The sequence below is a fragment of the Vicugna pacos genome, chromosome X (genome assembly GCF_048564905.1).
Source record: "Vicugna pacos chromosome X, VicPac4, whole genome shotgun sequence".
Lineage (NCBI taxonomy): Eukaryota > Metazoa > Chordata > Mammalia > Artiodactyla > Camelidae > Vicugna > Vicugna pacos.
The window spans coordinates 104,322,603-104,388,354 of record NC_133023.1 but is presented as its reverse complement, the minus strand read 5'-3'; the positions used below and the strand labels follow the sequence as shown (position 1 = coordinate 104,388,354).

Here is a 65,752-nt window from a genome sequence, read left to right as displayed (position 1 = left end):
CTTCGGGGGTTCCAAGGGGAGGCTACATGCCGCCTGAGTGAAAGTGAGGACCCCGAGGGAGAACGGAGGATTCCTGCACCCCGGGACAGTGTTGGGCCTTGGAGACCTTGGGGCAGGGTGAGCACCGGCTGCATTTCCTGCCATCCGGGTCTCAGAGGGGCTGGGGTCTTGGGGTGAGGGGCGGGGCTTCGGGTTGCCAGAAGGTAGACCACATGCTGCCTGAGTCAAAGTGAGGACCCTGAGTGAGGAAGGAAGGGCCCCAGAACCCAGAAAAGAGACCATCCACAGACAGGGAACCTTGCTATCAGCTGCCCAGAGGCCCGAGGGCAGGACAGGCCCACGTGTTGTGTCGTGACTGCGGCTCCCTGGTCTCAGAGAGACCGGGGACTTTGTGTGAGGTGGCGGGGAACCCTCAGATCTGCAGAAGAGAGAATCCCAGGTCCCACTGGGAGTGAAGGTGACGACTGCGAGCGAGCAGTGAAGGACCCTGGACCCCAAAACACAGTCGGTCCTGGGAGGTCATGGGGCGGGATCACGTCAGGCAGCATTTCCTGACATCCGGGTCTCCGAGGGACTGGGGTCCAGGGATGAGGGGCGGGGCCTCGGGTGGGCAGAGGGGAGACGACATGCCGCCTGAGTGACGACGCTGAGGGAGAACTGAGGGGACCCGGGACCCAGAAGATAGGCCACCCCACAGAAAGGCGCCCTTGCTATCAGCTGTCCGGAGGCCCGAGGGGAGGTCAGGCCCACGAGGTTTGTCCTGACTTCCGCATCAGGGTCTCAGAGAGACTGGGGACATAGTGAAAGGAGGCGGGGATCTCAGAGCCGCCTGGGAGTGAGGGTGACGACCGCGACTTAGCATTCAGGGACCCTGGACCCCAGAACAGAGCCAGTCCTGGGAGACCACGGGGCGGGATGACCTCAGGCAGCAGTTCGTGAAATGCGGTTCTCGGAGGGACTGGCGTCTTGATATGACGGGCGGGGCCTCAGGTGGGCTGAGGGGGTAATCTCAGCTCCTGCCAAGACTCAAGGTGAGGACCCCGAGGGAGGAGTGAGGGGACCATAAACCCCAGAACAGAGGGGACGCAACCGATCCTGCCCCTGCTGTCAGCCCTGGGAGGCCCCCAGGCGGGATGAGCACACGTGGTGTGTCTTGACTTCCGCATCCAGGGCTCAGAGAGACCGGGGACTTATTATAAGGAGGGGCACTCAGGTGGTTGGAGAGCAGAATCCCAGGTCCCGCTTGGAGTCACGGTGAGGACCCTGAGCTAGCGGGGACAGGACCTCCCACCCTAGAAGACTGGGAACCTGCCAGAGCCCAGGCCTCCTGCCAACACGCGGGTCCAGGGCTGTGCCACAGTGTAGACCCGAGGTCTCCCCTCCTTTCTCTCCCAGGGGCTCCAGACACCGGGAGGTGAAGGCCTCGGTGTGAGACACGTGTCCTCGGGTCACAGAGCACAGGAGGCCGGCAGTGCCAGCTGAGGTGTGGGCCCTGAGTGTGTACCCGGGGGCTCCCAGAACAGAGGGGAACCCACAAGGCCAACGTCCACTCCACACACCCCCTGTTGCCCCCAGAACCTCGGCTGTGCCGGCTGCACCCTGAGGAGTTGCCTCACTTCCCCCGACAGGTTCACAGACGACCGTCCACCAGCAGGAGAGCCCCTGTGAGGCCGAGGGCACCCCTGGAGAGGAGACCAGTAAGTGGCCTTTGTCAGAGCCCCCCAGGGTGGGTTTCTCAGCCCAGCCTGCTGACACACCCTCTCTCCCCCAGGCCCGTGGGTCCCCATTTGTCACCCCTTCCCTCGCTCCTCTCGGCTGCCCGACACCACTCATCGTGCCTCCCGTTGAGATGAGTGAGCTCCGCAAGGCTGCGGAAGACCTTCAGGACCCGAGAGACTCCCGGGGCCTGATGGATGTTCAGCAGATGGAGGCTGAGCGGGAGGGGGGCGCATCCCCCTGGTCCTCCTCCTCCTCAGTCTCCTCTTCCTACTCTGCCTGTGCCGTGTCCCTGCTCCATGATGCAGCGCCTTCGATGGTGACTGACCTGGTGGGTTTCCTGCTCCTCAAGTATCACCGGAAGCAGCCGACCACCAGGGCAGAAATGCTGAGTATCTTCCTCAGAGAATACCAGGACCACTTCCCTGCGGTCTTCAGCCAGGCCTCTGAGTACATGCAGCTGGTGTTTGGGGTGGATGTGAAGGAGGTGGATCCCGGGGGCCACTGGTATGTCCTGGTCCCCACCCTGGGCCTCACCTGTGATGGGATGCTGGGCGATGGGCAGAGCATGCCCAAGAACGGCCTCCTGGTGATGCTCCTTTGCATGATCCACCTGGAGGGAGAGCGCCTCCCTGAGGAGGAGGTGTGGGGAGCACTGAGCAAGCTGGGGCTGCGTGCTGGGAGGGAGCACTTCATCTACGGGGAGCCCAGGGAGCTCATCACCAAAGTGTGGGTGCAGGAGGGGTACCTGGAGTACCGGCAGGTGGCCAACAGCGATCCCGCTCGCTTCGAGTTCCTGTGGGGCCCCCGGGCCCACGCGGAGATCAGCAACTTGCAAGTCCTGGAGCATTTACACAGGGCCAGTAGACGGGGTCCCAGTTCCTTCCCATCCCTGTCAGATGAGGCTGCTAGTGATGAGGAAGAGGAGGCCTGAGCCAGACTTGCAGCCGGGCTCCTCCAGGCCCCTGTCCAGCAGCTTCTCCTGCCGGGCAGGAAGGGAGTCCATCCTTCACCCTGTGTTTGGAGAGCGAGCAGTCAGCCTTCTAAGGAGTGAGGCCCCAGGCCAGGTGGAGTATAGTCTTTGTTGGTTAGTATTCCTTACGATTACAAAGAAATTTGTCTCTGTTTTATCAGAAATCTTTTAAGTGCTGATCCTCTTAATAGAAGGAATAAATGTTGTCAGTGTCTCTGTCAGTGACGTCTATCTCTCGTGTATTTTTGCGGATCCATTCAAGTCTAAGAGTTTTCCTATTTTGTAAAGCAACATGATTAACCTTCCAGATTAGTTTGCATTCCTGGACGAGGTAACGTGGTATCTGGATGAAGTTTCCCTGGAAATATGAAAGGAGTTATCGATGGAATTGACGTGGGTCAGTCAATGGAGAAATACATGTAAAAAATATATTGTTTGACCTAATTTTTTCATTCACCTCTGTCATTCTATAAAACAAACAAAACAAAACCAAAAAAACCCATATACATAGACATATCTATCTATCTATCTCTTGGATTTTCTTGGCTAGTAAAGAAAGGAGAAATGTAGTGTGAATCAGTAGGATCCCTGCTCAACATTTCATTTATTCCGCAGATGTTCGCTGAGCCTCTGCTCTCTGGAGGGCTCGGGGTTAGCAGCGGGGACAGTCGGAAAAGCAGGACAGCCCACACCTAGGATAGTCTAGGAGCCGCAGTCACGTCGGGACGTTGGTGAAATGTCTCCTAAGTCCCACAGGGCAAATAAAAATAGGGCGAGGGGTTGGGGGTGCGGGAAAGAGCACCCAAGTGTAAGTGCCCAGCGCCAGGGCAGTTCGGGGCTTTGGGAAGGTGGGGGGACGGGGGTCCTTCTGTGGGAGGTGATGGTAATGAAGCTGGGTGGTGGCGGCAGGCAGACGTGCAGACGGCACTTGTTAGTGGTGAGAGGAACGTGTCAGGTGGGAGGTTGCTCTGAGCAGTCCCTCTGGGATCGTGGATACATCTCCTGGGCGAGAGGGGAAGATGCACTTTGTTCAGGGATGCTTAGAGACCTGGTTATCCTGCCTGAGCTGCTAGGACACTCAGAATGCTCCAGCTGCAGGGAGGAGTGGCGTTTGATGTGGCTCACAGTGTACTCCGTCCTGGCATATATAGTTGAAGAGGTTTGGTAACCGCCCCAAACGCGCGGTAGGATACACTGGGGTGTGTTCTTGGAAACGGTCTGCTGGACACTTACACTGATGGCGCAGCTTCCCTCGATGGTCAGACTCCAAAGCCATAGGTGCGGAATGGTCCTGGAAATCGCAGGGAGGCAACGGCCGCCGAGGCTGAATACAAAACAGCTCAGAATCCTCCTTGGAGATGAAAGATGGTTCTTGGTGGGTATTCTAGCCTGATTTGTAAAGAGAAACTAGTTAACCATCCTTCCTCTGTGTCTAGTCTGCTGCCTGCCGCACAGGAAGGTCCTGGCTTTCAGGGTCCCTGATGCCACCTGAGCAGGTGCTCGGGCACTTCCGGTCCCGTGGAGGGCTGCTGAGTTTCCGAGGCTGAGCCTGTGTCCTGGCTTCAGCGCCAGAGAGCACCTTGCCAGCCCGCCGGCATTGTGGGCGTTACTGCAGAGGACAGGGCAGGAAAGTGCTGTGGAGTAAGCCAGAAAGAGAAAGAAAAATACCATATGAGGTTGCTCATATGTGGAATCTAAAAAAAAAAAAAAAAAAAGAAGAAGAAGAACATAAATACCAAACAGAAACAGACTCATAGAGATAGAATATATACTTGTGGTTGCCAAGGGGGCGGGGGGGCGGTGGGAAGGGACAGACTGGGGTTTCAAAATTTGTAGATCTTGACAGGCATATATAGCATAGATAAACAAGATTATACTGTATAGTGCAGGGAAATATATGCAAGATCTTGTGGTAGCTCACAGCAAAATAAAAGTGACAATGAATATATGTATGTATGTTCATGTATAACTGAAAAATTGTGCTCTACACTGGAATTTGACACAATATTGTAAAATGACTAGAACTCAACAAAAAAATGGAAAAAATCCCAAACAATTAACAAAAGGACAATAAGAATCTACTGATTGATAATCTCTTTAATTGTGCAAGAACTAAATACTCCAATCATAGACATAGACTGGCTGAATGGATACAAAAGAAGGCCCATATATATATGCTGCCTACAAGAGGCTCAACTGAGATCTAAAGACATACATAGATTAAAAGTGAGGGGATTGAAAATGTTATTCCATGCAAATGGAAATAAAAACTAAGCCAGGGTAGCCATACTTATATCAGACAAAACAGAATTTAAAACAGAGACTGTAACAAGACACAAAGAATTACAAAGTGATGAAGGGATCCATCCAAAAAGAAGATATAACATTATAAGTATATGTGCACCCAACATAGGAGCACCTAAATACAGAAAGCAATTATTAACAGACGTGAAGAGAAAAATCGGTAGTAACACAATAATGGTAGGAGACTGTAACACCCCACTTCTATGAATGAATCGATCATCCAGGCAAAAAAATCCATGTGGAAACACTGGCCTTAATGACACTTTAGACCTGATGGACTTTACATATCTATGTTATAAATAACTGTATATATATTTACACACACACACACACACACACACACACACACACAAACACTTCATCCCAAAGCAGCAGAATAGATATTCTTTCAAAGTGTGCATGGAACATTCCCAGGATACATTACAAGCTAGATCACAAAAAAAGTCTCAGCAAACTTAAGAAGATTGAAATCACATCAAGCAACTTTTCCCATCACAGTTCTTTGAGACTAGAAGTCATATACAAATAAACCCCTGCAAAACCCACAGACTGGTGGAGGCTAAACAACATGCTATTTAACAGCCAGTGGGTCACCGAAGAAATCAGAGTGGAAATCAAAAATACCTGGAGGTGAATGAAAATGAAAATGAAAACACAACCATCCAAAATCTATGGGACTGTAAGAGCAGACGCAGCTTTTGCAAGCATGTTCATAACAATGCCCTTCTAAGGTAGATGGGTTAATGAAGTTGCCATCTGCTGTAACTTGCAGTGTGGAGAGTGAAAGATTTCGAACCTTTGAATGACTTTTTTCTATTCTCTGATAGACATCTCTGGTGTATACTGGGCAAGACATAGATTGTCAGAAATCGTTAGAGTCTGGGGCACTTTTTTCTTACTGAGAAATAATTGACATACCATACCATCACCCTTCTGAAGTGTACACTTCAGAGTGGCTTTTAGGAACTGCACACATTTTTGTATCCATCACTGCTATCTAAGTCCAGAACATTTTCATCATTCTGATTTGACTCTATAAATTTTACAAAATCTTAGAGAACCAAAATCACAAAGATTTTCTCTTATGGTTTCTTCTATAAGCATTCTAGTTTTCATCCGTACATTTAAGCCTATCTTCATTTTTGAGGTGTGGGTTGAGATCTCTGGTTTTTGTTTCTCAGTGTTTTATACACACACACACACAGACAGACATACACACACATCACACACGCACACACATACACACACACACACGTCCAATTATTCTAGCATAATTGGATTGCTTTGCAACTTTTGTCAGGTCTATTCTGAACTTTCTGTTACGTTCATTTGGCCTATTTGACTGGCCCTTTGCTAATAACGCTAGGGACTGGCCAAGTATGGCTAATAGTCCAAACTCCTTCTGCCACCTATTTCTGTAAGCAAAGTTCATATTGGAACACAGCAATGCCTCTTCATTTACACGTTACCTATGCCTGTTTCTGCACTACAACAGCAGAGTTGAATAGTTGCAACAGAAGCTATATGACACACAAAATCTACCAAAACCACATGAAAAGATTGCATCCCCTGTTATATAGTAAAGTCTTGACATTAAATTGTGTGGGACCTTTGATACTGATACTCTCTTTTGTTTAGACTATTCTAGTTCTTTGACTTTACATAAAGACGTTACTCATAATACATTTGGGAATCAGACATTTATATTTAGAAAAAAATCCTGCTGGAATTTAAAAAATATACTGTGGTAAAATTCATACAAAATTAACCCGTTTAAAGTAAACACTTCAGTGGCATTTAGTTGTGCAACCAAGACATCTACCCATTTCCAAAACATTCCCATCACCTCAAATGGAAAATTCTTGCCCATTAAGCAGCTTCTCCCTGTCCCAAGCCCCTGACAACTAGTAATCTAACTTCTGTCTCCACGGATTTCTCTAGTTTCAATATTTCGTACACATGGAATCATACAACATATGACCTTTTGTGTCTGCTTTATTTCACTTGGTATCATGTTTTTGAGGATATAACCATTACATAGCATATACCAGACTTCATTCCTCTTTAAGGCTGGATATGATTCCATGGTACGTATGTATCAATATACACATACATACACATGCACACATACATACATAATACATATATATACATACATGTAGGTAGATATATCGCTATAGCTATAGATATAGATACGTGACACAATTTGTTTACTCATTCCTCCACTGGTGGACTTTTGGGCTGTTTCCACTTCTTGGCTCTTGTGAAGAGTTGCAACGAGCATGCGTGTACACGTACTTGTTTGAGTATCTAGTTTCAAGCCTTTTTGGTATATACCTAAGAATGGAATTAAGGGGTCATATGTTAATTTCTACGTTTAGCTTTTGAAGAACTACCAAGCTGTTTCCTTCCTGCTGGGATTTTCCTTGTGATTGTGATGATTCTATAGAACAATGTGAGGATGATTAACATCGTGACAATATTGACTCATGATTCATGAAAACCACACATCTCTCTATTTATCTCTTTCTTGATGACTTCCATCAGTGTTTTGTGGTGTTCAGCACACATATCTCACACATATTTTGTTGGACTTATACTAAGGATTTCGTTCCACGTTTCTTAGTTCTTAGTTATAAATGACATTGATCTTTTTTTCCAATTTTCAATTTTAAGAACAATGATAGTGTACAAAAATATATAATTAATATTTCTATATTGTTCTCATGTCCAGTGACCTTGCTAAACGCACTTAGGAATTTTCTAGGCAGATGTTGATGTCATTTTCTAATAGGGACTGTTTTGTTTTTCCTTCTCCTATCTGTTTATCTTTTTTTCTTCTTATACCTGCTTCGTTACATTGGTCTAGACTTCCATGTTTTCTATGCCTCGAAAGAATTTGCTTAAGAATGTACACCCTGGGCTTTTGTAAGTCTTAGAAGGAAGTCATTCAGGCTTTTACTATTAAGTATGAGGTTAGCTGTAGGATTCGTTGTTTGTGTGTTTGCTTTGGTGTTTGAATCAAGGCGTGAAAGCTGTATAAACATCCAGGCCAAAGTCACTCACATAGAAAAAGATCCAAATTAAATGAATAACATAGTCAACATAGCAGTGAAATAAACAGACAGTCTGCCTTAGTCTGTTTGGGCTGCTGTGACAAATTATCATAGACTGCAGACCTTACAAAAGATAGGAATTTCTTTCTCACCATCCTCGGGCTGGAAGTCCAAGTTCAGGGTGCCAGCATGGTTGGGTGAGGTCCCTCTTCAGGGTACTAATAGACTTTTCCTGGTATCTCCCGTGACAGAAAGGGTGAGGGACCTCTCTGAGTCCCTTTGATAAGGCACTAATCCCTCTCAGGAGGGTTCTTCCCCTGTGAAATTAATACTTCTCAAAGCTCAAAGGTCACACATCCTAGTACGATCACATCAGGCGTTAGAATTTTAGCATATGAATTCAGAGGGACATAAGACAGACCAGAGCACAGGCTGTGTTCAAGACATAAACATTGATACAGACTTGTGGTTACCGGGGGGAGGGGCGGGGTAGAGGGTGGGAAGGGATAGACTGGGATTTCAAAATTGTAGAACAGATAAACAAGATTACACTGTATAGCACAGGGAAATATACACAAAATGTTATGATAAATCACAAAGAAAAAAATGTGACAATGAGTGTGTATATGTCCATGTATGACTGAAAAATTGTACTGAACACTGGAATTTGACACAACACTGTAAAATGATTATGAATCAATAAAAATGTAAAAAAAAAAAGACATAAACATTGAACATTATAAAAATACTTCCATGTGTAAATCCCTGTGTTAACAAATCCGCAGAGAAAAAAAGTTTTGATCAGGTCAACGGAGACAGAAAAGCCTTTGAAAGATATTCAGCACGAGTTCATGGCAGGAACTTCAGCAAGGTAAGATTGGAAGGTAAATTCCCTTTCCTACAATTGGCAGCAAACATACAGAAATGTGAAATGTTAGAAGCATTCTTGTCATGAACAGGTCCTAAAAAGATGTGATCACCTCTGATTTCTGAAGCTGCCCTGAAACAGAAAGCCCGAGCTACGGATATCAAAATAAATAAGAAATACATATATTGAAAAGAAAGAATGAATGTTCCTCGTCACAACACGATGACGTATCTAAGCAGATTCAAAGGAATGGGCCCATGGAAGAGTCAAATGAATACGAGATTTCAGAAAAATAGTGGATGGAAGATCACCACAGCAAAACCAAGAGCCTTGCCATACAAAAGCGATGACTATTTAGAACACGTAACAGAAAAATACCTCAATTTATAACTGCAATAAAAGTTAAATGTTACCTAAAAAGAAGCCTAACAAATATGTATACAAGGCCTTGACGGAGGCATTATACAAGTTTACTGGTAGATTCAGGCTAAAGAGCTCCCCCAAAGAGCAGTATGCCATATCCATTGATGGGGAATGAACTATTGTGACCATATCAATTCCCCTTTTGCTTTTCTTTCTCTTTCTCTCTTTCTTTTCTTTTTTCTGTCTTTTTTCCCCCCACAGATTTAGTGCTCTAAGTTTATCTGCCAAGATGACAGTCAATCTTGAGATTTTGTCTTCTGTTTCCAAAATCAACCCCGGAAAACATTACACGGGAGAATGGAATTAAGTGTGTGTGTGTGTGTGTGTGTGTGTGTGTGTGTGTTGGATAAAAGCAGATGGCAGGATGGGTAAGAGGAAAAGTTTAAACTTCTACCCTTGTTTCACTGTGAAAATTGGGAGAGAGCTCAGCATCTCTGGCCACAGAGGCCAGAAGCCATGGGGAAATATCAGGGCAGTGTGAAGGATGGGATGATTAAGGGCAGCAGAATTTGTGCTAATAACCACCTGAAGTCACCTTAGTGGATGAGGCCTGTCCTTTTCAAAATTGACCATTTAAATAGCAGAGAAAGTCTGGACGAGAAACAAGAGTATGGAGCATCGGAGTGAATCAGGCAGCCTAAGAGTGGCTATGCTTTCCGGAAACTTGGTGAGATGTAAAATGTATTTCTGACTCTGAATGAGGCTTAAGAGAATGAAAATCAGTGCTCTGAACTATGAAATGTTAGATAACCTCGAAAGAGCAGGACGTCCCCAAGTCCGGCTGCTCAGCCGCTTCCTTTTAGAGGGAAACGTTTCCGAAGTCTGGCTGGCTGGTGCTTCTTCTCTGACCCTCCGCGGCGGTCAGGGGCGCTGCAGCTCCCCACCCAGCATGGAGTCTAGGACTCAGAGTCATTTTCTGCAGGGGGTGCATCTGAGACACAAGCTCAGAGCTGACAGGGAGGGAGCCGGCCCAACCAGCATTTCATCAAGGACCCAGGAGCCAAGTTAGGAACTTCAGGAGCGAGTAATGGGGAGGGGCATCTTTCCCAGGGGGTCCGAGGAATCCAGCCTGGACCTGATTTCAGCCCTGGGAGACCCCGAGGCATGGCATCTGGATGTGATGTGCCCTGACTTCTGCCTGGGAGGTCTGAGAAAGGTACGGGCCTGGGTCTGGGAGGAGGCTCCAGACTGGCCCAGAGGAAGCCCAGCCCTACAGGGAGTCAAGGCAGGGGCCTGAGGGAGAACGAAGGCCCCACAGCATCCGTCTCCGCCCTAGGGGATCCTGGCCAGGCTTCTCGGGGGGACTAGGAGGAGGAGGGCCTGGTTCTCAGGGAAGGAAATTCAAGTGGGCAGAGGGAGGGCCCAGGGCCTGATAGGACCCAAGGTGAGCATGCAGATGGAGAAATGAGGGGATGCTGGACCCCAGAACTGGGGCGTGGGGTGGGGTGACCCAGAGAAACCTGCCCTGCTGAAAGCCCTAGGAGACACATGGCAGCGTGCCCTGACTTCCGCATCCGGGTCTCAGAGGGAGGGGGGACTTAGTTTAGAGAGGGGGACCTCAAGGGGGCAGAGCGGAGACTCGCAAGTCCTGCCAGGAGTCAAGGTGAGCACTCTGAGGGAGGACTGCGGTGACCCTGGACCCCAGAACAGAGTCTGTCCTGGGAGGCCATAGGGTGGAATGACCACAGGCACATTTCCTGACATCCGGGCTCTCAGAGGGACTGGGGACCTGGTATGAGGGGCGGGGCCTCAGGTGGGCAGAGGAGAGACTACAAGCCACCTGAGTCAAAGTGAGGACCCCGAGGGAGGACGGAGCGGACCCAGAAGCCCCGAAAAGAGGCCATCCCACAGAAAGGCGCCCCTGCTCTCAGCCATCCAGAGTCCCGAGGGCAGGACAGGCCCACGTGGTGTGTCCTGACTGCGGCACCTGGTCTCAGAGAGACCGGGGACTTAGTGTAAGTTCGCGGACGGGGGGGCTCAGAGAGGGAGAATCCCAGTTTCCGCCTGGCGTCAAGGTGAGGACCCAGAGGGAGGACTGCGGTAACCCTGGACCCCAGAACAGAGTCGGTCCCGGGAGGTCGTAGAGCGGGACCACCTCGGGCGGCATTTCCTCACATCCGGGTCCGCGTCCCAGAGCGAGCGGGGACCTGGTATGAGGGGCGGGGCCTCGGGTGCGCTGAGGGCAGAAACCCAGTTCCTGGCGGGAGTCACAATGAGGAACCTCAGGGAGGACTGACGAGACCCTGGACACCGGAAGAGAGGGGACCCCACGATTTCTACCTCGGCAGGCCGCGGGTGGACGAGCACATGGCAGCGTGCCGGGGCTTCCGCATCCGGGCCTCAGAGGGACCGGGGCGCTGGTATGGGGGGCGAAGCCTCAGGTCGGGAAGGCGGAGCTGAGGGCCTGTCAGGACAGAACGCAAGGACTGTGAGGGAGGACTGAGGGGACCCTGGACCCCAGAACAGAATCGGTCCTGGAAGGTCATAGGGCGGGATCACCCCAGGCCGCATTTCCTGACATCACGGTCTCGGAGAGACTGGGGTCCTGGTTTGAGGGGCGGGGCCTCAGGTGGGCCGAGGTGAGAATCCCAGTTCCTGCCGGGCATCAAAGTGGGGACCCGGAGGGAGGACTGCGGGGACCCTGGACCCCAGAACAGAATCGGTCCTGGAAGGTCATAGGGCGGGATCACCCCAGGCCGCATTTCCTGACATCACGGTCTCGTCTCGGAGAGACTGGGGTCCTGGGATGAGGGGCGGGGCCTCAAGTGGGCTGAGCGGGGAATCCCAGTTCCTGCCGAGAGTCAAGGTGAGGACGCGGAGGGAGGACTCAGGGGACCCTGGACCCCAGAAAAGAGTCAGTCCTGGGAGGTCATAGGGCAGGATGACCACAGGTGACATTTCCTGACATCCCAGTCTCGTAGAGAGTAGGGTCCTGGTATGGGGGGGGTCCTGCAGTGGGCAGAGGGGAGCCTACATGCCGTCTGACTCAAATTGAGGTCCCTGAGGGAAGACGGAAGGGACCCAGGACCCCAGAAAAGAGGCCATTCCACATAAATGTTCCCCTGCTGTCAGCCGTCTTGAGGGCCCAGGGCGGGATGAGCCCAATCGGAGTGTCCTGACTTCTGCATCTCCGTCAGAGAGACTCGGGACATAGCGTAAGGGGTGGGGGGGTCCTAGGTCTGTAGAAAAGAGAATCTGAGGTGCCAGTGGGAGTGAAGGAGACGACCGCGAGGGAGCACTGAGGGACCCTGGACCCCAGAACAGAGTCAGTCCTGGGAGGCCATAGGGTGGGATGACCTCAGGCAGCAGTTCCTGAAATGCCGGTCACAGAGGGACTGGGATCCTGGTATGATGGGCGGGGCCTCAGGTGGGCTGAGAGGGGAATCCCAGGTCCTGCCAGGAGTCAAGGTGAGGACCCCAAGGGAGGAGTGAGGGGACCAGAGACCCCAGAACAGAGGGGACACAACCGATCCTGCCCCTGCTGTCAGCCCTGGGAGGCCCCCAGGTGGGATGAGCACACGTGGTGTGTCCTGACTTCCGCATCCAGGGCTCAGAGAGACCGGGGACTTACTATAAGGAGGGGCTCTCAGGTGGTTGGAGCGCAGAATCCCAGGTCCCGCTTGGAGTCAAGTGAGGACCCTGAGCTAGCGCGGAGAGGACCTCCCACCCTAGAAGAGTGGGAACCAGGTCTCCTGCCAGCACGGGGGTCCAGGGCTGTGCCACAGTGTAGACCCGAGGTCTCCCCTCCTTTCTCTCCCAGGGGCTCCAGACAGCGGGAGGTGAAGGCCTAGGTCTGAGACACATGTCCTCGGGTCACAGAGCACAGGAGGCCGGCAGTGCCAGGACTGAAGGTGAGGTGTGGGCCCTGAGTGTGTGCCCGGTGGCTCCCGGAACAGAGGGGACCCCACGAGGCCAACATCCACTCCACCCACCCCCTGTCGCCCCCAAAGCCTCGGGCTGTGCCGGCTGCACCCTGAGGAGGCGCCTCACTTCCCCCGTCAGGTTCACAGACGACCGTCCACCAGGAGGAGAGCCCCTGTGAGGCCGAGGGCACCCCTGGAGAGGAGACCTGTAAGTGGCCTTTGTCAGAGCCCCCCAGGGTGGGTTTCTCAGCCCGGGCTGCTGACACTCCCTTTCTTCCCCAGGCCCGTGGGTCCCCATCTGTCACCCTTGCCTCCACTCCTGTCGGCTGCCGGACACCCGTCGTCATGCCTGTGGTTCAGATGGGTGACCTCCACCAGACTGAAGCCGACTTTCAGGACCCAAGAGAGGCTGAGGATGTGGTGGTTGCGCAGGAGATGGGGGCTGAGGAGGAGGAGGATGCATCCCCCTTGTCTCCCTCATCCTCTTCTTCCTCCTCCTCCTCCCCCTGCCCCTCCTCCTCCTCCTCCGTCCTGTTCCTGGACACCCTGGAGGAGGTGGATGACTCTGGGACACCCAGTGCCCCGCAGAGCCCTCGGGGTGTCTTCTCCTTCCCCACTGCTGACGACGCCGCCCCTCCATGGAGCCAGTCGGAAGACGACACCTCCAGCAGCCAAGATGAGGAGAGGCCCAGCACCGGCCTGGACCCCGCAGATGCCAAGTCCTCACACCCAGACCCATTCCATTTGAAGGCGGCTGACCTGGTGGGCTTCCTGCTCCTCAAGTACCGCACAAAGGAGCCAACCACAAAGGAAGACATGCTGAATGCGGTCCTCAGAGCTGACCAGGACCACTTCCCTGTGGTCTTGAGCCAAGCCTCTGAGTGTCTGCAGCTGGTCTTTGGGGTGGATGTGAAGAAGGTGGACCCCAGGGAGCACTTGTATGTCCTGGTCCCCACCCTGGGCCTCACCAGTGACGGGATGCTGGGCGGTGGGCAGAGCTTGCCCAAGAACGGCCTCCTGGTGATGCTCCTAGGTGTGATCCTCCTGGAGGTAGAGTGCGCCACTGAGGAGAAGATGTGGGAGGCACTGAGTGTCATGGGGGTGTATCCCGGGAGGGAGCACTTCATCTACGGGGAGCCCAGGGAGCTCATCACCAAAGCGTGGGTGCAGGAGGGGTACCTGGAGTACCGGCAGGTGGCCAACAGCGATCCCGCTCGCCACGAGTTCCTGTGGGGGCCCCGGGCCCATGCGGAGACCAGCAAGCTGCAAGTCCTGGAGCATTTCCTCAGGGTCAATACAAGGAATCTCTGTTCCTTCCTGTCCCTGTCTGAAGAGGTATTGAGTAATGAGGAAAATTGGCCCTGAGCCAGACTTGCAGCCGGGCTCCTTCCAGGCCCCTGTCCGGCAGCTTCTCCTGTCGGGCCGGAAGTGAGTCCATCCTTCACTGTGTATTTGGAGGGCGAGCAGGCAGCCTCCTAAGGGGTGACAGCCCGGGCCAGTTGGGGGGACACGGTGTACAGCATCTCTGGGCTCCTCCCGTCCCTTATGATGACACGGAAATTGATCTTTGTTTCCTGTAGGAATTTTTCAGTGGTGTTCCTTGTATCAGAAGATTTAATAAGCTTCACCATCTAACTTTGTCAATGGCATTAATCCCAATGTCTGTATCCTTATCCAGTTCAAACACAAGAGTTTTGCTGTTTTGTGAAACCAGTTGTAAATCTCCCATCTTACTGTGTCATCCTGAACAAGATAACATGGAATTAGAATTTGGGGGAGCAATGAGAAGAAAATGTCTCCCTCCCTCGGCCTCGCCCCAAGTGCCCTGAAGAGGGACGCCGGTACCTCGGAAATGCTCAGCCAGAGCGACCCAGTTCACTCTGGGTCCACGTGCTGATATCGCCTCCGTCTCCAGTGGTCGTGACCTTGAATAACCATGTTCTCTTAGGGGCAGGCCTGGTTTGTGGAAGGGAAGACATCTGGGTGCTTCTCTCTTTGTGCACAGGGCTCGTTGACGTTGGGGACACTTTGCTGTGCCCAGAAAACTTAGGTCCCGAGGAGGTTGTGGAACTGAAGAATCGAGCCGTCCTGAGCAACCTGCAGCAGAAGTACCTGAGCACGCTCTCCAACCCCCGGTGGTTACTGGAGCCCGTGCCCAGGAGAGGCAGAAAGGGCGTCTTCCAGGTAGACGTCCCCAAGCACCTGATCCCCTTTGGGCAGGAGGCCTGAGCAGTGTGGGCTCTTGAGGGGAGGTGACCGAGAGACCAAGCTAAACCGTGACACGGTCAGCTCGCCGTCACGCCCTGGACGTGCTCCCCTGGTTCGCTCTGAATCGGCGCCGCCCTGGAGGGCGCTCCCCACTCTGTGCTGTTCCCGGAAACAGATGTGTCCACTGGGACGCGGGGACGGGGGAGCGGGACCCCTGCAGGGAGATGCCTCCCTGGGCTCGGTGACAGAGTCTCAAGGACTTTGGACCTCTAGGACAAGGGGAAGCGGCCTTGCAGGCCGCTCATTCTGGCCCTGCTGATTCTGGATTGTGTAGAGAAATATGTTTTGAGAGAGCTGGTGAGTGTTTTCCCCGCCTTTGTTCTGGTCACAACCCCTAGAGGGTCTGAAGAGCATCCAGGAGACGATGTGGGACGGCTGGAGCGGGCGCTGAGTGCTTGCCAGGGAGTCACCAGCCAGCGACGGCCTGACTCACGGGCAAGAGGACATCGGACTCAGAAACAGCACCGTCTGCCTCGCAGATGACTCTCGCCCTGTTGTAAAGTGTCCCTTGGCTCGCGGAGCCGGTGTGTTAGACGTGCCGCACGGCCGCTTCACGTGCCAAGAAAGGGTCCTAACTACAGCCTTGATGGAAGTGAGCAGTGCTGGTGTTCGCCTGGTGGGAGATCTTTTATACATTTGTGGGGGGTTTGGTCACTTGAGAGTAGGGATTCCAGTGGTTGTTACCTTCGAGGGTGACGGGCTTCCCCCCAGGCATTTGACTGCAACCCCCCGTCTCTTCGGAGCCAGGCTGCAGCGCTCTCAGCCCTTGGTGGAGGGGGTGGCCCTACGTTTCGGCGGGCCTCTGTGGGGGGGGCCCCTGGATCGGGAGCTGGAGACGCTGAGCTGCTGGTCAGAAACTTCTGGCATCCTTGGGGGACCCAGGAGGAAGACCCTTCTGCTCCGGGATGCATGAGTAGTGGGGGGGAGACACCCCCGAGGTCAGAAGCCAGGCTGTCTGTCCCCTGACGGGCAGGCCCGGCCCAGGGGACCAGACCTTCCTGGGCTCGCCTCAGTGCTCGCTCCCCACCTCCTTGGGCGGGTGTCCGAAATGCCACAGCTTCAGATGAAAGAGGCCGATGGGGACCAAAGCCTGCCCCCGGCCGGGGTCTCCAGCCTCCGCGGGCTTATCTGGTGAGACGTGTGCGGAATCGAACGCGAGAAAGAACACGGACCCGCGGTTCTCGCAGATTCTTTATTTAGCCCCGGGGAGTTTTGCTTGTCTTTATTAAAGCCCAAAATGTTCATGGTTACAGGACGGTGCTCTTCGTGTGTCTCTAGTGGTCTGTGAGCTCAGGGCTTTGGGTTGTCCTTGAACCGTTCGCAGAGAGCACACTTGTAATCTGAAGAGCCCTCGGGCTCTTCATCTGCCGCGGGCCTCCTGGTTGGGGGCCATGAGCAGAAGGGCCGCGAGCAGCATGCAGTAACCCGTGTTGCACGTGGACACCACCGAGCTGGGATCGGGGCAAACGGGGGGGCTTCTGGGCAGCTCCCCTGCACCGTCCCTTCCGGCAGTAGCCGGGGGCACTAGCGTGACATTCCTGGAGGTGCCCTCCCCACTCGGGCCGCCCTGCTCGCTGGAGGGACGCTGCACTACCACCAACCTGGCCACCCGGCCGGCAGACAGGACGCCAGGGAGCATGAAGGCCCGGATGCCGCTGGGCACCTGAGCACGGGGGGCTTCCCTCTGGGTCTTCCTGTCGGCATCTTTGGTGGAGTCATTCTGATGGAAAAACTGGGTGCATCTCATAGGTGGGGCGGCTTGCTTCTTTCTCTTTGGGGTGGTTGCGCTGGAAGCGGGCCGAGCAGTTGCTCTCGGGTCACCTTTTCTCCACATGTTCTCGATCAGCAGGGGCTTCTCTCTCTGAAAGTTGCAGTTGTGGTAGATCTGAAAGGACATGAATCATTCTCGTCATTTCGGGGGAAATATTCACTCCTCCCCGCCCACCTCCATCATAAAGGTCTTGTTTGACTGTGGAGAAAAGGTCTTTTTAAATTCCTGGCAAGGTTTATTTCGCCCTGGAGTGTGCGCTCACTAAAGCTACGTGGTGCCTGGGCTGAGGTGTCACTCTAGCTCCCTGACGTGAAGTGGCCCCTGGGTCTTCGGTCACACCCGCAGGGCATCTCTAAGGGGCGAGCCTTACATGACACGCCGGACTGCCTCAGCCTTCATTCAGTACTGGCTCGCAGGAAAAAAGTCCCCCTCGGGAATGAACCCCGTTCAGCACATCACTCATCCGCTCAGGACTGGGAAGCTGTTCCAGGAACAGAGAACTCGGGAGACGGAAGGGCTGTCTACGTTACCATCAGCCTTTTCTTCCCCGGAGAGCGACCCAGAGTGCCGGGCAGGTGTATTTTCCTGAACCCGTAGAGGTTCAGTTGGCGGATGAAGCTCTTCAAGCTGTCTGTTTCAAAGATCCTGTCTGCGCCGCGCCGGCGAAGAACCTCCCGCTGGAAAAGGTCTTCCTCGATGATCAGCATGTCTCCCTTGTCGTTCCAGCGCACGGACTTGAAGGCCTCGTCCTCCACTATCATCCAGAGCTTTCTCGGGAAGGAGAGCCCAAGAACACCGTGGGTTCCGTCCACGTTGGCGGGACCTGGGTTTGGGTCCTGTGGTGGCTGGTTGTCTTGGGAGCCTGGATCTTGGCTCTCGGCCTGGTCGCCGGGCTTCTCCAAAATCTCCCTCGAATCCACCTTTGGATCCGGGGATGAACCCGATGGGGCCCCCGCTGGGGGCTCTCCATCAGCTGCGGGGGCCGCCGTGGCCGTATATTCCTCGTCGGGGCTCTGACTCGCCATGCAGCTAGTCTAGACCAGGCACATGCTCTCCCTGAGACCAGATCACTGAGCTCTCAGGGCAGAAGTGCCTTCAGTCTGAGCAGGGACGCCCAGTAAATAGTGTCCGCAGAATTCTAGAATCTCGGTAGCAGGGCAACCAGCGACTTTGGTCATCGTCCTCTTTATGTGTCACGTGAGGTCCCAGAGTTGGTCTGGACAGGGAGCCCTGGCCGAGGGGAGGGGAGGGGAGGGGTACAGAGCCCCCAGCTTCTCTGTTTTCCAGAAGTGTAGGAAGGTATGTTCAAGGTCCCGGCGAAAGGCTCCCATCTGCTGCCAGGCACCTTTCTCCCAGGGGCCAGGCCCTGAGTGGGCGGAGAGACATGATCCTGTTTCCATCCCCGAAGGTTGGGGAGGCCTGTTGCCAGCCTCCGATTTGTTCAAGGGCCAGGCCCTGGCTGGCCCTGGCTGGCCCTGGCTTGGCTGCCACCAAGGCGGCAGGGGTGAGATGGGCCCCGGGCGACTGCACCTCCCGGAAGTGGTGGTCCGAGTGGGCTGGTTGGCCCGGGCTGGCTGGCAGCGCCCGCCCCCCCCCCCAACAGCTCCTGCCTTGGTCTCTTCCAGCTGCTCCTGCTGGCTGGTCGGTCCAGCTCTGATGGGCCATAAGGAAGTGTCCCGTTCTCCTGCCCCTGGGTCGAGCTGTCCCCAGAGTGGGGCTGTGTGGGAGCGTGTGGGGGCACTCCCCACGTCCCACTTCAGTGTCACCAAAGCACCTGGCACATAGGGTTCCCCCCGTGCCGCGTGAGCGGATGGCCGCATCCTCCCCTGTGCTTTGGAGCCTCCTTTTGAGCTCTGCTGTCCGCAGCCCCACCCCTCTCCAGAGCACATGGGATCCTCTTTAGTGCCCATTTCTTGCCATAGAAACTCCTCGTGGCCCGAGAGCACTCACTTTCAGAACACCTGCCTTAGTCCGCGTCAGAGCACCTCCCTCAGACCTCGGATTCAGCCTCCCCTGAGGCTGCTCTAAGGCCCTCTTTCCTCTTCCCTGTCACTGGGGGGGTTAGGCTCCTGCCCTGCCAGATTGCTGGCCTTCCGCTTCCAACTCGGCTCTGCCCTGCTTCTTCCCCTTTGCAGTCCTTGATCTGGGGGTTCAGCATGTATTCTGATCTGTTGAGAGCAAGCATTTCCCTGGTCTGCTCCCAGGCCTGCCCTGCTCGCCTTCCCCGAGCCAGCCCCGCCCCCAGCCCTGGGTCCCCGTCCCGCCGTCACCTCGGTGGCAGGTACACTGAATAATTTTGCCTGCTCTGGGTCCGGTACTTTTCAAGGGGCCTACTCTACAGACTCACTGCCAAGGACAGTTCCTACTTGTTGAGCTAGACGTGACCAACGGAAAGCCCGTCCACGTGTGACTGAAAATAGATGAGGCTCTGGGTGTGGGATGGGACAAGTCCCGCCCGAGAGCCGTCTTCACCACAGATGGCAGGACAGACAGGACAGCGGTCTGGGGGGACACGTGTTCTGTAGCCGCTGTGGTGACTGTTCTTCATAGTCACTGCACAGGGAGAGAGAATGGGACCTGGAAAGGCCCGTCTGCCGGGCTCCTAGGTCCTCATCCCAGCTCTGCCGCTAAGGAGAGGCGTCTGTCCTCTCTGAGGGCCACTCCCTGTTCCAGAAGGGGAGGGCAAGGGGTTCGAAAGAGATTCTCCCAAGGGGCCTTCGAGTCTGAGGGCTGTCAGCCTTCGTGGAGCTCCTAGGCCGAGACTGGAGCTTGGGCGCAGGTCTTTGTGCCTCTAAACAGGTTTACAGAGCACTTGTTCGGGTCACTCCCTCCTGCAGGGACGTGTCCTTAGAGTTCGAACTTCAGTGGAGGCCACGGGGGCGTCTCAGGAGGGGGCCCAAAGGCTGGGACATCGGCGGGCCGATCCCAGCCCTGTGGCCTCGCCTGCCGCCCGCTCCTTCCAGCCCTCCCTCACACCCTGGGTCTGGTGGGCCTGCCCCCTCACAGGTCTGCCTCCCTCCATCCCACGCACCCCTGCCCTCCCCGCCCCCGCCCCCGCCCCGGGCCGGCTGGGCCGTGGCTTTGTGTCGCGCCCCAGGGGTCGCTCTCAGCCATGGCTCAGGACACCTGTTACTCAGATACCAGCCCTCACGACGTCCAAGGCCTGCCTTTCCCAGCCTGGCCCGCCGGCCGCTGCGCCTGCCTTAGCCCCCGGTGTCCGCCAGCCCAGAGGACCCCCAACCGCTCTCCGTCACCGTCCATGGGCCCTGGGCCAGACCCGCACCCAGTCCCCGGCTGCTCTGGGACCCGCCAAGAACTCCCCTGTCTGGGCATGTCCTCAAGCTGCCTCGTCGGGTGGCAATGCCCGTCTCTATCCACAGGCCGCTCTGCATGTTGGGGCCCGGCTTCAAGGCCGGCCCGGCTTCAAGGCCACCTCGGCAGTCGGGTCTTCCTGTGGTCCCAGGCTCCCTCCCAAGGCTCCCACAGCCCGCCTTGCATGTCCAGTCCCAAGGTGGGGTGCTCCTGTCTCCCTGAGAGCTTGGGTGTATCTGCCTCCCCCTCCAGACCCGGAAAGAGGTCCTTGAGGACAGCAGACTAGGACAGGACGTGAACGTGGTCCCCAGCGTATCTTGGAACGAACAAATTTGTATGTCGCCCAGGAGCTGGCTTCAGTGTCCTTGAAAGCAGCTGTGCACGGTCACTGCGACAGTTCGAGCAGGTCGGAGGGCGCCTGCCGTCCCTTGGCGGTGCTGAGCGCTCTGCGGCGCAGCGCCGTGGACTCTTCCCGTCTGACCCGGGGCAGGTGGCAGGGAAGGCCCGGCCCGGGCCGGGGAAGGTGGAGTCGTGGGCCTAGGATCCGCCTGACGGAGAAGTAGAGCCGGCCTGTGGTCCACTGCGGACGCCCGAGCCCACGGCCTCAGCCCAGACTGGGGGCCTTGTGTCTGCCCGGAAGCCACCTGCACCCCACAGGGACAGCAGCAAAGGGGAGTCTTCCTTGTCCAGTGATGACTCATTTCGTAGTTGTCCAAAGCCAAGGAGACCCGGGAAAGCCATCCTTAGAAGCTCAAATGGCACAGGGGCCGTCGGGTGCAATGCACTTTCCAAAGGAGCCCCAGGCAAGCTCTGTTACGGCCGCTCCCCTCCCCCACTGGGGACAGGGAGACGGTGTCAGGATGTTCCCTAGTGTTAACTTTTCTGCAGCTTCTGAAAAGTCTACGTTAGGGATGTTATCCCATAAGAAATGTGGCCTTCAAGACCCAGTCAACCACAAACCCAATCCCAGTCTCAAGCCCGGTCTCGCGCTCTGGCTCTCGCTCTGTCCCTGTGTCTGTCTCCGTGACTGTCTCTCTGTCTCTGTCTCTCTCTGTCTCTGCCTCTGCCTCTGTCTCTGTCTCTCTCTGTCTCTCTCTGTCTCTGTCTCTGTCTCTCTCTCCACACCCCCACCCCCTGTGATGACCAAGTCAGCAGGTCAGGTTCGAGTTGGCCAGGAGGGCCCCGGGGAAGGAGGGGACCAGGGCAGGGTGCTGTCGTGTGGGATAAGGGCTGGGACTGGACAGCAGTGCCACCAACTGGCAGGGTCAGCTCTCAAGAAACCGCAGACAGTCCTCACCCTGGCTTTGACTGTCACAGTCACCTTCCTTTCTTGGTCCAGCTTTTACTACCTGGGCCTCAGGATCCTACTTTCTGTCACCCGACAGACACCACGAGGACACTGAGGAGAGAAGTGGACTCTGGGTCAGGAGGTGGGCCGCAGGCTGCGATGGGTGGGCGCAGCGTGGGCTCTAGATGAATTCAGACCAGGGGTCTCGGCCCCACCCCGTCACTTACTAGCACGTGATCCTGGGAAGGTTCCCGAGCCCCACGACCTCAGGGTCTTCATCTGTGCAGTGGGCGGGTGTGAGGAGGCCCGTCCCGCAGGACTGCAGGGGTGCGTGTGATGTGCGCCAAGCACCTCGCGCGGGGCGCGCTGCCTGTTGGAACCGCGATGATTGGCAGGTGCTTCTGATTTTCTTTGGCCCCAGACCCTCCCACTCCCTCCTCTGGCACTTGGCTGGTTGGTTTGTTATCCAGGTCATGTTAGAGAACACGCAGCTCAGTAGGATGTGGAAGAGCTAATCAGCCAAAAAGCATGTCTCCTAAATGAAACTAAGTAAATTCTCCCGATTAGAGGCTAGGTTACACTGAGGGGTGGGGGAGGGTTCCCAGCTGGACTCAACACCGAGCTCCTACGAAGGGAGTCAAGGAACAACCTTTGCCCCCTCCCAGCCGCCCTTCCATCCGAACTGTGGCTTCTCAAACCCAAAACACGCCTTCTTCAAGTCTGGCCGCCGCCACCACCCGGCTTCATTACCGTCACCTCCCACAGAAGGAAGCCCAGCTTCCCAAAGCCCCCACCTGCCCTGGCTCTGCGCACTTGCACTTGGGTGCTCTCTCCCGGACCCCCTCCGCCTCGCCGCTTCTTTCCCTTGTTCTGTGGGACTTCAGGGACATGTCACCATCTTCCTGATGTGACTGGGCTCCTAGCCTGTCCTTCTAGGTGTGGGGTGTGTCTTGCTTTTCCTAGTGTCCCCACTAACACAGAGCCCTCCGGACAGCAGAGGCTCGGTGAATGTGTGCGGATGAAGTGAGATGGTGAGCAGGGATCCTGTTGATTCACACTGATTTTCTCCTACTTTCTTAAATAACCCATGGAAACCCAATTAAACATAGGGATATTACACGTATAAAATGACAAACAAGAAGGGGTAAGAAGCAAGTTAATTATTTTTACTTTTATTGTTCTAAATCTTCCCTCATCTGTATCATTGCTAATTACTCTCACATTTCCCAAACAATTCTAATTGCAATTCCATATTATGTCATCCAGGATGACCAAAAAAAAAAAAAAGAGAGAGAGAGAGAGAGAGAGAGAGAGAGATTTCAGTCTCCTTTACAGAAGAGGAAGACTGTTGTGTTTGAACTGGATAAGCATACACACGTTGTGATCACTGTCATTCACAAAGTTAGATACTGAAGCTTATTAAATCTTCTATTAATAGGAACAGCACTGAAAAACACCTACAGGAAACAAAGATCAATTTCCATGTCACCGTAAAGGACGGGAGGAGCCCAGAGATGCTGTACGCCGTGCCCCCCGAGCTGGCCCGGGCCCTCACTCCTTCCAAGGCTGACTGCTCGCTCTGCAAACACAGGGTGAAGGATGGGCTCCCTTCCTGCCCGGCAGGAGAAGCTGCTGGACAGGGGCCTGGAAGGAGCGCGGCTGCAAGTCTGGCTCAGGCCCCCTCTTCCTCATTGCTCACGGCCTCCTCAGACAGGGACGGGAAGGAAATGGGACCCTCACTGTTGAGTCTAAACAAATGCTCCAGGACTTGCAGCTTGCTGGTCTCCGCGTGGGCCCGGGGCCCCCACAGGAACTCGTGGCGAGCGGGATCGCTGTTGGCCACCTGCCGGTACTCCAGGTACCCCTCCTGCACCCACGCTTTGGTGATCAGCTCCCTGGGCTCCCCGTAGATGAAGTGCTCCCTCCCAGGATACACCCCCATGACACCGAGTGCTCCCCACACCTCTTCCTCAGGCACCCCCCCTCCCCCCAGGACGATGACACCCAGAAGTATCACCAGGAGGCCGTTCTTGGGCATGCTCTGCTCACCACCCTGCATCCCATCACAGGTGAGGCCCAGGGTGGGGACCAGGATGTACAAGTGCTCCTTGGGGTCCACCTCCTTCACATCCACCCCAAAGACCAGCTGCATGCACTCAGAGGCCTGGCTGAAGACCGCAGGGAAGTGGTCCTGGTATTCTCTGAGGATACTCAGCATTTCTGCCCTGGTGGTCGGCTGCTTCCGGTGATACTTGAGGAGCAGGAAGCTCACCAGGTCAGCCATCATTGAAAGCTCTGCACCTTGGCGCAGGGACTCGGCACCGGCAGAGTAGGAAGAGGAGACTGAGGAGGAGCAGGGGTACCGGGGGGATGCGGCCCCCTCCTGCTCAGCCTCCAGCTGCTGCACATCCACCAGGCCCTGGGCGTCTCTTGGGTCCTGAAGGTCTTCCACAGCCTGGCGGAGCTCACTCATCTGAACCAGGGACATAATGACAGGTGTTGGCAGCTGACAGGAGTCTGGGCAGCGGTGACAGGTGGGGACCCAGTGGCCTTGTGGGAGGACAAGCTTATCGACCTTCCCAGGGTTTCTAGGGCTGAACGAGGTTTACTTTGGTGTCCCATCTTTGTTGTGGGCGTGCGGGTCCCCTCACCCTTCCCTCGGGCCCTCACCTTGACTCCTGGGAGGACCCGGGACTCTTCTCTCTGTCGCCAAGGCGTGGTTCCTTCAGATAGGATCTGACCCGTCCTCTCACACCAAGGTCCTCACCTCCCTGAAAGCCGGGAGAGAAAGGAGAGGAGGCCCCTTCCCTGCTGTGATTCAGGACAAGGATACCTCTGGTCATTGACTTTGGTTTCTGTGCACAGTTCCTTGTTCACAGCTCCCAAAGCCCTTGGGATGTCCTCAGTGTTGAGAGTGATGAATGTGCTGTTTTTGTTTTTCATGTGAATGAGATGTGTTTGCAAAGCACCTAAAATGGGGCTGGTTGCCAGAAGAGCCAATCATGTGATTAAAAGTTTGGATCTTTTGGCCCCTCCCCAGCACCACCAGGGAGGGGAGAAAGGCTGGAGATTTGAGTTCAATTGCCAATGGCCAATGGTTTAACCAATCGTGCTTATGTAATGAAGCCTCCGTCAAACCCCAAGAGGATGGGTTTGGAGAGCTTCTGGGTTGGTGAGCAGGTAGAGAGCTGGGGCAAGTGGCACTGTCTGAGAGAGCGGGGAAGTCGGCCCCGCTCCCGCACACCTTGGCCCTAGCACCTCTTCCATCTGGCTCTTCGTGACTCATGCCCTTTATGTTCAGCTGGTGATCTAGGAAGTAATACGTTTGTCAGAGACCTGTGAGCCACTCTAGCAAATCAACCAAACCTGAGGAGGAGGGCGTGGCAACCTCTGGAGGTCTTTCAGAAGGACACGTCTTTCAGAAGGACAAGTAACAGCCTCGACTTGTCACCAGCGGTGGAAACCCAAGGAGGAGGGAGTTGGAATCCCCAACCTACAGCTGGCCATTTAGCAGCACAGGGAAGAACCTTGCCTTGCGGTGGGCTTCTGAAGTGGTGGGGGGAGGGCAGTCTTGGAGGACTGAGCCTGAACCAGAGGGTCTGATGCCATCTCTGGCTAGACGGTGTCAGAACGCAGTTGAATTCTTGAACACTCTGCTGCTGTCTGAGAACTGTTGTTGGTCCGGGGAACCTCTCCCCTACGTGGAAACTGGTCCCAGGATCCATTTACACAACATCCACCCCCAGCCCCCCGAAAAAACCAGAAGCACTGGCAGCGGGGATCGGCCCCTCTGCCCTGGGCGGAGGTGCCCTCAGTGCCTGGAGGCCATGCATCTCACTCCCGCCAGGGCCTGCTCTTCCCCCCTGCCCCCACCTGGGATGACGAGTTGACATCTGCCCGTCAGACCCAGACCTCAACTCCCTGAAGACTCCCACCTTCCCACCCAGGATGGAAGTGAGCACGGCACTTAGGGCCACCACTGACTGTTCCTTCCAGGGCTGGGAACACGGGTCAGCTGGACCCGGTGGGGTCCTTCCTCTCCTGAGATGGCGGGGTACATTTGGTCCTCACGGAGAGTCCTTGCCTTGACACGTGGGATATCCTAGGACCGCTCCCTCTGCTGGCCTGATGCTTCCCCTCAGACCAAGGTCCTCACACCCTGAGATACCCCACCCCCAACCACGTGACGGAAGTGATGGCAGGCCCCATCCGGCCAGACCTGACTGGGGACTCCTAGGGCTGAAACAGCTCAAGCCGGACACTGTAAGTTCCCATCTCTTTTGGGGTGAGGGTCTCCTCATGCCCTGCATCCACCCAAAGGGTCCTTTTCCTGAGCCCTGGCACATCCTGTGAGTCCTTCTGCTGCTGACCGGTTGTGGCTCCTTCTGCCAACCTCAGAACTAGGTCTGAATTCCCTGAGAGCCTGGGGCAGAGGTGAGGGGGCAGCACCATTGGCCACTCCTGCCCAGGGACTTCAGGGATGACAGGGGGCAGGGCCGGATTCTGTGGGCTCGCTCTCTACTCTCAGTATCAAGACATTCACATTTACGCCCAGCAAGTCCTGGAACCTCCCCTCCGCTAACATGAGGTTGTCCCCTGCAGGCCGACACCACCATCGCACTGAGTTTGAGGATAAAGTGGGGAGGTGATGCCTCCTGACTTACACCCGGGCCTCCCAGGAAGGACCAGAGGAGCAAGTTTCTGTTGAGGCCCCCTCTACCTGGGGAGGGGGTCTGCCCAGTCCTACTGGGGGTTCCGGGGAGACCACCCTCTGCACATCTGAGCCACACTCCTCAGACCAGGGACTTCACCTCCCAAGGACCTCTGAGTAAGAGGTCAGAAAACATCTCACCTGGTCACCCTGCTCTGGGGCCTCCAAGACCCAGCACAAGGGCAAAGGCTCCCTCACGGTCCTCACATTGCCCCCTGGTAATTTAGGATTCTGTCCTCTGCCCATCTGACGCCCCGCCCCTCATACCAGGAGCCCTGTCCCTCTGAGACCGGGATGTCAGGAAATGCTGCCTTTGGTCATCCTGCCCTATAGCCCCCCATGGCCGACTCTGTTCCGGGGTGCAGGGTCTCTTGGTCCTCCCTCAGGGTCCTCACCTTGACTACCAGGGGGACCGGGGATACCCTGCTCTGCATACCTGAGGTCCCCCCTCCTTATATTAAGGCCCCAGTCTCTCTGAGACCCGGATGGGGAAGTCGAGACACCAAAGAGCAATGTGTGCTCATCTCGCCCTGGGGCCTCCCAGGGATAAAAGCAGGGGCAGGATCGGTTCGGCGGGTCCCCACTGATCTGGGGTCTCTGGTTCCCTCAGTCCTCCCTCAGGATCCTCACCGTGACGCCAGGCAGGAACGGGGATTCCCACCTCAGCCCATCTGAGGCCCCGCCCCTCAAACCTGGGCCCCATTCCCTCTGAGACGCGGATGTCAGGAAATGTGCCTGTGGTCATGCCACCCTATGATCTCCCAGGAACGACTCTGTACTGGGGTCCAGGGTCCCGCAGTCCTCCCTCACAGTCCTTGCTCACTGTCCTGACAGGCCCTCCGCCCTGCGTTTCCCAAGCTGAGGCTTCGCTCCCCACAGCAGCGCCCCAGTCCCTCCGAGGCCCGGATGCGGAAGTCCCGGCACGCTGCCGTGGGCTCGTCCGGCCTGAGGCCTCCGAGGGCTGACTGCCGGGGTAGATATCTTGGGGTCCCCTCAATTCTGGAGTCCAGGGTGTCCCCAGTCCTTCCTCAGGGTCCTCACCTCGGCGCCCGGCAGGAACTGGGATTCTCTCCTCAGCCCACCCGAGGCCCCGCCCCTCAAACCAGGTCCGCAGTCCCTCTGAGACCCGGATGTCAGGAAATGCTGCCTGAGGTGATCCGGCCCCATGACCTCCCGGGACCGACTCTGTGCTGGGGTCTCTGGTCCCCTCAGGCCTCCCTCAGGGTCCTCACCTTGACGCCCGGCAGGAACTGGGATTCTCCACTCTGCCCCCTTGAGCTCCCCCTCCTTGTACTACATCCCGACTCCGTCTGAGACCCGGATGCGGAAGTCAGGGCACGCTGCCATGTGCTCATCAGCACAGGGCCTACCAGGGCTGACTGCAGGGGTAGATAGCTTGGGGTCCCCTCTATTCTGGAGTCCAGAGTCTCCTAGATCCTCCCTCAAGGTCCTCAGATTCACTCAGGCGGCATGGAGCCTCCCTTCAGCCCACCCGAGGCCCCGCCCCTCAAACCAGGTCCGCAGTCCCTCTGAGACCCGGATGTCAGGAAATGCCGCCGGTGCTCACCCTGCCCTGTGGCCTCCAAGGTGCAACACTGTCCCGGGGTGCAGGATCCCTCCGTTCTCCCTCGGGGTCCTCACCTTGACTCAGGCGGCATGTGATCTCCCCTCTGGCCACCCGAGGCCCCGCCCCTCATCCCAGGACCCCCGTCCTTCCGAGACCCGGATGTCAGGAAGTCAGGACCCCACGAGTGCTCATCCCACCCAGGCCCTCCCAGGGCTGACAGCAGGGGCGGGGATCTGTGGGGCCCCTTCTGTCCTCCCTCAGCGTCCTCAGCTTGAGCCCCATCAGGTCCTGGGACGCCCCCTTGTTGACCCGAGCCCACACCCTCACACCAAGGCCCTCACTGCCCTGAGACCCCCCAGGGGAGTCTCTGGACTCACATGAGGCCACCAGGCCCAGGGCTTCCCAGGACTGTGGACGCCAGGGGCTGAGATGGATTCCATGGGTTCCCTCAGCCCTCCCTCTGCTCCTCACCTGGACTCCTGGCTGGGCCTGGACACCTCCCTCTGCCCACCTGAGCTTGGTCCCCTTGGACTCAGACCCTCCAGAGCCAGGACACCAGAGAGGGAAGCAGGGATGAGGGGGTGGGGATCTGATCCTTGCAACCCTGCCTGGGGTCTCCCAGGGGTGACCGCAGAACCGACCTGGATGCCTGCAAACCGAGTCCCCACACACGGTTCTACCTTGACTCCTGGCAGCGCTGGGCTCCTTCACTAGCAAACCTGAAGCCGGCCTCCCTCACCCAGGCCCTCACCTCACTCACCTCCCAAGGTTGGGGCATCAGTGCCCATCACATCTGGACCCCGAGCCCAGGGGTTTCCGAGGGCTGTCGGGGGTGGGGCGGAGGTGGATTCCCTGGGGGCCTCAGTCTCCTGTGTCCTCACCTTGCCTCCTGACAGGACTTGGGAGCCGCCCTCTACCCTCCTGAGACTGCGTCTCTCAGACCTAGCCTCTGACTCCCCGAGTTCACTGAAGAAATGGGGGCCGGGGAATGATCAGCCTGACAGCCCCGCCCGGGGGTCCCCAGGATTCTGGCGCGGGGCCGATTTGCATTCTTAGGGTCCCTGTGTTGTGGGGTGGTTGGACCCCTCTGTCCTTACCCCGGAGGGCCCTCACCCACCCTCGCACACAAAAGCTGCAGTCCCAGCAAAGATGCTGGAGGGGACCTGCCTCCTGGTGACCGTGAAGGGGCAGAGAGCAACACACCTTCCCTCGCGGGCTCCCCGACAACTAGCCTGACTTCGTAGACGGTCTATTCGAAAGACTTACCTTTTCCTGAAGAGGCTGAGCAGTGGCAGGGGAGTTGCGGATCCCTTGGGTTGATGACTGGATAATAGTACGTGTTCCAGAGCCGTGATTTTCACTTGTTAATTCTCATCCATAGTAAGAACTACATTTTTCATCTGCAGCTACTGTGCGTGTATCTATATCATGTCTAGACTGTATGTGCTTATGTACACGTACATCCACACACCACACACATGGACCAAACATGCCACGTGTGCCCCATGTGGAAACCTGGGCAGTTCCCAGACACAGGTGCCTGCCCTGGGCCCTGAGGCGCGGATCCCCGTCCCCTTGCGGGAGCCCTGAGAGCCCACCGGACCCGAGGGCACCATGCTTTGAACTACAGGCCTGCCGCCTGCCTGACACCCCATCTGCCCAGGGCAGTGAGCCTGCAGGAGAACGTGGGCCCCCCAGTCGGCTGGGAGAGAAGCCGAGCAGAGTGGGCAGGAGGAAGTGGGAGCAGGGCCCCAGCCTGAACACAAGAGCAGACTTCAGAGGGCCGAGCCTTTACCCCCACGTCCAGGAGCCTTCTCCATCCTCACACCCTCTGTCCTAGACCCAGACCCGCCTCCTGGGGCCCCGTCTCCATTTCAGGATGGATGGTGATCCCGCGGGGCTGGGACAGGCCACGTGGGCAGAATCCGGTGTCAGGCTCTCCTGAGCACCGATGCCTGGCTTCCCTGTGTTCTCAGCTACGTGGCATGAGGCACCAGCTGGTAGGACAGCGTGCAGGACAGCTGGGGCCCCCGTGAGTGTTGGCGAGTCGGCTCAGACCAGTGGGGCACAGGGCTTTCGACACACACAAAGCTCAGACTGAATGTGTGTCCTGCGGCCGCTAAGCCGAGCCAGTCGTGGAAACCGTCTGTGCCTCGATTTCTGCCCGTCAAACGGGCATAGTGATCGTACCCGTTGAAAGCACTGGTGCGCGTTTACACACGGTGTGGCCTGTCCCTACAATGTCTGGGCCAAGGACGTGGACAGTAGATGCAGCTGTTGTCACTGTGCGTGTACGATGTGCCTTCCCCACAGTGTGAGGCTTCTGAACCAGTGTGTATCTCCCGGTCCACTGACTCAGGTGGGTTTCCTCTTCTCACCGCCGCTCTGTTATTGAGAATGGGACCCCTCGCGTGCCAGAAGTGCTTAGACATGACATAGCTTGTTCTAGACCCAGCATGGGTGACGCTCAGGGGCCCTGGACCAGCACAGGGGAATGGACTGTGCTGAGGGGCTTGGCCCTGGGGAGGAGGCATCAGGACCTCTGCAGGTGCTCCGTCCTGATCCACACAGCCCACCACAGAGCTCTGTGAGCGAGGGTGTTCTGGGGACTCTCTGAGTGTCAGGGAAAGTTTCCACCGTCGGCCTTTCCCCTGGCCCCCCGAGGAAACGTTTCCTCACCCAGAGCCACATTCCAAGTTCTCACGGTCACAGCTCCGACTTGGAGGATGTGCCCGCCACGTGGTTGCTTCAGAAGCGTTTGGGCTCACACACGGTCTCTCAAGGTGGGAACCAATCTGAGTTACCTAGAGCCATCCTAAATTCTTTTCCTCTGAGCTTTCCAGTTGCCTCTTCTGCTTTTCCTCCTAGAAAGAGGAATAGGAATGATGTCCAGAGGACAAAATCTTGCACACACAGTGTGACTGAAGCTGCCTCCTGATGCTTTGGGCAGGAGTCTCAAAATCTTTAGCTTGACTGTGCCTTTCCCAGCTTGATACCTAGTGATCAACAGGTGTGAGGAGTCACTTGATGATCACACACACACACACATCGTAACTAGACACGTACTGGAATTGGGAAAATCTGGTACAGTGACAACACCAAATGCTGGGGAGGATTTGGAGCAGCAGGAACTCCCATTCATTGCTGGTGGGAATACAAGATGGTACAGCTACATTGGAACAGCTTGGCAGGTTCTTATAAAAGTAAACAAACTCTTACCGTATGATCCAGAAACCATATGGGTATTTACCCAAAGAAGTTGAAAACTTGTGTCCGCACAGAAACCTACACATGGATGTTTATAGCAGCTTTACTTAGAACTGCCAAACTATAGATGCAAACAAGAGGTCCTTACGTCGGTCAATAAATACACTTTGGTATGTGCAGGAAATGGAGTGTCGCCCAGTGCAAAAAAGAAATGAGTTATCAAGCAAGGAATAGACATGAAGAACCTTCGATGCAATTACAAACTGAGTGATTCTGAAAAGGCAACATACGGTATTATTTCAACTATGTGACGTTCTGTGAAGGCAAAATGATGGAGACGCTAAGAAGATGAGTGTTTGCAGGCGCTGTGGGGAGAGGAATGAATAGGCGCTGTACAGCACAGGGTGGTTAGTGACGTGAAATAGTCTGCATGATACCCCAGTGATGAGGGCATGTCATACACGTTTGCCAAAACCCAGGGAATGTGCAACAGCAAGAGTGAACCCCAAGGGAAACTCTAATTTCTAGGTGACAACGTAGGTCCATCAATTCTGACACATGGACGACTCTGGTGGGTTGCTGATAAGGAGGCAGGCTATGTAGGTGTGGGGGCGGGAAGTAAATGGGAAATCCCTGTACCTTCTCTTTGTTATTCTGTGCACCTAAAGGTGCTATAAAAATAAAGGCTTTAAAATAACATGAGGACACCCGAAGGGATGACTGCTGTCTGTGGGGAGCTGACTCCTCTGTTGCGGGATGGCGGGGGCAGCAGGGAGTGGGGGAGGGGCTGTGGGCTGCACAGACGCAGATGGCAGGACCGGTAGGAGGAAAGATCTCCCGCTTCTGAGCGGTTTCGTGCCTACAGCTGGGGCAGGGCCCCGGACACACATGCCTCAGCCCTGGGGCTCTACCGGGACAGCAAGAAAGATGGGTCAGTTGAGGCATTTCCCTCCTGAGACTCTGCTAATACCCACCTGACATCAAACCTGGGTGAGGACTGGCCTGTGCAAAACACGTCACTTAAACAGAACGTAAGGAAGACACGGACAATAAGGTGGCGGTACCAGAGCCATTCACACGTGGTTATAGCAGGTGCACTTTTACACCTTAAGTATGTATACCGTCTGCACGTACATACGAACCCTCGTAAAATATAAACATGCATCCAGATACACGCGTTAGTGCATACACAGGTGGTGCGTGGATGTACGCGTACATAAGCACACACAGCCTACACACGTGTCATAGATACACGCACAGTAGGTGCAGATGAGAAACGTACTTCTTACTATGCATGAGAATTAACAAGTGAAAGTCACGGCTCTGGAACAGGTACTATTACCTAGTCATCAACGCAAGGGATCCGCAACTCCCCTGCCACTGCTCAGCCTCTTCAGGAAAAGGTAAGTCTTTCAAACAGACCGTCTCTGAAGTCAGGTTGGTGGTCGAGGAGGCCCCGAGGGAAGGTGTGTTGCTCTCTACCCCTTCACGGTCACCAGGAGGCAGGTCCCCTCCAGCATCTTTGCGGGGACTGCAGCCTTTGTGTGCGAGGATGGGTGAGGACCCTCCTGGATGAGGACAGAGAGATCCAACCACCCCACAACAGAGGGTCCCTAAGAATGCAAACCGGCCCCGCGTGGGAATCCTGGGGGCCCCCGGATGGGGCTGTCAGGCTGAACAGTCCCCGGCCCCCACCTCCTCAGTGAACTCGGGGAGTCAGAGGCTAGGTCTGAGAGACGCAGTCTCAGGAGGGCAGAGGGTGGCTCCCAGATCCTGTCAGGAGTCAAGGTGAGGACACAGGAGACTGAGGACCCCAGGGAATCCACCTCCGGCACCCCTAGCTGCCCCCGACAGCCCTGGCAGACTCCAGGGCACTGGGTCCGGATGTCACGTGCACTGATGCCCCACCCTTGGGAGGTGAGAGAGGTGAGGGCCTGGGTGAGGGAGGCCGGCTTCAGGTCTGCACAGGGAAGGAGCCCAGTGCTGCCAGGAGTCAAGGTAGAACCGTGTGAGGGGACGCGGGGGCGGGGGCAGGCATCCAGGACGGTTTTGCGGTCTCCCCTGGGAGACTCCAGGCAGGGTTGCGAGGATCAGATCCCCACCCCCTCATCCCCACTTCCCTCTCGGGGGTCCTGGCTGTGGAGGGTCGGAGTACAATGGGATCATAATCTGTTGGGCAGAGGGAGAGGCCCAGGCCCAGGCCCAGCCTCGAGCCCAGGTGAGGAGCAGAGGGAGGGCTGCGGGATCCCCGGGGAATCCATCTCAGCCCCTGGCGTCCACAGTCCTGGGAAGCCCTGGGCCTGGTGGCCTCATGTGAGTCCACAGACTCCTCTGGGGGTCTCAGGGCAGTGAGGGCCTTGGTGTGAGGGTGTGGGCTCGGGTCAACAAGGGGGCGTCCCAGGACCCGGCCAGGGCTGAAGCTGAGGACGCTGAGGGAGGACAGAAGGGGCCCCAAAGATCCCCGGCCCTGCTGTCAGCCCTGGGAGGGCCAGGGTGGGATGAGCACTCGTGGGGTCCTGACTTCCTGACATCCGGGTCTCGGAGGGACTGGGGTCCTGGGATGAGGGGCGGGGCCTCGGGGGTTCCAAGGGGTGGCTACATGCCGCCTGAGTCAAGGTGAGGACCCCGAGGGAGAACGCAGGGATCCTGCACCCCGGGACAGTGTTGGACCTTGGAGGCCACAGGGCAGGGTGACCACCGGCGGCATTTCCTGACACCCGGGTCTCCGAGGGACTGGGGTCCTGGGGTGAGGGACGGGGCCTCGGGTGGCCAGAGGCTAGACGACATGGCGCCTAAGTGACGACCCTGAGGGAGAACTGAGGGGTCCCCGAACCCGGAAAAGAGGCCATCCCACAGACAGGGAACCTTGCTAGCAGCTGTCCGGAGGCCCGAGGGCAGGACAGGCCCACGTGTTGTGCCCTGACTGCGGCACCCTGGCCTCAGAGAGACCGGGGACTTAGTGTGAGATGGCGGGGAACGCTCAGATCTGCAGAGGAGAGAATCCCACGTTCCACTGGGAGTGAAGGTGAAGAACGCGAGCGAGCAGTGAGGGACCCTGGACCCCAAAACACAGTCGGTCCTGGGAGGTCATGGGGCGGGATCACGTCAGGCAGCATTTCCTGACATCCGGGTCTCAGAGGGACTGGGGTCCTGGGATGAGGGGCGGGGCTTCGGGGGTTCCAAGGGGAGGCTACATGCCGCCTGAGTGAAAGTGAGGACCCCGAGGGAGAACGGAGGATTCCTGCACCCCGGGACAGTGTTGGGCCTTGGAGACCTTGGGGCAGGGTGAGCACCGGCTGCATTTCCTGCCATCCGGGTCTCAGAGGGGCTGGGGTCTTGGGGTGAGGGGCGGGGCTTCGGGTTGCCAGAAGGTAGACCACATGCTGCCTGAGTCAAAGTGAGGACCCTGAGTGAGGAAGGAAGGGCCCCGGAACCCAGAAAAGAGACCATCCACAGACAGGGAACCTTGCTATCAGCTGCCCAGAGGCCCGAGGGCAGGACAGGCCCACGTGTTGTGTCGTGACTGCGGCTCCCTGGTCTCAGAGAGACCGGGGACTTTGTGTGAGGTGGCGGGGAACCCTCAGATCTGCAGAAGAGAGAATCCCAGGTCCCACTGGGAGTGAAGGTGACGACTGCGAGCGAGCAGTGAAGGACCCTGGACCCCAAAACACAGTCGGTCCTGGGAGGTCATGGGGCGGGATCACGTCAGGCAGCATTTCCTGACATCCGGGTCTCCGAGGGACTGGGGTCCAGGGATGAGGGGCGGGGCCTCGGGTGGGCAGAGGGGAGACGACATGCCACCTGAGTGACGACGCTGAGGGAGAACTGAGGGGACCCGGGACCCAGAAGATAGGCCACCCCACAGAAAGGCGCCCTTGCTATCAGCTGTCCGGAGGCCCGAGGGGAGGTCAGGCCCACGAGGTTTGTCCTGACTTCCGCATCAGGGTCTCAGAGAGACTGGGGACATAGTGAAAGGGAGGCGGGGATCTCAGGTCTGCGGAGGCGAGAATCTCAGAGCCGCCTGGGAGTGAGGGTGACGACCGCGACTTAGCATTCAGGGACCCTGGACCCCAGAACAGAGCCAGTCCTGGGAGACCACGGGGCGGGATGACCTCACGCAGCAGTTCGTGAAATGCGGGTCTCGGAGGGACTGGCGTCTTGATATGACGGGCGGGGCCTCAGGCGGGCTGAGGGGGGAATCTCAGCTCCTGCCAAGACTCAAGGTGAGGACCCCGAGGGAGGAGTGAGGGGACCATAAACCCCAGAACAGAGGGGACGCAACCGATCCTGCCCCTGCTGTCAGCCCTGGGAGGCCCCCAGGCGGGATGAGCACACGTGGTGTGTCTTGACTTCCGCATCCAGGGCTCAGAGAGACCGGGGACTTATTATAAGGAGGGGCACTCAGGTGGTTGGAGAGCAGAATCCCAGGTCCCGCTTGGAGTCACGGTGAAGACCCTGAGCTAGCGGGGACAGGACCTCCCACCCTAGAAGACTGGGAACCTGCCAGAGCCCAGGCCTCCTGCCAACACGCGGGTCCAGGGCTGTGCCACAGTGTAGACCCGAGGTCTCCCCTCCTTTCTCTCCCAGGGGCTCCAGACACCGGGAGGTGAAGGCCTCGGTGTGAGACACGTGTCCTCGGGTCACAGAGCACAGGAGGCCGGCAGTGCCAGCTGAGGTGTGGGCCCTGAGTGTGTACCCGGGGGCTCCCAGAACAGAGGGGAACCCACAAGGCCAACGTCCACTCCACACACCCCCTGTTGCCCCCAGAACCTCGGCTGTGCCGGCTGCACCCTGAGGAGTTGCCTCACTTCCCCCGACAGGTTCACAGACGACCGTCCACCAGCAGGAGAGCCCCTGTGAGGCCGAGGGCACCCCTGGAGAGGAGACCAGTAAGTGGCCTTTGTCAGAGCCCCCCAGGGTGGGTTTCTCAGCCCAGCCTGCTGACACACCCTCTCTCCCCCAGGCCCGTGGGTCCCCATTTGTCACCCCTTCCCTCGCTCCTCTCGGCTGCCCGACACCACTCATCGTGCCTCCCGTTGAGATGAGTGAGCTCCGCAAGGCTGCGGAAGACCTTCAGGACCCGAGAGACTCCCGGGGCCTGATGGATGTTCAGCAGATGGAGGCTGAGCGGGAGGGGGGCGCATCCCCCTGGTCCTCCTCCTCCTCAGTCTCCTCTTCCTACTCTGCCTGTGCCGTGTCCCTGCTCCATGATGCAGCGCCTTCGATGGTGACTGACCTGGTGGGTTTCCTGCTCCTCAAGTATCACCGGAAGCAGCCGACCACCAGGGCAGAAATGCTGAGTATCTTCCTCAGAGAATACCAGGACCACTTCCCTGCGGTCTTCAGCCAGGCCTCTGAGTACATGCAGCTGGTGTTTGGGGTGGATGTGAAGGAGGTGGATCCCGGGGGCCACTGGTATGTCCTGGTCCCCACCCTGGGCCTCACCTGTGATGGGATGCTGGGCGATGGGCAGAGCATGCCCAAGAACGGCCTCCTGGTGATGCTCCTTTGCATGATCCACCTGGAGGGAGAGCGCCTCCCTGAGGAGGAGGTGTGGGGAGCACTGAGCAAGCTGGGGCTGCGTGCTGGGAGGGAGCACTTCATCTACGGGGAGCCCAGGGAGCTCATCACCAAAGTGTGGGTGCAGGAGGGGTACCTGGAGTACCGGCAGGTGGCCAACAGCGATCCCGCTCGCTTCGAGTTCCTGTGGGGCCCCCGGGCCCACGCGGAGATCAGCAACTTGCAAGTCCTGGAGCATTTACACAGGGCCAGTAGACGGGGTCCCAGTTCCTTCCCATCCCTGTCAGATGAGGCTGCTAGTGATGAGGAAGAGGAGGCCTGAGCCAGACTTGCAGCCGGGCTCCTCCAGGCCCCTGTCCAGCAGCTTCTCCTGCCGGGCAGGAAGGGAGTCCATCCTTCACCCTGTGTTTGGAGAGCGAGCAGTCAGCCTTCTAAGGAGTGAGGCCCCAGGCCAGGTGGAGTATAGTCTTTGTTGGTTAGTATTCCTTACGATTACAAAGAAATTTGTCTCTGTTTTATCAGAAATCTTTTAAGTGCTGATCCTCTTAATAGAAGGAATAAATGTTGTCAGTGTCTCTGTCAGTGACGTCTATCTCTCGTGTATTTTTGCGGATCCATTCAAGTCTAAGAGTTTTCCTATTTTGTAAAGCAACATGATTAACCTTCCAGATTAGTTTGCATTCCTGGACGAGGTAACGTGGTATCTGGATGAAGTTTCCCTGGAAATATGAAAGGAGTTATCGATGGAATTGACGTGGGTCAGTCAATGGAGAAATACATGTAAAAAATATATTGTTTGACCTAATTTTTTCATTCACCTCTGTCATTCTATAAAACAAACAAAACAAAACCAAAAAAACCCATATACATAGACATATCTATCTATCTATCTCTTGGATTTTCTTGGCTAGTAAAGAAAGGAGAAATGTAGTGTGAATCAGTAGGATCCCTGCTCAACATTTCATTTATTCCGCAGATGTTCGCTGAGCCTCTGCTCTCTGGAGGGCTCGGGGTTAGCAGCGGGGACAGTCGGAAAAGCAGGACAGCCCACACCTAGGATAGTCTAGGAGCCGCAGTCACGTCGGGACGTTGGTGAAATGTCTCCTAAGTCCCACAGGGCAAATAAAAATAGGGCGAGGGGTTGGGGGTGCGGGAAAGAGCACCCAAGTGTAAGTGCCCAGCGCCAGGGCAGTTCGGGGCTTTGGGAAGGTGGGGGGACGGGGGTCCTTCTGTGGGAGGTGATGGTAATGAAGCTGGGTGGTGGCGGCAGGCAGACGTGCAGACGGCACTTGTTAGTGGTGAGAGGAACGTGTCAGGTGGGAGGTTGCTCTGAGCAGTCCCTCTGGGATCGTGGATACATCTCCTGGGCGAGAGGGGAAGATGCACTTTGTTCAGGGATGCTTAGAGACCTGGTTATCCTGCCTGAGCTGCTAGGACACTCAGAATGCTCCAGCTGCAGGGAGGAGTGGCGTTTGATGTGGCTCACAGTGTACTCCGTCCTGGCATATATAGTTGAAGAGGTTTGGTAACCGCCCCAAACGCGCGGTAGGATACACTGGGGTGTGTTCTTGGAAACGGTCTGCTGGACACTTACACTGATGGCGCAGCTTCCCTCGATGGTCAGACTCCAAAGCCATAGGTGCGGAATGGTCCTGGAAATCGCAGGGAGGCAACGGCCGCCGAGGCTGAATACAAAACAGCTCAGAATCCTCCTTGGAGATGAAAGATGGTTCTTGGTGGGTATTCTAGCCTGATTTGTAAAGAGAAACTAGTTAACCATCCTTCCTCTGTGTCTAGTCTGCTGCCTGCCGCACAGGAAGGTCCTGGCTTTCAGGGTCCCTGATGCCACCTGAGCAGGTGCTCGGGCACTTCCGGTCCCGTGGAGGGCTGCTGAGTTTCCGAGGCTGAGCCTGTGTCCTGGCTTCAGCGCCAGAGAGCACCTTGCCAGCCCGCCGGCATTGTGGGCGTTACTGCAGAGGACAGGGCAGGAAAGTGCTGTGGAGTAAGCCAGAAAGAGAAAGAAAAATACCATATGAGGTTGCTCATATGTGGAATCTAAAAAAAAAAAAAAAAAAAGAAGAAGAAGAACATAAATACCAAACAGAAACAGACTCATAGAGATAGAATATATACTTGTGGTTGCCAAGGGGGCGGGGGGGCGGTGGGAAGGGACAGACTGGGGTTTCAAAATTTGTAGATCTTGACAGGCATATATAGCATAGATAAACAAGATTATACTGTATAGTGCAGGGAAATATATGCAAGATCTTGTGGTAGCTCACAGCAAAATAAAAGTGACAATGAATATATGTATGTATGTTCATGTATAACTGAAAAATTGTGCTCTACACTGGAATTTGACACAATATTGTAAAATGACTAGAACTCAACAAAAAAATGGAAAAAATCCCAAACAATTAACAAAAGGACAATAAGAATCTACTGATTGATAATCTCTTTAATTGTGCAAGAACTAAATACTCCAATCATAGACATAGACTGGCTGAATGGATACAAAAGAAGGCCCATATATATATGCTGCCTACAAGAGGCTCAACTGAGATCTAAAGACATACATAGATTAAAAGTGAGGGGATTGAAAATGTTATTCCATGCAAATGGAAATAAAAACTAAGCCAGGGTAGCCATACTTATATCAGACAAAACAGAATTTAAAACAGAGACTGTAACAAGACACAAAGAATTACAAAGTGATGAAGGGATCCATCCAAAAAGAAGATATAACATTATAAGTATATGTGCACCCAACATAGGAGCACCTAAATACAGAAAGCAATTATTAACAGACGTGAAGAGAAAAATCGGTAGTAACACAATAATGGTAGGAGACTGTAACACCCCACTTCTATGAATGAATCGATCATCCAGGCAAAAAAATCCATGTGGAAACACTGGCCTTAATGACACTTTAGACCTGATGGACTTTACATATCTATGTTATAAATAACTGTATATATATTTACACACACACACACACACACACACACACACACACACAAACACTTCATCCCAAAGCAGCAGAATAGATATTCTTTCAAAGTGTGCATGGAACATTCCCAGGATACATTACAAGCTAGATCACAAAAAAAGTCTCAGCAAACTTAAGAAGATTGAAATCACATCAAGCAACTTTTCCCATCACAGTTCTTTGAGACTAGAAGTCATATACAAATAAACCCCTGCAAAACCCACAGACTGGTGGAGGCTAAACAACATGCTATTTAACAGCCAGTGGGTCACCGAAGAAATCAGAGTGGAAATCAAAAATACCTGGAGGTGAATGAAAATGAAAATGAAAACACAACCATCCAAAATCTATGGGACTGTAAGAGCAGACGCAGCTTTTGCAAGCATGTTCATAACAATGCCCTTCTAAGGTAGATGGGTTAATGAAGTTGCCATCTGCTGTAACTTGCAGTGTGGAGAGTGAAAGATTTCGAACCTTTGAATGACTTTTTTCTATTCTCTGATAGACATCTCTGGTGTATACTGGGCAAGACATAGATTGTCAGAAATCGTTAGAGTCTGGGGCACTTTTTTCTTACTGAGAAATAATTGACATACCATACCATCACCCTTCTGAAGTGTACACTTCAGAGTGGCTTTTAGGAACTGCACACATTTTTGTATCCATCACTGCTATCTAAGTCCAGAACATTTTCATCATTCTGATTTGACTCTATAAATTTTACAAAATCTTAGAGAACCAAAATCACAAAGATTTTCTCTTATGGTTTCTTCTATAAGCATTCTAGTTTTCATCCGTACATTTAAGCCTATCTTCATTTTTGAGGTGTGGGTTGAGATCTCTGGTTTTTGTTTCTCAGTGTTTTATACACACACACACACAGACAGACATACACACACATCACACACGCACACACATACACACACACACACGTCCAATTATTCTAGCATAATTGGATTGCTTTGCAACTTTTGTCAGGTCTATTCTGAACTTTCTGTTACGTTCATTTGGCCTATTTGACTGGCCCTTTGCTAATAACGCTAGGGACTGGCCAAGTATGGCTAATAGTCCAAACTCCTTCTGCCACCTATTTCTGTAAGCAAAGTTCATATTGGAACACAGCAATGCCTCTTCATTTACACGTTACCTATGCCTGTTTCTGCACTACAACAGCAGAGTTGAATAGTTGCAACAGAAGCTATATGACACACAAAATCTACCAAAACCACATGAAAAGATTGCATCCCCTGTTATATAGTAAAGTCTTGACATTAAATTGTGTGGGACCTTTGATACTGATACTCTCTTTTGTTTAGACTATTCTAGTTCTTTGACTTTACATAAAGACGTTACTCATAATACATTTGGGAATCAGACATTTATATTTAGAAAAAAATCCTGCTGGAATTTAAAAAATATACTGTGGTAAAATTCATACAAAATTAACCCGTTTAAAGTAAACACTTCAGTGGCATTTAGTTGTGCAACCAAGACATCTACCCATTTCCAAAACATTCCCATCACCTCAAATGGAAAATTCTTGCCCATTAAGCAGCTTCTCCCTGTCCCAAGCCCCTGACAACTAGTAATCTAACTTCTGTCTCCACGGATTTCTCTAGTTTCAATATTTCGTACACATGGAATCATACAACATATGACCTTTTGTGTCTGCTTTATTTCACTTGGTATCATGTTTTTGAGGATATAACCATTACATAGCATATACCAGACTTCATTCCTCTTTAAGGCTGGATATGATTCCATGGTACGTATGTATCAATATACACATACATACACATGCACACATACATACATAATACATATATATACATACATGTAGGTAGATATATCGCTATAGCTATAGATATAGATACGTGACACAATTTGTTTACTCATTCCTCCACTGGTGGACTTTTGGGCTGTTTCCACTTCTTGGCTCTTGTGAAGAGTTGCAACGAGCATGCGTGTACACGTACTTGTTTGAGTATCTAGTTTCAAGCCTTTTTGGTATATACCTAAGAATGGAATTAAGGGGTCATATGTTAATTTCTACGTTTAGCTTTTGAAGAACTACCAAGCTGTTTCCTTCCTGCTGGGATTTTCCTTGTGATTGTGATGATTCTATAGAACAATGTGAGGATGATTAACATCGTGACAATATTGACTCATGATTCATGAAAACCACACATCTCTCTATTTATCTCTTTCTTGATGACTTCCATCAGTGTTTTGTGGTGTTCAGCACACATATCTCACACATATTTTGTTGGACTTATACTAAGGATTTCGTTCCACGTTTCTTAGTTCTTAGTTATAAATGACATTGATCTTTTTTTCCAATTTTCAATTTTAAGAACAATGATAGTGTACAAAAATATATAATTAATATTTCTATATTGTTCTCATGTCCAGTGACCTTGCTAAACGCACTTAGGAATTTTCTAGGCAGATGTTGATGTCATTTTCTAATAGGGACTGTTTTGTTTTTCCTTCTCCTATCTGTTTATCTTTTTTTCTTCTTATACCTGCTTCGTTACATTGGTCTAGACTTCCATGTTTTCTATGCCTCGAAAGAATTTGCTTAAGAATGTACACCCTGGGCTTTTGTAAGTCTTAGAAGGAAGTCATTCAGGCTTTTACTATTAAGTATGAGGTTAGCTGTAGGATTCGTTGTTTGTGTGTTTGCTTTGGTGTTTGAATCAAGGCGTGAAAGCTGTATAAACATCCAGGCCAAAGTCACTCACATAGAAAAAGATCCAAATTAAATGAATAACATAGTCAACATAGCAGTGAAATAAACAGACAGTCTGCCTTAGTCTGTTTGGGCTGCTGTGACAAATTATCATAGACTGCAGACCTTACAAAAGATAGGAATTTCTTTCTCACCATCCTCGGGCTGGAAGTCCAAGTTCAGGGTGCCAGCATGGTTGGGTGAGGTCCCTCTTCAGGGTACTAATAGACTTTTCCTGGTATCTCCCGTGACAGAAAGGGTGAGGGACCTCTCTGAGTCCCTTTGATAAGGCACTAATCCCTCTCAGGAGGGTTCTTCCCCTGTGAAATTAATACTTCTCAAAGCTCAAAGGTCACACATCCTAGTACGATCACATCAGGCGTTAGAATTTTAGCATATGAATTCAGAGGGACATAAGACAGACCAGAGCACAGGCTGTGTTCAAGACATAAACATTGATACAGACTTGTGGTTACCGGGGGGAGGGGCGGGGTAGAGGGTGGGAAGGGATAGACTGGGATTTCAAAATTGTAGAACAGATAAACAAGATTACACTGTATAGCACAGGGAAATATACACAAAATGTTATGATAAATCACAAAGAAAAAAATGTGACAATGAGTGTGTATATGTCCATGTATGACTGAAAAATTGTACTGAACACTGGAATTTGACACAACACTGTAAAATGATTATGAATCAATAAAAATGTAAAAAAAAAAAGACATAAACATTGAACATTATAAAAATACTTCCATGTGTAAATCCCTGTGTTAACAAATCCGCAGAGAAAAAAAGTTTTGATCAGGTCAACGGAGACAGAAAAGCCTTTGAAAGATATTCAGCACGAGTTCATGGCAGGAACTTCAGCAAGGTAAGATTGGAAGGTAAATTCCCTTTCCTACAATTGGCAGCAAACATACAGAAATGTGAAATGTTAGAAGCATTCTTGTCATGAACAGGTCCTAAAAAGATGTGATCACCTCTGATTTCTGAAGCTGCCCTGAAACAGAAAGCCCGAGCTACGGATATCAAAATAAATAAGAAATACATATATTGAAAAGAAAGAATGAATGTTCCTCGTCACAACACGATGACGTATCTAAGCAGATTCAAAGGAATGGGCCCATGGAAGAGTCAAATGAATACGAGATTTCAGAAAAATAGTGGATGGAAGATCACCACAGCAAAACCAAGAGCCTTGCCATACAAAAGCGATGACTATTTAGAACACGTAACAGAAAAATACCTCAATTTATAACTGCAATAAAAGTTAAATGTTACCTAAAAAGAAGCCTAACAAATATGTATACAAGGCCTTGACGGAGGCATTATACAAGTTTACTGGTAGATTCAGGCTAAAGAGCTCCCCCAAAGAGCAGTATGCCATATCCATTGATGGGGAATGAACTATTGTGACCATATCAATTCCCCTTTTGCTTTTCTTTCTCTTTCTCTCTTTCTTTTCTTTTTTCTGTCTTTTTTCCCCCCACAGATTTAGTGCTCTAAGTTTATCTGCCAAGATGACAGTCAATCTTGAGATTTTGTCTTCTGTTTCCAAAATCAACCCCGGAAAACATTACACGGGAGAATGGAATTAAGTGTGTGTGTGTGTGTGTGTGTGTGTGTGTGTGTGTTGGATAAAAGCAGATGGCAGGATGGGTAAGAGGAAAAGTTTAAACTTCTACCCTTGTTTCACTGTGAAAATTGGGAGAGAGCTCAGCATCTCTGGCCACAGAGGCCAGAAGCCATGGGGAAATATCAGGGCAGTGTGAAGGATGGGATGATTAAGGGCAGCAGAATTTGTGCTAATAACCACCTGAAGTCACCTTAGTGGATGAGGCCTGTCCTTTTCAAAATTGACCATTTAAATAGCAGAGAAAGTCTGGACGAGAAACAAGAGTATGGAGCATCGGAGTGAATCAGGCAGCCTAAGAGTGGCTATGCTTTCCGGAAACTTGGTGAGATGTAAAATGTATTTCTGACTCTGAATGAGGCTTAAGAGAATGAAAATCAGTGCTCTGAACTATGAAATGTTAGATAACCTCGAAAGAGCAGGACGTCCCCAAGTCCGGCTGCTCAGCCGCTTCCTTTTAGAGGGAAACGTTTCCGAAGTCTGGCTGGCTGGTGCTTCTTCTCTGACCCTCCGCGGCGGTCAGGGGCGCTGCAGCTCCCCACCCAGCATGGAGTCTAGGACTCAGAGTCATTTTCTGCAGGGGGTGCATCTGAGACACAAGCTCAGAGCTGACAGGGAGGGAGCCGGCCCAACCAGCATTTCATCAAGGACCCAGGAGCCAAGTTAGGAACTTCAGGAGCGAGTAATGGGGAGGGGCATCTTTCCCAGGGGGTCCGAGGAATCCAGCCTGGACCTGATTTCAGCCCTGGGAGACCCCGAGGCATGGCATCTGGATGTGATGTGCCCTGACTTCTGCCTGGGAGGTCTGAGAAAGGTACGGGCCTGGGTCTGGGAGGAGGCTCCAGACTGGCCCAGAGGAAGCCCAGCCCTACAGGGAGTCAAGGCAGGGGCCTGAGGGAGAACGAAGGCCCCACAGCATCCGTCTCCGCCCTAGGGGATCCTGGCCAGGCTTCTCGGGGGGACTAGGAGGAGGAGGGCCTGGTTCTCAGGGAAGGAAATTCAAGTGGGCAGAGGGAGGGCCCAGGGCCTGATAGGACCCAAGGTGAGCATGCAGATGGAGAAATGAGGGGATGCTGGACCCCAGAACTGGGGCGTGGGGTGGGGTGACCCAGAGAAACCTGCCCTGCTGAAAGCCCTAGGAGACACATGGCAGCGTGCCCTGACTTCCGCATCCGGGTCTCAGAGGGAGGGGGGACTTAGTTTAGAGAGGGGGACCTCAAGGGGGCAGAGCGGAGACTCGCAAGTCCTGCCAGGAGTCAAGGTGAGCACTCTGAGGGAGGACTGCGGTGACCCTGGACCCCAGAACAGAGTCTGTCCTGGGAGGCCATAGGGTGGAATGACCACAGGCACATTTCCTGACATCCGGGCTCTCAGAGGGACTGGGGACCTGGTATGAGGGGCGGGGCCTCAGGTGGGCAGAGGAGAGACTACAAGCCACCTGAGTCAAAGTGAGGACCCCGAGGGAGGACGGAGCGGACCCAGAAGCCCCGAAAAGAGGCCATCCCACAGAAAGGCGCCCCTGCTCTCAGCCATCCAGAGTCCCGAGGGCAGGACAGGCCCACGTGGTGTGTCCTGACTGCGGCACCTGGTCTCAGAGAGACCGGGGACTTAGTGTAAGTTCGCGGACGGGGGGGCTCAGAGAGGGAGAATCCCAGTTTCCGCCTGGCGTCAAGGTGAGGACCCAGAGGGAGGACTGCGGTAACCCTGGACCCCAGAACAGAGTCGGTCCCGGGAGGTCGTAGAGCGGGACCACCTCGGGCGGCATTTCCTCACATCCGGGTCCGCGTCCCAGAGCGAGCGGGGACCTGGTATGAGGGGCGGGGCCTCGGGTGCGCTGAGGGCAGAAACCCAGTTCCTGGCGGGAGTCACAATGAGGAACCTCAGGGAGGACTGACGAGACCCTGGACACCGGAAGAGAGGGGACCCCACGATTTCTACCTCGGCAGGCCGCGGGTGGACGAGCACATGGCAGCGTGCCGGGGCTTCCGCATCCGGGCCTCAGAGGGACCGGGGCGCTGGTATGGGGGGCGAAGCCTCAGGTCGGGAAGGCGGAGCTGAGGGCCTGTCAGGACAGAACGCAAGGACTGTGAGGGAGGACTGAGGGGACCCTGGACCCCAGAACAGAATCGGTCCTGGAAGGTCATAGGGCGGGATCACCCCAGGCCGCATTTCCTGACATCACGGTCTCGGAGAGACTGGGGTCCTGGTTTGAGGGGCGGGGCCTCAGGTGGGCCGAGGTGAGAATCCCAGTTCCTGCCGGGCATCAAAGTGGGGACCCGGAGGGAGGACTGCGGGGACCCTGGACCCCAGAACAGAATCGGTCCTGGAAGGTCATAGGGCGGGATCACCCCAGGCCGCATTTCCTGACATCACGGTCTCGTCTCGGAGAGACTGGGGTCCTGGGATGAGGGGCGGGGCCTCAAGTGGGCTGAGCGGGGAATCCCAGTTCCTGCCGAGAGTCAAGGTGAGGACGCGGAGGGAGGACTCAGGGGACCCTGGACCCCAGAAAAGAGTCAGTCCTGGGAGGTCATAGGGCAGGATGACCACAGGTGACATTTCCTGACATCCCAGTCTCGTAGAGAGTAGGGTCCTGGTATGGGGGGGGTCCTGCAGTGGGCAGAGGGGAGCCTACATGCCGTCTGACTCAAATTGAGGTCCCTGAGGGAAGACGGAAGGGACCCAGGACCCCAGAAAAGAGGCCATTCCACATAAATGTTCCCCTGCTGTCAGCCGTCTTGAGGGCCCAGGGCGGGATGAGCCCAATCGGAGTGTCCTGACTTCTGCATCTCCGTCAGAGAGACTCGGGACATAGCGTAAGGGGTGGGGGGGTCCTAGGTCTGTAGAAAAGAGAATCTGAGGTGCCAGTGGGAGTGAAGGAGACGACCGCGAGGGAGCACTGAGGGACCCTGGACCCCAGAACAGAGTCAGTCCTGGGAGGCCATAGGGTGGGATGACCTCAGGCAGCAGTTCCTGAAATGCCGGTCACAGAGGGACTGGGATCCTGGTATGATGGGCGGGGCCTCAGGTGGGCTGAGAGGGGAATCCCAGGTCCTGCCAGGAGTCAAGGTGAGGACCCCAAGGGAGGAGTGAGGGGACCAGAGACCCCAGAACAGAGGGGACACAACCGATCCTGCCCCTGCTGTCAGCCCTGGGAGGCCCCCAGGTGGGATGAGCACACGTGGTGTGTCCTGACTTCCGCATCCAGGGCTCAGAGAGACCGGGGACTTACTATAAGGAGGGGCTCTCAGGTGGTTGGAGCGCAGAATCCCAGGTCCCGCTTGGAGTCAAGTGAGGACCCTGAGCTAGCGCGGAGAGGACCTCCCACCCTAGAAGAGTGGGAACCAGGTCTCCTGCCAGCACGGGGGTCCAGGGCTGTGCCACAGTGTAGACCCGAGGTCTCCCCTCCTTTCTCTCCCAGGGGCTCCAGACAGCGGGAGGTGAAGGCCTAGGTCTGAGACACATGTCCTCGGGTCACAGAGCACAGGAGGCCGGCAGTGCCAGGACTGAAGGTGAGGTGTGGGCCCTGAGTGTGTGCCCGGTGGCTCCCGGAACAGAGGGGACCCCACGAGGCCAACATCCACTCCACCCACCCCCTGTCGCCCCCAAAGCCTCGGGCTGTGCCGGCTGCACCCTGAGGAGGCGCCTCACTTCCCCCGTCAGGTTCACAGACGACCGTCCACCAGGAGGAGAGCCCCTGTGAGGCCGAGGGCACCCCTGGAGAGGAGACCTGTAAGTGGCCTTTGTCAGAGCCCCCCAGGGTGGGTTTCTCAGCCCGGGCTGCTGACACTCCCTTTCTTCCCCAGGCCCGTGGGTCCCCATCTGTCACCCTTGCCTCCACTCCTGTCGGCTGCCGGACACCCGTCGTCATGCCTGTGGTTCAGATGGGTGACCTCCACCAGACTGAAGCCGACTTTCAGGACCCAAGAGAGGCTGAGGATGTGGTGGTTGCGCAGGAGATGGGGGCTGAGGAGGAGGAGGATGCATCCCCCTTGTCTCCCTCATCCTCTTCTTCCTCCTCCTCCTCCCCCTGCCCCTCCTCCTCCTCCTCCGTCCTGTTCCTGGACACCCTGGAGGAGGTGGATGACTCTGGGACACCCAGTGCCCCGCAGAGCCCTCGGGGTGTCTTCTCCTTCCCCACTGCTGACGACGCCGCCCCTCCATGGAGCCAGTCGGAAGACGACACCTCCAGCAGCCAAGATGAGGAGAGGCCCAGCACCGGCCTGGACCCCGCAGATGCCAAGTCCTCACACCCAGACCCATTCCATTTGAAGGCGGCTGACCTGGTGGGCTTCCTGCTCCTCAAGTACCGCACAAAGGAGCCAACCACAAAGGAAGACATGCTGAATGCGGTCCTCAGAGCTGACCAGGACCACTTCCCTGTGGTCTTGAGCCAAGCCTCTGAGTGTCTGCAGCTGGTCTTTGGGGTGGATGTGAAGAAGGTGGACCCCAGGGAGCACTTGTATGTCCTGGTCCCCACCCTGGGCCTCACCAGTGACGGGATGCTGGGCGGTGGGCAGAGCTTGCCCAAGAACGGCCTCCTGGTGATGCTCCTAGGTGTGATCCTCCTGGAGGTAGAGTGCGCCACTGAGGAGAAGATGTGGGAGGCACTGAGTGTCATGGGGGTGTATCCCGGGAGGGAGCACTTCATCTACGGGGAGCCCAGGGAGCTCATCACCAAAGCGTGGGTGCAGGAGGGGTACCTGGAGTACCGGCAGGTGGCCAACAGCGATCCCGCTCGCCACGAGTTCCTGTGGGGGCCCCGGGCCCATGCGGAGACCAGCAAGCTGCAAGTCCTGGAGCATTTCCTCAGGGTCAATACAAGGAATCTCTGTTCCTTCCTGTCCCTGTCTGAAGAGGTATTGAGTAATGAGGAAAATTGGCCCTGAGCCAGACTTGCAGCCGGGCTCCTTCCAGGCCCCTGTCCGGCAGCTTCTCCTGTCGGGCCGGAAGTGAGTCCATCCTTCACTGTGTATTTGGAGGGCGAGCAGGCAGCCTCCTAAGGGGTGACAGCCCGGGCCAGTTGGGGGGACACGGTGTACAGCATCTCTGGGCTCCTCCCGTCCCTTATGATGACACGGAAATTGATCTTTGTTTCCTGTAGGAATTTTTCAGTGGTGTTCCTTGTATCAGAAGATTTAATAAGCTTCACCATCTAACTTTGTCAATGGCATTAATCCCAATGTCTGTATCCTTATCCAGTTCAAACACAAGAGTTTTGCTGTTTTGTGAAACCAGTTGTAAATCTCCCATCTTACTGTGTCATCCTGAACAAGATAACATGGAATTAGAATTTGGGGGAGCAATGAGAAGAAAATGTCTCCCTCCCTCGGCCTCGCCCCAAGTGCCCTGAAGAGGGACGCCGGTACCTCGGAAATGCTCAGCCAGAGCGACCCAGTTCACTCTGGGTCCACGTGCTGATATCGCCTCCGTCTCCAGTGGTCGTGACCTTGAATAACCATGTTCTCTTAGGGGCAGGCCTGGTTTGTGGAAGGGAAGACATCTGGGTGCTTCTCTCTTTGTGCACAGGGCTCGTTGACGTTGGGGACACTTTGCTGTGCCCAGAAAACTTAGGTCCCGAGGAGGTTGTGGAACTGAAGAATCGAGCCGTCCTGAGCAACCTGCAGCAGAAGTACCTGAGCACGCTCTCCAACCCCCGGTGGTTACTGGAGCCCGTGCCCAGGAGAGGCAGAAAGGGCGTCTTCCAGGTAGACGTCCCCAAGCACCTGATCCCCTTTGGGCAGGAGGCCTGAGCAGTGTGGGCTCTTGAGGGGAGGTGACCGAGAGACCAAGCTAAACCGTGACACGGTCAGCTCGCCGTCACGCCCTGGACGTGCTCCCCTGGTTCGCTCTGAATCGGCGCCGCCCTGGAGGGCGCTCCCCACTCTGTGCTGTTCCCGGAAACAGATGTGTCCACTGGGACGCGGGGACGGGGGAGCGGGACCCCTGCAGGGAGATGCCTCCCTGGGCTCGGTGACAGAGTCTCAAGGACTTTGGACCTCTAGGACAAGGGGAAGCGGCCTTGCAGGCCGCTCATTCTGGCCCTGCTGATTCTGGATTGTGTAGAGAAATATGTTTTGAGAGAGCTGGTGAGTGTTTTCCCCGCCTTTGTTCTGGTCACAACCCCTAGAGGGTCTGAAGAGCATCCAGGAGACGATGTGGGACGGCTGGAGCGGGCGCTGAGTGCTTGCCAGGGAGTCACCAGCCAGCGACGGCCTGACTCACGGGCAAGAGGACATCGGACTCAGAAACAGCACCGTCTGCCTCGCAGATGACTCTCGCCCTGTTGTAAAGTGTCCCTTGGCTCGCGGAGCCGGTGTGTTAGACGTGCCGCACGGCCGCTTCACGTGCCAAGAAAGGGTCCTAACTACAGCCTTGATGGAAGTGAGCAGTGCTGGTGTTCGCCTGGTGGGAGATCTTTTATACATTTGTGGGGGGTTTGGTCACTTGAGAGTAGGGATTCCAGTGGTTGTTACCTTCGAGGGTGACGGGCTTCCCCCCAGGCATTTGACTGCAACCCCCCGTCTCTTCGGAGCCAGGCTGCAGCGCTCTCAGCCCTTGGTGGAGGGGGTGGCCCTACGTTTCGGCGGGCCTCTGTGGGGGGGGCCCCTGGATCGGGAGCTGGAGACGCTGAGCTGCTGGTCAGAAACTTCTGGCATCCTTGGGGGACCCAGGAGGAAGACCCTTCTGCTCCGGGATGCATGAGTAGTGGGGGGGAGACACCCCCGAGGTCAGAAGCCAGGCTGTCTGTCCCCTGACGGGCAGGCCCGGCCCAGGGGACCAGACCTTCCTGGGCTCGCCTCAGTGCTCGCTCCCCACCTCCTTGGGCGGGTGTCCGAAATGCCACAGCTTCAGATGAAAGAGGCCGATGGGGACCAAAGCCTGCCCCCGGCCGGGGTCTCCAGCCTCCGCGGGCTTATCTGGTGAGACGTGTGCGGAATCGAACGCGAGAAAGAACACGGACCCGCGGTTCTCGCAGATTCTTTATTTAGCCCCGGGGAGTTTTGCTTGTCTTTATTAAAGCCCAAAATGTTCATGGTTACAGGACGGTGCTCTTCGTGTGTCTCTAGTGGTCTGTGAGCTCAGGGCTTTGGGTTGTCCTTGAACCGTTCGCAGAGAGCACACTTGTAATCTGAAGAGCCCTCGGGCTCTTCATCTGCCGCGGGCCTCCTGGTTGGGGGCCATGAGCAGAAGGGCCGCGAGCAGCATGCAGTAACCCGTGTTGCACGTGGACACCACCGAGCTGGGATCGGGGCAAACGGGGGGGCTTCTGGGCAGCTCCCCTGCACCGTCCCTTCCGGCAGTAGCCGGGGGCACTAGCGTGACATTCCTGGAGGTGCCCTCCCCACTCGGGCCGCCCTGCTCGCTGGAGGGACGCTGCACTACCACCAACCTGGCCACCCGGCCGGCAGACAGGACGCCAGGGAGCATGAAGGCCCGGATGCCGCTGGGCACCTGAGCACGGGGGGCTTCCCTCTGGGTCTTCCTGTCGGCATCTTTGGTGGAGTCATTCTGATGGAAAAACTGGGTGCATCTCATAGGTGGGGCGGCTTGCTTCTTTCTCTTTGGGGTGGTTGCGCTGGAAGCGGGCCGAGCAGTTGCTCTCGGGTCACCTTTTCTCCACATGTTCTCGATCAGCAGGGGCTTCTCTCTCTGAAAGTTGCAGTTGTGGTAGATCTGAAAGGACATGAATCATTCTCGTCATTTCGGGGGAAATATTCACTCCTCCCCGCCCACCTCCATCATAAAGGTCTTGTTTGACTGTGGAGAAAAGGTCTTTTTAAATTCCTGGCAAGGTTTATTTCGCCCTGGAGTGTGCGCTCACTAAAGCTACGTGGTGCCTGGGCTGAGGTGTCACTCTAGCTCCCTGACGTGAAGTGGCCCCTGGGTCTTCGGTCACACCCGCAGGGCATCTCTAAGGGGCGAGCCTTACATGACACGCCGGACTGCCTCAGCCTTCATTCAGTACTGGCTCGCAGGAAAAAAGTCCCCCTCGGGAATGAACCCCGTTCAGCACATCACTCATCCGCTCAGGACTGGGAAGCTGTTCCAGGAACAGAGAACTCGGGAGACGGAAGGGCTGTCTACGTTACCATCAGCCTTTTCTTCCCCGGAGAGCGACCCAGAGTGCCGGGCAGGTGTATTTTCCTGAACCCGTAGAGGTTCAGTTGGCGGATGAAGCTCTTCAAGCTGTCTGTTTCAAAGATCCTGTCTGCGCCGCGCCGGCGAAGAACCTCCCGCTGGAAAAGGTCTTCCTCGATGATCAGCATGTCTCCCTTGTCGTTCCAGCGCACGGACTTGAAGGCCTCGTCCTCCACTATCATCCAGAGCTTTCTCGGGAAGGAGAGCCCAAGAACACCGTGGGTTCCGTCCACGTTGGCGGGACCTGGGTTTGGGTCCTGTGGTGGCTGGTTGTCTTGGGAGCCTGGATCTTGGCTCTCGGCCTGGTCGCCGGGCTTCTCCAAAATCTCCCTCGAATCCACCTTTGGATCCGGGGATGAACCCGATGGGGCCCCCGCTGGGGGCTCTCCATCAGCTGCGGGGGCCGCCGTGGCCGTATATTCCTCGTCGGGGCTCTGACTCGCCATGCAGCTAGTCTAGACCAGGCACATGCTCTCCCTGAGACCAGATCACTGAGCTCTCAGGGCAGAAGTGCCTTCAGTCTGAGCAGGGACGCCCAGTAAATAGTGTCCGCAGAATTCTAGAATCTCGGTAGCAGGGCAACCAGCGACTTTGGTCATCGTCCTCTTTATGTGTCACGTGAGGTCCCAGAGTTGGTCTGGACAGGGAGCCCTGGCCGAGGGGAGGGGAGGGGAGGGGTACAGAGCCCCCAGCTTCTCTGTTTTCCAGAAGTGTAGGAAGGTATGTTCAAGGTCCCGGCGAAAGGCTCCCATCTGCTGCCAGGCACCTTTCTCCCAGGGGCCAGGCCCTGAGTGGGCGGAGAGACATGATCCTGTTTCCATCCCCGAAGGTTGGGGAGGCCTGTTGCCAGCCTCCGATTTGTTCAAGGGCCAGGCCCTGGCTGGCCCTGGCTGGCCCTGGCTTGGCTGCCACCAAGGCGGCAGGGGTGAGATGGGCCCCGGGCGACTGCACCTCCCGGAAGTGGTGGTCCGAGTGGGCTGGTTGGCCCGGGCTGGCTGGCAGCGCCCGCCCCCCCCCCCAACAGCTCCTGCCTTGGTCTCTTCCAGCTGCTCCTGCTGGCTGGTCGGTCCAGCTCTGATGGGCCATAAGGAAGTGTCCCGTTCTCCTGCCCCTGGGTCGAGCTGTCCCCAGAGTGGGGCTGTGTGGGAGCGTGTGGGGGCACTCCCCACGTCCCACTTCAGTGTCACCAAAGCACCTGGCACATAGGGTTCCCCCCGTGCCGCGTGAGCGGATGGCCGCATCCTCCCCTGTGCTTTGGAGCCTCCTTTTGAGCTCTGCTGTCCGCAGCCCCACCCCTCTCCAGAGCACATGGGATCCTCTTTAGTGCCCATTTCTTGCCATAGAAACTCCTCGTGGCCCGAGAGCACTCACTTTCAGAACACCTGCCTTAGTCCGCGTCAGAGCACCTCCCTCAGACCTCGGATTCAGCCTCCCCTGAGGCTGCTCTAAGGCCCTCTTTCCTCTTCCCTGTCACTGGGGGGGTTAGGCTCCTGCCCTGCCAGATTGCTGGCCTTCCGCTTCCAACTCGGCTCTGCCCTGCTTCTTCCCCTTTGCAGTCCTTGATCTGGGGGTTCAGCATGTATTCTGATCTGTTGAGAGCAAGCATTTCCCTGGTCTGCTCCCAGGCCTGCCCTGCTCGCCTTCCCCGAGCCAGCCCCGCCCCCAGCCCTGGGTCCCCGTCCCGCCGTCACCTCGGTGGCAGGTACACTGAATAATTTTGCCTGCTCTGGGTCCGGTACTTTTCAAGGGGCCTACTCTACAGACTCACTGCCAAGGACAGTTCCTACTTGTTGAGCTAGACGTGACCAACGGAAAGCCCGTCCACGTGTGACTGAAAATAGATGAGGCTCTGGGTGTGGGATGGGACAAGTCCCGCCCGAGAGCCGTCTTCACCACAGATGGCAGGACAGACAGGACAGCGGTCTGGGGGGACACGTGTTCTGTAGCCGCTGTGGTGACTGTTCTTCATAGTCACTGCACAGGGAGAGAGAATGGGACCTGGAAAGGCCCGTCTGCCGGGCTCCTAGGTCCTCATCCCAGCTCTGCCGCTAAGGAGAGGCGTCTGTCCTCTCTGAGGGCCACTCCCTGTTCCAGAAGGGGAGGGCAAGGGGTTCGAAAGAGATTCTCCCAAGGGGCCTTCGAGTCTGAGGGCTGTCAGCCTTCGTGGAGCTCCTAGGCCGAGACTGGAGCTTGGGCGCAGGTCTTTGTGCCTCTAAACAGGTTTACAGAGCACTTGTTCGGGTCACTCCCTCCTGCAGGGACGTGTCCTTAGAGTTCGAACTTCAGTGGAGGCCACGGGGGCGTCTCAGGAGGGGGCCCAAAGGCTGGGACATCGGCGGGCCGATCCCAGCCCTGTGGCCTCGCCTGCCGCCCGCTCCTTCCAGCCCTCCCTCACACCCTGGGTCTGGTGGGCCTGCCCCCTCACAGGTCTGCCTCCCTCCATCCCACGCACCCCTGCCCTCCCCGCCCCCGCCCCCGCCCCGGGCCGGCTGGGCCGTGGCTTTGTGTCGCGCCCCAGGGGTCGCTCTCAGCCATGGCTCAGGACACCTGTTACTCAGATACCAGCCCTCACGACGTCCAAGGCCTGCCTTTCCCAGCCTGGCCCGCCGGCCGCTGCGCCTGCCTTAGCCCCCGGTGTCCGCCAGCCCAGAGGACCCCCAACCGCTCTCCGTCACCGTCCATGGGCCCTGGGCCAGACCCGCACCCAGTCCCCGGCTGCTCTGGGACCCGCCAAGAACTCCCCTGTCTGGGCATGTCCTCAAGCTGCCTCGTCGGGTGGCAATGCCCGTCTCTATCCACAGGCCGCTCTGCATGTTGGGGCCCGGCTTCAAGGCCGGCCCGGCTTCAAGGCCACCTCGGCAGTCGGGTCTTCCTGTGGTCCCAGGCTCCCTCCCAAGGCTCCCACAGCCCGCCTTGCATGTCCAGTCCCAAGGTGGGGTGCTCCTGTCTCCCTGAGAGCTTGGGTGTATCTGCCTCCCCCTCCAGACCCGGAAAGAGGTCCTTGAGGACAGCAGACTAGGACAGGACGTGAACGTGGTCCCCAGCGTATCTTGGAACGAACAAATTTGTATGTCGCCCAGGAGCTGGCTTCAGTGTCCTTGAAAGCAGCTGTGCACGGTCACTGCGACAGTTCGAGCAGGTCGGAGGGCGCCTGCCGTCCCTTGGCGGTGCTGAGCGCTCTGCGGCGCAGCGCCGTGGACTCTTCCCGTCTGACCCGGGGCAGGTGGCAGGGAAGGCCCGGCCCGGGCCGGGGAAGGTGGAGTCGTGGGCCTAGGATCCGCCTGACGGAGAAGTAGAGCCGGCCTGTGGTCCACTGCGGACGCCCGAGCCCACGGCCTCAGCCCAGACTGGGGGCCTTGTGTCTGCCCGGAAGCCACCTGCACCCCACAGGGACAGCAGCAAAGGGGAGTCTTCCTTGTCCAGTGATGACTCATTTCGTAGTTGTCCAAAGCCAAGGAGACCCGGGAAAGCCATCCTTAGAAGCTCAAATGGCACAGGGGCCGTCGGGTGCAATGCACTTTCCAAAGGAGCCCCAGGCAAGCTCTGTTACGGCCGCTCCCCTCCCCCACTGGGGACAGGGAGACGGTGTCAGGATGTTCCCTAGTGTTAACTTTTCTGCAGCTTCTGAAAAGTCTACGTTAGGGATGTTATCCCATAAGAAATGTGGCCTTCAAGACCCAGTCAACCACAAACCCAATCCCAGTCTCAAGCCCGGTCTCGCGCTCTGGCTCTCGCTCTGTCCCTGTGTCTGTCTCCGTGACTGTCTCTCTGTCTCTGTCTCTCTCTGTCTCTGCCTCTGCCTCTGTCTCTGTCTCTCTCTGTCTCTCTCTGTCTCTGTCTCTGTCTCTCTCTCCACACCCCCACCCCCTGTGATGACCAAGTCAGCAGGTCAGGTTCGAGTTGGCCAGGAGGGCCCCGGGGAAGGAGGGGACCAGGGCAGGGTGCTGTCGTGTGGGATAAGGGCTGGGACTGGACAGCAGTGCCACCAACTGGCAGGGTCAGCTCTCAAGAAACCGCAGACAGTCCTCACCCTGGCTTTGACTGTCACAGTCACCTTCCTTTCTTGGTCCAGCTTTTACTACCTGGGCCTCAGGATCCTACTTTCTGTCACCCGACAGACACCACGAGGACACTGAGGAGAGAAGTGGACTCTGGGTCAGGAGGTGGGCCGCAGGCTGCGATGGGTGGGCGCAGCGTGGGCTCTAGATGAATTCAGACCAGGGGTCTCGGCCCCACCCCGTCACTTACTAGCACGTGATCCTGGGAAGGTTCCCGAGCCCCACGACCTCAGGGTCTTCATCTGTGCAGTGGGCGGGTGTGAGGAGGCCCGTCCCGCAGGACTGCAGGGGTGCGTGTGATGTGCGCCAAGCACCTCGCGCGGGGCGCGCTGCCTGTTGGAACCGCGATGATTGGCAGGTGCTTCTGATTTTCTTTGGCCCCAGACCCTCCCACTCCCTCCTCTGGCACTTGGCTGGTTGGTTTGTTATCCAGGTCATGTTAGAGAACACGCAGCTCAGTAGGATGTGGAAGAGCTAATCAGCCAAAAAGCATGTCTCCTAAATGAAACTAAGTAAATTCTCCCGATTAGAGGCTAGGTTACACTGAGGGGTGGGGGAGGGTTCCCAGCTGGACTCAACACCGAGCTCCTACGAAGGGAGTCAAGGAACAACCTTTGCCCCCTCCCAGCCGCCCTTCCATCCGAACTGTGGCTTCTCAAACCCAAAACACGCCTTCTTCAAGTCTGGCCGCCGCCACCACCCGGCTTCATTACCGTCACCTCCCACAGAAGGAAGCCCAGCTTCCCAAAGCCCCCACCTGCCCTGGCTCTGCGCACTTGCACTTGGGTGCTCTCTCCCGGACCCCCTCCGCCTCGCCGCTTCTTTCCCTTGTTCTGTGGGACTTCAGGGACATGTCACCATCTTCCTGATGTGACTGGGCTCCTAGCCTGTCCTTCTAGGTGTGGGGTGTGTCTTGCTTTTCCTAGTGTCCCCACTAACACAGAGCCCTCCGGACAGCAGAGGCTCGGTGAATGTGTGCGGATGAAGTGAGATGGTGAGCAGGGATCCTGTTGATTCACACTGATTTTCTCCTACTTTCTTAAATAACCCATGGAAACCCAATTAAACATAGGGATATTACACGTATAAAATGACAAACAAGAAGGGGTAAGAAGCAAGTTAATTATTTTTACTTTTATTGTTCTAAATCTTCCCTCATCTGTATCATTGCTAATTACTCTCACATTTCCCAAACAATTCTAATTGCAATTCCATATTATGTCATCCAGGATGACCAAAAAAAAAAAAAAGAGAGAGAGAGAGAGAGAGAGAGAGAGAGATTTCAGTCTCCTTTACAGAAGAGGAAGACTGTTGTGTTTGAACTGGATAAGCATACACACGTTGTGATCACTGTCATTCACAAAGTTAGATACTGAAGCTTATTAAATCTTCTATTAATAGGAACAGCACTGAAAAACACCTACAGGAAACAAAGATCAATTTCCATGTCACCGTAAAGGACGGGAGGAGCCCAGAGATGCTGTACGCCGTGCCCCCCGAGCTGGCCCGGGCCCTCACTCCTTCCAAGGCTGACTGCTCGCTCTGCAAACACAGGGTGAAGGATGGGCTCCCTTCCTGCCCGGCAGGAGAAGCTGCTGGACAGGGGCCTGGAAGGAGCGCGGCTGCAAGTCTGGCTCAGGCCCCCTCTTCCTCATTGCTCACGGCCTCCTCAGACAGGGACGGGAAGGAAATGGGACCCTCACTGTTGAGTCTAAACAAATGCTCCAGGACTTGCAGCTTGCTGGTCTCCGCGTGGGCCCGGGGCCCCCACAGGAACTCGTGGCGAGCGGGATCGCTGTTGGCCACCTGCCGGTACTCCAGGTACCCCTCCTGCACCCACGCTTTGGTGATCAGCTCCCTGGGCTCCCCGTAGATGAAGTGCTCCCTCCCAGGATACACCCCCATGACACCGAGTGCTCCCCACACCTCTTCCTCAGGCACCCCCCCTCCCCCCAGGACGATGACACCCAGAAGTATCACCAGGAGGCCGTTCTTGGGCATGCTCTGCTCACCACCCTGCATCCCATCACAGGTGAGGCCCAGGGTGGGGACCAGGATGTACAAGTGCTCCTTGGGGTCCACCTCCTTCACATCCACCCCAAAGACCAGCTGCATGCACTCAGAGGCCTGGCTGAAGACCGCAGGGAAGTGGTCCTGGTATTCTCTGAGGATACTCAGCATTTCTGCCCTGGTGGTCGGCTGCTTCCGGTGATACTTGAGGAGCAGGAAGCTCACCAGGTCAGCCATCATTGAAAGCTCTGCACCTTGGCGCAGGGACTCGGCACCGGCAGAGTAGGAAGAGGAGACTGAGGAGGAGCAGGGGTACCGGGGGGATGCGGCCCCCTCCTGCTCAGCCTCCAGCTGCTGCACATCCACCAGGCCCTGGGCGTCTCTTGGGTCCTGAAGGTCTTCCACAGCCTGGCGGAGCTCACTCATCTGAACCAGGGACATAATGACAGGTGTTGGCAGCTGACAGGAGTCTGGGCAGCGGTGACAGGTGGGGACCCAGTGGCCTTGTGGGAGGACAAGCTTATCGACCTTCCCAGGGTTTCTAGGGCTGAACGAGGTTTACTTTGGTGTCCCATCTTTGTTGTGGGCGTGCGGGTCCCCTCACCCTTCCCTCGGGCCCTCACCTTGACTCCTGGGAGGACCCGGGACTCTTCTCTCTGTCGCCAAGGCGTGGTTCCTTCAGATAGGATCTGACCCGTCCTCTCACACCAAGGTCCTCACCTCCCTGAAAGCCGGGAGAGAAAGGAGAGGAGGCCCCTTCCCTGCTGTGATTCAGGACAAGGATACCTCTGGTCATTGACTTTGGTTTCTGTGCACAGTTCCTTGTTCACAGCTCCCAAAGCCCTTGGGATGTCCTCAGTGTTGAGAGTGATGAATGTGCTGTTTTTGTTTTTCATGTGAATGAGATGTGTTTGCAAAGCACCTAAAATGGGGCTGGTTGCCAGAAGAGCCAATCATGTGATTAAAAGTTTGGATCTTTTGGCCCCTCCCCAGCACCACCAGGGAGGGGAGAAAGGCTGGAGATTTGAGTTCAATTGCCAATGGCCAATGGTTTAACCAATCGTGCTTATGTAATGAAGCCTCCGTCAAACCCCAAGAGGATGGGTTTGGAGAGCTTCTGGGTTGGTGAGCAGGTAGAGAGCTGGGGCAAGTGGCACTGTCTGAGAGAGCGGGGAAGTCGGCCCCGCTCCCGCACACCTTGGCCCTAGCACCTCTTCCATCTGGCTCTTCGTGACTCATGCCCTTTATGTTCAGCTGGTGATCTAGGAAGTAATACGTTTGTCAGAGACCTGTGAGCCACTCTAGCAAATCAACCAAACCTGAGGAGGAGGGCGTGGCAACCTCTGGAGGTCTTTCAGAAGGACACGTCTTTCAGAAGGACAAGTAACAGCCTCGACTTGTCACCAGCGGTGGAAACCCAAGGAGGAGGGAGTTGGAATCCCCAACCTACAGCTGGCCATTTAGCAGCACAGGGAAGAACCTTGCCTTGCGGTGGGCTTCTGAAGTGGTGGGGGGAGGGCAGTCTTGGAGGACTGAGCCTGAACCAGAGGGTCTGATGCCATCTCTGGCTAGACGGTGTCAGAACGCAGTTGAATTCTTGAACACTCTGCTGCTGTCTGAGAACTGTTGTTGGTCCGGGGAACCTCTCCCCTACGTGGAAACTGGTCCCAGGATCCATTTACACAACATCCACCCCCAGCCCCCCGAAAAAACCAGAAGCACTGGCAGCGGGGATCGGCCCCTCTGCCCTGGGCGGAGGTGCCCTCAGTGCCTGGAGGCCATGCATCTCACTCCCGCCAGGGCCTGCTCTTCCCCCCTGCCCCCACCTGGGATGACGAGTTGACATCTGCCCGTCAGACCCAGACCTCAACTCCCTGAAGACTCCCACCTTCCCACCCAGGATGGAAGTGAGCACGGCACTTAGGGCCACCACTGACTGTTCCTTCCAGGGCTGGGAACACGGGTCAGCTGGACCCGGTGGGGTCCTTCCTCTCCTGAGATGGCGGGGTACATTTGGTCCTCACGGAGAGTCCTTGCCTTGACACGTGGGATATCCTAGGACCGCTCCCTCTGCTGGCCTGATGCTTCCCCTCAGACCAAGGTCCTCACACCCTGAGATACCCCACCCCCAACCACGTGACGGAAGTGATGGCAGGCCCCATCCGGCCAGACCTGACTGGGGACTCCTAGGGCTGAAACAGCTCAAGCCGGACACTGTAAGTTCCCATCTCTTTTGGGGTGAGGGTCTCCTCATGCCCTGCATCCACCCAAAGGGTCCTTTTCCTGAGCCCTGGCACATCCTGTGAGTCCTTCTGCTGCTGACCGGTTGTGGCTCCTTCTGCCAACCTCAGAACTAGGTCTGAATTCCCTGAGAGCCTGGGGCAGAGGTGAGGGGGCAGCACCATTGGCCACTCCTGCCCAGGGACTTCAGGGATGACAGGGGGCAGGGCCGGATTCTGTGGGCTCGCTCTCTACTCTCAGTATCAAGACATTCACATTTACGCCCAGCAAGTCCTGGAACCTCCCCTCCGCTAACATGAGGTTGTCCCCTGCAGGCCGACACCACCATCGCACTGAGTTTGAGGATAAAGTGGGGAGGTGATGCCTCCTGACTTACACCCGGGCCTCCCAGGAAGGACCAGAGGAGCAAGTTTCTGTTGAGGCCCCCTCTACCTGGGGAGGGGGTCTGCCCAGTCCTACTGGGGGTTCCGGGGAGACCACCCTCTGCACATCTGAGCCACACTCCTCAGACCAGGGACTTCACCTCCCAAGGACCTCTGAGTAAGAGGTCAGAAAACATCTCACCTGGTCACCCTGCTCTGGGGCCTCCAAGACCCAGCACAAGGGCAAAGGCTCCCTCACGGTCCTCACATTGCCCCCTGGTAATTTAGGATTCTGTCCTCTGCCCATCTGACGCCCCGCCCCTCATACCAGGAGCCCTGTCCCTCTGAGACCGGGATGTCAGGAAATGCTGCCTTTGGTCATCCTGCCCTATAGCCCCCCATGGCCGACTCTGTTCCGGGGTGCAGGGTCTCTTGGTCCTCCCTCAGGGTCCTCACCTTGACTACCAGGGGGACCGGGGATACCCTGCTCTGCATACCTGAGGTCCCCCCTCCTTATATTAAGGCCCCAGTCTCTCTGAGACCCGGATGGGGAAGTCGAGACACCAAAGAGCAATGTGTGCTCATCTCGCCCTGGGGCCTCCCAGGGATAAAAGCAGGGGCAGGATCGGTTCGGCGGGTCCCCACTGATCTGGGGTCTCTGGTTCCCTCAGTCCTCCCTCAGGATCCTCACCGTGACGCCAGGCAGGAACGGGGATTCCCACCTCAGCCCATCTGAGGCCCCGCCCCTCAAACCTGGGCCCCATTCCCTCTGAGACGCGGATGTCAGGAAATGTGCCTGTGGTCATGCCACCCTATGATCTCCCAGGAACGACTCTGTACTGGGGTCCAGGGTCCCGCAGTCCTCCCTCACAGTCCTTGCTCACTGTCCTGACAGGCCCTCCGCCCTGCGTTTCCCAAGCTGAGGCTTCGCTCCCCACAGCAGCGCCCCAGTCCCTCCGAGGCCCGGATGCGGAAGTCCCGGCACGCTGCCGTGGGCTCGTCCGGCCTGAGGCCTCCGAGGGCTGACTGCCGGGGTAGATATCTTGGGGTCCCCTCAATTCTGGAGTCCAGGGTGTCCCCAGTCCTTCCTCAGGGTCCTCACCTCGGCGCCCGGCAGGAACTGGGATTCTCTCCTCAGCCCACCCGAGGCCCCGCCCCTCAAACCAGGTCCGCAGTCCCTCTGAGACCCGGATGTCAGGAAATGCTGCCTGAGGTGATCCGGCCCCATGACCTCCCGGGACCGACTCTGTGCTGGGGTCTCTGGTCCCCTCAGGCCTCCCTCAGGGTCCTCACCTTGACGCCCGGCAGGAACTGGGATTCTCCACTCTGCCCCCTTGAGCTCCCCCTCCTTGTACTACATCCCGACTCCGTCTGAGACCCGGATGCGGAAGTCAGGGCACGCTGCCATGTGCTCATCAGCACAGGGCCTACCAGGGCTGACTGCAGGGGTAGATAGCTTGGGGTCCCCTCTATTCTGGAGTCCAGAGTCTCCTAGATCCTCCCTCAAGGTCCTCAGATTCACTCAGGCGGCATGGAGCCTCCCTTCAGCCCACCCGAGGCCCCGCCCCTCAAACCAGGTCCGCAGTCCCTCTGAGACCCGGATGTCAGGAAATGCCGCCGGTGCTCACCCTGCCCTGTGGCCTCCAAGGTGCAACACTGTCCCGGGGTGCAGGATCCCTCCGTTCTCCCTCGGGGTCCTCACCTTGACTCAGGCGGCATGTGATCTCCCCTCTGGCCACCCGAGGCCCCGCCCCTCATCCCAGGACCCCCGTCCTTCCGAGACCCGGATGTCAGGAAGTCAGGACCCCACGAGTGCTCATCCCACCCAGGCCCTCCCAGGGCTGACAGCAGGGGCGGGGATCTGTGGGGCCCCTTCTGTCCTCCCTCAGCGTCCTCAGCTTGAGCCCCATCAGGTCCTGGGACGCCCCCTTGTTGACCCGAGCCCACACCCTCACACCAAGGCCCTCACTGCCCTGAGACCCCCCAGGGGAGTCTCTGGACTCACATGAGGCCACCAGGCCCAGGGCTTCCCAGGACTGTGGACGCCAGGGGCTGAGATGGATTCCATGGGTTCCCTCAGCCCTCCCTCTGCTCCTCACCTGGACTCCTGGCTGGGCCTGGACACCTCCCTCTGCCCACCTGAGCTTGGTCCCCTTGGACTCAGACCCTCCAGAGCCAGGACACCAGAGAGGGAAGCAGGGATGAGGGGGTGGGGATCTGATCCTTGCAACCCTGCCTGGGGTCTCCCAGGGGTGACCGCAGAACCGACCTGGATGCCTGCAAACCGAGTCCCCACACACGGTTCTACCTTGACTCCTGGCAGCGCTGGGCTCCTTCACTAGCAAACCTGAAGCCGGCCTCCCTCACCCAGGCCCTCACCTCACTCACCTCCCAAGGTTGGGGCATCAGTGCCCATCACATCTGGACCCCGAGCCCAGGGGTTTCCGAGGGCTGTCGGGGGTGGGGCGGAGGTGGATTCCCTGGGGGCCTCAGTCTCCTGTGTCCTCACCTTGCCTCCTGACAGGACTTGGGAGCCGCCCTCTACCCTCCTGAGACTGCGTCTCTCAGACCTAGCCTCTGACTCCCCGAGTTCACTGAAGAAATGGGGGCCGGGGAATGATCAGCCTGACAGCCCCGCCCGGGGGTCCCCAGGATTCTGGCGCGGGGCCGATTTGCATTCTTAGGGTCCCTGTGTTGTGGGGTGGTTGGACCCCTCTGTCCTTACCCCGGAGGGCCCTCACCCACCCTCGCACACAAAAGCTGCAGTCCCAGCAAAGATGCTGGAGGGGACCTGCCTCCTGGTGACCGTGAAGGGGCAGAGAGCAACACACCTTCCCTCGCGGGCTCCCCGACAACTAGCCTGACTTCGTAGACGGTCTATTCGAAAGACTTACCTTTTCCTGAAGAGGCTGAGCAGTGGCAGGGGAGTTGCGGATCCCTTGGGTTGATGACTGGATAATAGTACGTGTTCCAGAGCCGTGATTTTCACTTGTTAATTCTCATCCATAGTAAGAACTACATTTTTCATCTGCAGCTACTGTGCGTGTATCTATATCATGTCTAGACTGTATGTGCTTATGTACACGTACATCCACACACCACACACATGGACCAAACATGCCACGTGTGCCCCATGTGGAAACCTGGGCAGTTCCCAGACACAGGTGCCTGCCCTGGGCCCTGAGGCGCGGATCCCCGTCCCCTTGCGGGAGCCCTGAGAGCCCACCGGACCCGAGGGCACCATGCTTTGAACTACAGGCCTGCCGCCTGCCTGACACCCCATCTGCCCAGGGCAGTGAGCCTGCAGGAGAACGTGGGCCCCCCAGTCGGCTGGGAGAGAAGCCGAGCAGAGTGGGCAGGAGGAAGTGGGAGCAGGGCCCCAGCCTGAACACAAGAGCAGACTTCAGAGGGCCGAGCCTTTACCCCCACGTCCAGGAGCCTTCTCCATCCTCACACCCTCTGTCCTAGACCCAGACCCGCCTCCTGGGGCCCCGTCTCCATTTCAGGATGGATGGTGATCCCGCGGGGCTGGGACAGGCCACGTGGGCAGAATCCGGTGTCAGGCTCTCCTGAGCACCGATGCCTGGCTTCCCTGTGTTCTCAGCTACGTGGCATGAGGCACCAGCTGGTAGGACAGCGTGCAGGACAGCTGGGGCCCCCGTGAGTGTTGGCGAGTCGGCTCAGACCAGTGGGGCACAGGGCTTTCGACACACACAAAGCTCAGACTGAATGTGTGTCCTGCGGCCGCTAAGCCGAGCCAGTCGTGGAAACCGTCTGTGCCTCGATTTCTGCCCGTCAAACGGGCATAGTGATCGTACCCGTTGAAAGCACTGGTGCGCGTTTACACACGGTGTGGCCTGTCCCTACAATGTCTGGGCCAAGGACGTGGACAGTAGATGCAGCTGTTGTCACTGTGCGTGTACGATGTGCCTTCCCCACAGTGTGAGGCTTCTGAACCAGTGTGTATCTCCCGGTCCACTGACTCAGGTGGGTTTCCTCTTCTCACCGCCGCTCTGTTATTGAGAATGGGACCCCTCGCGTGCCAGAAGTGCTTAGACATGACATAGCTTGTTCTAGACCCAGCATGGGTGACGCTCAGGGGCCCTGGACCAGCACAGGGGAATGGACTGTGCTGAGGGGCTTGGCCCTGGGGAGGAGGCATCAGGACCTCTGCAGGTGCTCCGTCCTGATCCACACAGCCCACCACAGAGCTCTGTGAGCGAGGGTGTTCTGGGGACTCTCTGAGTGTCAGGGAAAGTTTCCACCGTCGGCCTTTCCCCTGGCCCCCCGAGGAAACGTTTCCTCACCCAGAGCCACATTCCAAGTTCTCACGGTCACAGCTCCGACTTGGAGGATGTGCCCGCCACGTGGTTGCTTCAGAAGCGTTTGGGCTCACACACGGTCTCTCAAGGTGGGAACCAATCTGAGTTACCTAGAGCCATCCTAAATTCTTTTCCTCTGAGCTTTCCAGTTGCCTCTTCTGCTTTTCCTCCTAGAAAGAGGAATAGGAATGATGTCCAGAGGACAAAATCTTGCACACACAGTGTGACTGAAGCTGCCTCCTGATGCTTTGGGCAGGAGTCTCAAAATCTTTAGCTTGACTGTGCCTTTCCCAGCTTGATACCTAGTGATCAACAGGTGTGAGGAGTCACTTGATGATCACACACACACACACATCGTAACTAGACACGTACTGGAATTGGGAAAATCTGGTACAGTGACAACACCAAATGCTGGGG

The 65,752-nt window shown here is 55.9% G+C and overlaps 8 protein-coding genes across 20 annotated transcripts; 4 read left to right on the top strand and 4 right to left on the bottom strand.

Annotated features, from left to right (window-relative positions):
- Positions 1-23: 23 nt before the first annotated feature.
- Positions 24-2,910, top strand: LOC102537973 (melanoma-associated antigen 10-like). Its single transcript, XM_072955642.1, has 3 exons — positions 24-117; positions 1,629-1,697; positions 1,772-2,910. Exon 3 carries the CDS (start codon positions 1,850-1,852, stop codon positions 2,648-2,650), a length of 801 nt encoding a protein of 266 aa, XP_072811743.1. The 5' UTR covers positions 24-117; positions 1,629-1,697; positions 1,772-1,849; the 3' UTR covers positions 2,651-2,910.
- A 7,981-nt stretch (positions 2,911-10,891) lies between these two features.
- Positions 10,892-16,721, top strand: LOC140691945 (melanoma-associated antigen 8-like). 4 transcript variants are annotated; one of them, XR_012067558.1, is made up of 5 exons: positions 11,589-11,700; positions 13,101-13,191; positions 13,343-13,411; positions 13,486-15,387; positions 15,810-16,721. XR_012067558.1 is itself a non-coding variant. In XM_072956459.1 (4 exons), the coding sequence occupies exon 4, from the start codon at positions 13,549-13,551 to the stop codon at positions 14,566-14,568; it is 1,020 nt and encodes a 339-aa protein (XP_072812560.1). In that variant the 5' UTR covers positions 10,892-10,943; positions 13,101-13,191; positions 13,343-13,411; positions 13,486-13,548; the 3' UTR covers positions 14,569-16,721. The 4 variants fall into 4 exon arrangements, 3 of the variants coding, with proteins under 3 accessions (XP_072812560.1, XP_072812558.1, XP_072812559.1); XM_072956459.1 differs by lacking the exon at positions 11,589-11,700 and adding an exon at positions 10,892-10,943 and having other exon boundaries at positions 13,486-16,721; XM_072956457.1 differs by having other exon boundaries at positions 13,486-16,721.
- Positions 16,650-18,373, bottom strand: LOC140691944 (heat shock transcription factor, X-linked member 3-like). Its single transcript, XM_072956456.1, has 2 exons — positions 17,773-18,373; positions 16,650-17,356 (listed from the first exon to the last, which is right to left on the bottom strand). Exons 1-2 carry the CDS (start codon positions 18,265-18,267, stop codon positions 16,832-16,834), a joined length of 1,020 nt encoding a protein of 339 aa, XP_072812557.1. The 5' UTR covers positions 18,268-18,373; the 3' UTR covers positions 16,650-16,831.
- Positions 18,374-22,998: 4,625 nt separating this feature from the next.
- LOC140691744 (melanoma-associated antigen 10-like) lies at positions 22,999-28,225 on the bottom strand. Of its 4 annotated transcripts, none has more exons than XM_072955639.1 (3): positions 28,121-28,225; positions 24,513-24,653; positions 22,999-24,315 (listed from the first exon to the last, which is right to left on the bottom strand). In XM_072955639.1, exon 3 carries the CDS (start codon positions 24,313-24,315, stop codon positions 23,515-23,517), a length of 801 nt encoding a protein of 266 aa, XP_072811740.1. In that variant the 5' UTR covers positions 24,513-24,653; positions 28,121-28,225; the 3' UTR covers positions 22,999-23,514. The 4 variants fall into 4 exon arrangements, with proteins under 4 accessions (XP_072811740.1, XP_072811739.1, XP_072811741.1 ...); XM_072955638.1 differs by lacking the exon at positions 28,121-28,225 and adding an exon at positions 27,786-28,035; XM_072955640.1 differs by lacking the exon at positions 28,121-28,225 and adding an exon at positions 27,786-28,035 and having other exon boundaries at positions 24,513-24,613.
- Positions 28,226-35,361: 7,136 nt separating this feature from the next.
- Positions 35,362-37,429, top strand: LOC140691842 (melanoma-associated antigen 8-like). Its single transcript, XM_072956067.1, has 3 exons — positions 35,362-35,550; positions 36,148-36,216; positions 36,291-37,429. Exons 1-3 carry the CDS (start codon positions 35,491-35,493, stop codon positions 37,167-37,169), a joined length of 1,008 nt encoding a protein of 335 aa, XP_072812168.1. The 5' UTR covers positions 35,362-35,490; the 3' UTR covers positions 37,170-37,429.
- Positions 37,430-45,412: 7,983 nt separating this feature from the next.
- LOC140691947 (melanoma-associated antigen 8-like) lies at positions 45,413-51,242 on the top strand. 4 transcript variants are annotated; one of them, XR_012067559.1, is made up of 5 exons: positions 46,110-46,221; positions 47,622-47,712; positions 47,864-47,932; positions 48,007-49,908; positions 50,331-51,242. XR_012067559.1 is itself a non-coding variant. In XM_072956470.1 (4 exons), exon 4 carries the CDS (start codon positions 48,070-48,072, stop codon positions 49,087-49,089), a length of 1,020 nt encoding a protein of 339 aa, XP_072812571.1. In that variant the 5' UTR covers positions 45,413-45,464; positions 47,622-47,712; positions 47,864-47,932; positions 48,007-48,069; the 3' UTR covers positions 49,090-51,242. The 4 variants fall into 4 exon arrangements, 3 of the variants coding, with proteins under 3 accessions (XP_072812571.1, XP_072812569.1, XP_072812570.1); XM_072956470.1 differs by lacking the exon at positions 46,110-46,221 and adding an exon at positions 45,413-45,464 and having other exon boundaries at positions 48,007-51,242; XM_072956468.1 differs by having other exon boundaries at positions 48,007-51,242.
- On the bottom strand, positions 51,171-52,894 carry LOC140691946 (heat shock transcription factor, X-linked member 3-like). The gene is made up of 2 exons (XM_072956467.1): positions 52,294-52,894; positions 51,171-51,877 (listed from the first exon to the last, which is right to left on the bottom strand). Exons 1-2 carry the CDS (start codon positions 52,786-52,788, stop codon positions 51,353-51,355), a joined length of 1,020 nt encoding a protein of 339 aa, XP_072812568.1. The 5' UTR covers positions 52,789-52,894; the 3' UTR covers positions 51,171-51,352.
- Positions 52,895-57,519: 4,625 nt separating this feature from the next.
- On the bottom strand, positions 57,520-62,746 carry LOC140691743 (melanoma-associated antigen 10-like). 4 transcript variants are annotated; one of them, XM_072955635.1, is made up of 3 exons: positions 62,642-62,746; positions 59,034-59,174; positions 57,520-58,836 (listed from the first exon to the last, which is right to left on the bottom strand). In XM_072955635.1, exon 3 carries the CDS (start codon positions 58,834-58,836, stop codon positions 58,036-58,038), a length of 801 nt encoding a protein of 266 aa, XP_072811736.1. In that variant the 5' UTR covers positions 59,034-59,174; positions 62,642-62,746; the 3' UTR covers positions 57,520-58,035. The 4 variants fall into 4 exon arrangements, with proteins under 4 accessions (XP_072811736.1, XP_072811735.1, XP_072811737.1 ...); XM_072955634.1 differs by lacking the exon at positions 62,642-62,746 and adding an exon at positions 62,307-62,556; XM_072955636.1 differs by lacking the exon at positions 62,642-62,746 and adding an exon at positions 62,307-62,556 and having other exon boundaries at positions 59,034-59,134.
- Between the last annotated feature and the right edge of the window lie 3,006 nt (positions 62,747-65,752).

Excerpts from the sequence above, each read along its gene's own strand:
- LOC102537973 (XM_072955642.1), top strand. The coding sequence starts at position 1,850 with ATGAGTGAGCTCCGCAAGGCTGCGGAAGACCTTCAGGACCCGAGAGAC.
- LOC140691945 (XM_072956459.1), top strand. The coding sequence starts at position 13,549 with ATGCCTGTGGTTCAGATGGGTGACCTCCACCAGACTGAAGCCGACTTT.
- LOC140691944 (XM_072956456.1), bottom strand. The coding sequence starts at position 18,267 with ATGGCGAGTCAGAGCCCCGACGAGGAATATACGGCCACGGCGGCCCCC. Across the intron at positions 17,357-17,772 it reads CGGGGAAGAAAAGGCTGATG|ATCTACCACAACTGCAACTT; the intron begins GTAACGTAGACA and ends ATGTCCTTTCAG.
- LOC140691744 (XM_072955639.1), bottom strand. The coding sequence starts at position 24,315 with ATGAGTGAGCTCCGCCAGGCTGTGGAAGACCTTCAGGACCCAAGAGAC.
- LOC140691842 (XM_072956067.1), top strand. The coding sequence starts at position 35,491 with ATGACGGGCGGGGCCTCAGGCGGGCTGAGGGGGGAATCTCAGCTCCTG. Across the intron at positions 35,551-36,147 it reads AGCTCCTGCCAAGACTCAAG|GTTCACAGACGACCGTCCAC; the intron begins GTGAGGACCCCG and ends TTCCCCCGACAG. Across the intron at positions 36,217-36,290 it reads CACCCCTGGAGAGGAGACCA|GCCCGTGGGTCCCCATTTGT; the intron begins GTAAGTGGCCTT and ends TCTCTCCCCCAG.
- LOC140691947 (XM_072956470.1), top strand. The coding sequence starts at position 48,070 with ATGCCTGTGGTTCAGATGGGTGACCTCCACCAGACTGAAGCCGACTTT.
- LOC140691946 (XM_072956467.1), bottom strand. The coding sequence starts at position 52,788 with ATGGCGAGTCAGAGCCCCGACGAGGAATATACGGCCACGGCGGCCCCC. Across the intron at positions 51,878-52,293 it reads CGGGGAAGAAAAGGCTGATG|ATCTACCACAACTGCAACTT; the intron begins GTAACGTAGACA and ends ATGTCCTTTCAG.
- LOC140691743 (XM_072955635.1), bottom strand. The coding sequence starts at position 58,836 with ATGAGTGAGCTCCGCCAGGCTGTGGAAGACCTTCAGGACCCAAGAGAC.